Source organism: Zea mays, chromosome 6 (assembly GCF_902167145.1).
Source record: "Zea mays cultivar B73 chromosome 6, Zm-B73-REFERENCE-NAM-5.0, whole genome shotgun sequence".
NCBI classification, from domain to species: domain Eukaryota; kingdom Viridiplantae; phylum Streptophyta; class Magnoliopsida; order Poales; family Poaceae; genus Zea; species Zea mays.
This window is the reverse complement of record NC_050101.1, coordinates 120,678,930-120,750,026: the sequence shown is the minus strand read 5'-3', so window position 1 is coordinate 120,750,026 and position 71,097 is coordinate 120,678,930. Positions and strand designations below refer to the sequence as shown.

General features: G+C 46.4%; 3 protein-coding genes and 1 pseudogene across 4 annotated transcripts; 3 read left to right on the top strand and 1 right to left on the bottom strand.

The window, feature by feature from the left end:
* Positions 1-12,699: 12,699 nt before the first annotated feature.
* Positions 12,700-23,465, top strand: LOC103631336 (putative transcription elongation factor SPT5 homolog 1). Its single transcript, XM_020539445.2, has 22 exons — positions 12,700-13,236; positions 15,310-15,545; positions 15,628-15,771; positions 15,844-16,005; positions 16,078-16,161; positions 17,644-17,711; positions 17,780-18,137; positions 18,231-18,386; positions 18,480-18,577; positions 18,658-18,706; positions 18,780-18,932; positions 19,028-19,171; positions 19,251-19,350; positions 19,699-19,863; positions 19,935-19,983; positions 20,055-20,146; positions 22,093-22,162; positions 22,350-22,404; positions 22,490-22,598; positions 22,712-22,855; positions 22,938-23,035; positions 23,124-23,465. Exons 1-22 carry the CDS (start codon positions 12,891-12,893, stop codon positions 23,364-23,366), a joined length of 3,123 nt encoding a protein of 1,040 aa, XP_020395034.1. The 5' UTR covers positions 12,700-12,890; the 3' UTR covers positions 23,367-23,465.
* Positions 23,466-28,374: 4,909 nt separating this feature from the next.
* On the bottom strand, positions 28,375-29,682 carry LOC103629887 (uncharacterized). Its single transcript, XM_008650986.3, has 3 exons — positions 29,411-29,682; positions 29,122-29,292; positions 28,375-29,000 (listed from the first exon to the last, which is right to left on the bottom strand). Exons 1-3 carry the CDS (start codon positions 29,435-29,437, stop codon positions 28,746-28,748), a joined length of 453 nt encoding a protein of 150 aa, XP_008649208.1. The 5' UTR covers positions 29,438-29,682; the 3' UTR covers positions 28,375-28,745.
* Positions 29,683-40,318: 10,636 nt separating this feature from the next.
* On the top strand, positions 40,319-44,699 carry LOC103629886 (homeobox-leucine zipper protein ROC8). The gene is made up of 10 exons (XM_008650985.4): positions 40,319-41,051; positions 41,187-41,304; positions 41,466-41,651; positions 41,793-42,251; positions 42,333-42,431; positions 42,510-42,719; positions 42,848-43,028; positions 43,113-43,375; positions 43,492-43,581; positions 43,726-44,699. The coding sequence occupies exons 1-10, from the start codon at positions 40,957-40,959 to the stop codon at positions 44,086-44,088; spliced, it is 2,064 nt and encodes a 687-aa protein (XP_008649207.1). The 5' UTR covers positions 40,319-40,956; the 3' UTR covers positions 44,089-44,699.
* Positions 44,700-54,349: 9,650 nt separating this feature from the next.
* Positions 54,350-61,730, top strand: LOC103629884 (DUF3336 superfamily - dnaJ protein pseudogene; annotated as a pseudogene). The gene is made up of 8 exons (NR_161240.1): positions 54,350-55,038; positions 55,600-56,463; positions 56,801-56,944; positions 57,060-59,578; positions 59,649-59,768; positions 60,009-60,385; positions 60,498-60,696; positions 61,298-61,730. The product of NR_161240.1 is annotated as a DUF3336 superfamily - dnaJ protein pseudogene (transcript).
* The last annotated feature ends 9,367 nt before the right edge of the window (positions 61,731-71,097 follow it).

The following is a 71,097-nucleotide window of genomic DNA, read 5'->3' as shown; positions in this document are numbered from 1 at the left end:
ACCCGGTTCCGACCCCCGACTACTATCACGAAGTACTCGGGGGAAACGAGACCGAAACTGTGACTCGCGAACTACCGCCTTGCCTGCCAACTGGGTGGGACGGACGACAACAACCTCATCATCCGTAACCTCCCCCTGTTCCTCTCCGACACTGCTCGCGCCTGGTTGGAGCACCTGCCTCCGGGGCAGATCTCCAACTGGGACGACTTGGTCCAAGCCTTCGCTGGCAATTTCCAGGGCACATACGTGCGCCCCGGGAATTCCTGGGACCTTCGAAGCTGCCGGCAACAGCCGGGGGAGTCGCTCCGGGACTACATCCGGCGATTCTCGAAGCAGCGCACCGAGCTGCCCAACATCACCGACTCGGATGTCATCGGCGCGTTCCTCGCCGGCACCACTTGCCGCGACCTGGTGAGCAAGCTGGGTCGCAAGACCCCCACCAGGGCGAGCGAGCTGATGGACATCGCCACCAAGTTCGCCTCTGGCCAGGAGGCGGTCGAGGCTATCTTCCGAAAGGACAAGCAGCCCCAGGGCCGCCCATCGGAAGAGGCTCCCGAGGCGTCTGCTCCGCGCGGCGCCAAGAAGAAAGGCAAGAAGAAGTCGCAATCGAAACGCGACGCCGCTGACGCGGACCTTCTCGCCGCCGCCGAGTACAAGAACCCTCGGAAGCCCCCTGGAGGTGCAAACCTCTTCGACAAGATGCTCAAGGAGCCGTGCCCCTACCATCAGGGGCCCGTCAAGCACACCCTCGAGGAGTGTGTTATGCTTCGGCGTCACTTCCACAGGGCCGGGCCACCCGCCGAGGGTGGCAGGGCCCGCGACAACGACAAGAACGAAGATCACCAAGCAGGAGAGTTCCCCGAGGTCCGCGACTGCTTCATGATCTATGGAGGGCATGCGGCGAATGCCTCGGCTCGGCATCGCAAGCAAGAGCGTCGGGAGGTCTGCTCGGTGAAGGTGGCGGCGCCAGTCTACCTAGACTGGTCCGACAAGCCCATCACCTTCGACCAGGCCGACCACCCCGACCATGTGCCGAGCCCGGGGAAATACCCGCTCGTCGTCGACCCCGTTGTCGGCAATGTCAGGCTCACCAAGGTCCTGATGGATGGGGGCAGCTGCCTCAACATCATCTACGCCGAGACCCTCAAGCTCCTGCGCGTCGATCTGTCCTCCGTCCGAGCAGGCGCTGCGCCCTTCCACGGGATCATCCCTGGGAAGCGCGTCCAGCCCCTCGGGCGACTCGACCTCCCCGTCTGCTTCGGGACGCCCTCCAACTTCCGAAGGGAGACCCTGACGTTCGAGGTGGTCGGGTTCCGAGGAACCTACCACGCCGTACTAGGGAGGCCATGCTACGCGAAGTTCATGGCCGTCCCCAACTACACCTACCTGAAGCTCAAGATGCCGGGCCCCAACGGGGTCATCACCGTCGGCCCCACGTACAAACACGCGTTCGAATGCGACGTGGAGTGCGTGGAGTACGCCGAGGCCCTCGCCGAGTCCGAGGCCCTCATCGCCGACCTGGAGAACCTCTCCAAGGAGGTACCAGACGTGAAGTGCCATGCCGGCAACTTCGAGCCAGCGGAGACGGTTAAGGCCGTCCCTCTTGACCCCAGTGGCGACACCACCAAGCAGATCCAGATCGGTTCCGGGCTCGACCCCAAATAGGAAGCAGTGCTCGTCGACTTTCTCCGCGCAAACGCCGACGTCTTTGCGTGGAGTCCCTCGGACATGCCCGGCATACCGAGGGATGTCGCCGAGCACTCGCTGGATATTCGGGCCGGAGCCCGACCCGTCAGGCAGCCTCTGCGCCGATTTGACGAGGAGAAGCGCAGAGTGATTGGCGAAGAGATCCACAAGCTAATGGCAGCAGGGTTCATCAAAGAGGTATTCCATCCCGAATGGCTTGCCAACCCTGTGCTTGTGAGGAAGAAAGGGGGGAAATGGCGGATGTGTGTAGACTACACTGGTCTCAACAAAGCATGTCCGAAGGTTCCCTACCCTCTGCCTCGCATCGATCAAATCGTGGATTCCACCGCTGGGTGCGAAACCCTGTCCTTCCTCGATGCCTACTCAGGGTATCACCAGATCCGGATGAAAGAGTCCGACCAGCTCGCGACTTCTTTCATCACGCCGTTCGGCATGTACTGCTATGTCACCATGCCGTTCGGTTTGAGGAATGCGGGCGTGACGTACCAGCGGTGCATGAACCATGTGTTCGGCGAACACATCGGTCGCTAGACATGTCCAAACGGGTGGGCCGTGCCGGCCCGGCACGGGCCCGCCTTCGGCCCGGCACGTTTTGGCCCGACACGTTTCAGCCCGTTAGGTTGACGGGCCGTGCCGGGCTGGGCCACCGTGCCACATCCCAGGCCCAGGCACGGCCCGCACATAGCCGGGCCGTGCCGGGCCGGCCCGCAACCCGTTAAGGCCCGCCGTGCTTTGACCGGGTGGGAAGAAAATGAAGTAAAAAAAAGACAGAAAATTCACTTTGCTAGGATTCGAACCTTGGTTGGAGCATTGGAATGCCTAGCTACACCACTCTAGCCAACTAAACCAAACTTATTTTGTGTCTAAACTATTAAAGTTGCTTCTAATATACAAATAAATGCTCTGAAAAATAAAATAAAAAAACCGGGCCGTGCTCGGGCCGGCACGGCGTGCCACGGCAGCGGCCCAAGCCCGGCCCGACTAACGGGCCGTGCCGGCCCGAGCTCGTCAACCACCGGGCCGTGCCGTGTTCGTGACGGGCCAAAACCGTGCTGTGCCACGGGCCGCCCGATGGGCACGACCCATTTGGACATCTCTATCGGTCGCACAGTCGAGGCCTACGTCGATGACATCGTAGTCAAGACAAGGAAGGCTTCCGACCTCCTCTCCGACCTTGAAGTGACATTCCGATGTCTCAAGGCGAAAGGAGTCAAGCTCAATCCTGAGAAGTGTGTCTTCGGGGTGCCCCGAGGCATGCTCCTAGGGTTCATCGTTTCCGAGCGAGGCATTGAAGCCAACCCGGAGAAGATCGCGGTCATCACCAGCATGGGACCCATCAAGGACTTAAAAGGTGTACAGAGGGTCATGGGATGCCTCGCGGCCCTGAGCCGCTTCATCTCACGCCTCGGCGAAAGAGGTCTGCCTCTGTACCGCCTCTTAAGGAAGGCCAAGTGTTTCGCTTGGACCCCTGAGGCCGAGGAAGCCCTCGGGAACCTGAAGGCGCTCCTTACAAAGGCGCCTGTCTTGGTGCCCCCGGCGGATGGAGAAGCCCTCTTGGTCTACGTCGCCGCGACCACTCAGGTGGTTAGCGCCGCGATTGTGGTCGAGAGGCAAGAGGAAGGGCATGCATTGCCCGTTCAGAGGCTGGTCTACTTCGTCAGCGAAGTGCTGTCCGAGACCAAGATCCGCTACCCACAAGTTCAAAAGCTGCTGTATGCTGTGATCCTGACAAGGCGGAAGTTACGACACTACTTCGAGTCTCATCCGGTAACTGTGGTGTCATCCTTCCCCCTGGGGGAGATCATCCAGTGCCGAGAGGCCTCGGGCAGGATCGCAAAGTGGGCGGTGGAAATCATGGGCGAAACGATCTCGTTCGCCCCTCGGAAGGCCATCAAGTCCCAGGTGTTGGCGGACTTCGTGGCCGAATGGGTCGACACCCAGTTGCCGACGGCTCCGATCCAACCGGAGCTCTGGACCATGTTTTTCGACGGATCGCTGATGAAGACAGGAGCCGGCGCGGGCCTGCTCTTCATCTCGCCCCTTGGAAAGCACCTGCGCTACGTGTTGCGCCTCCATTTCCCGGCGTCCAACAATGTGGCCGAGTACGAAGCTCTGGTCAACGGGTTGCGGATCGCCATCGAGCTAGGGGTGAGACGCCTCGACGCCCGTGGTGATTCGCAGCTCGTCATCGACCAAGTCATGAAGAACTCCCACTACCGCGACCCGAAGATGGAGGCCTACTGCGACGAGGTTCGGCGCCTGGAAGACAAGTTCTTCGGGCTCGAGCTCAACCACATCGCTCGGCGCTACAACGAAACCGCAGACGAGCTGGCTAAGATAGCCTCGGGGCGAACGACGGTCCCCCCGGACGTCTTCTCCCGGGATCTGCATCGACCCTCTATCAAGATCGACGACGCGCCCGAGCCCGAGGCACCCTCGGCTCAGGCCGAGGCGCCCTCGGCTCGGCCCGAGGCACCCTCGGCTCAGCCCGAGGTACCCTCGGCCCCCGAGGGCGAGACACTGGACGTCGAGGAAGAGCAGAGCGGGGCCACGCCTGATCGAGATTGGCAGGCCCCGTACCTGTAATATCTCCATCGAGGAGAGCTACCCCTCGACCAAGTCGAGGCTCGGCGGGTAGCGCGACGCGCCAAGTCGTTCGTCTTGCTGGGCGATGAAGAGGAGCTCTACCATCGCAGCCCCTCGGGCATCCTCCAGCGATGCATCTCCATCGCCGAAGGTCGGGAACTGCTGCAAGAAATACACTCGGGGGCTTGCGGCCATCACGCAGCACCCCGAGCCCTTGTCGGGAATGCTTTCCGGCAAGGCTTCTACTGGCCAACGGCGGTGGTTGACGCCACTAGAATTGTCCACACCTGCGAAGGGTGCCAATTCTATGCGAAGCAGACCCACCTGCCCGCTCAGGCTCTGCAGACGATACCCATCACCTGGCCCTTCGCTGTATGGGGTCTGGACCTCGTCGGTCCCTTGCAGAAGGCGCCCGGGGGCTACACGCACCTGCTGGTCGCCATCGACAAATTCTCCAAGTGGATCGAGGTCCGACCTCTGAACAGCATCAGGTCCGAGCAGGCGGTGGTGTTCTTCACCAACATCATCCATCGCTTCGGGGTCCCAAACTCCATCATCACCGACAACGGTACCCAGTTCACCGGCAAAAAAATCTTGGATTTTTGCGAGGATCACCATATCCGGGTGGACTGGGCCGCCGTGGCTCATCCCATGTCGAATGGGCAAGTAGAGCTTGCCAACGGCATGATTCTACAAGGGCTCAAGCCTCGGATCTACAACGACCTCAACAAGTTCGGCAAGCGGTGGATGAAGGAACTCCCCTCGGTGGTCTGGAGCCTAAGGACGACGTCGAGTCGTGCCACGGGTTTCACGCCGTTTTTCCTGGTCTACGGGGCTGAAGCTATCTTGCCCACTGACCTGGAATACGGCTCCCCGAGGACGAGGGCCTACACCGATCAAAGCAACCAAGCTAGCCGAGAAGAATCGCTGGACCAGCTGGAGGAGGCTCGGGACAGGGCCTTACTACACTCGGCGCGGTACCAGCAGTCCCTGCGACGCTACCACGCCCGAGGGGTCCGGTCCCGAGACCTCCAGGTGGGCGATCTGGTGCTTCGGCTGCGGCAAGACGCCCGAGGGAGGCACAAGCTCACGCCCCCCTGGGAAGGGCCATTCGTCATCGCCAAAGTTCTGAAGCCCGGAACATACAAGCTGGCCAACAATCAAGGCGAGATCTACGGCAACGCTTGGAACATCAAACAGCTACGTCGCTTCTACCCTTAAGATGTTTCCAAGTTGTTCATATACCTCGCACCTACGCAAAGTTTAGTCGTCAAGGAAGGGTCGGCCTAGCCTCGGCAAAGCCCGACCCTCCCTCGGGGGCTAAAAGGGGGGAGACCCCCTCTGCGTCGAATTTTTCCTCGAAAAAGGATCTCTTTTTAGCAGGATTTCTTTCGTGCTTCTTGACTACTTCGGAAAGCGGATCCTGGAAACGACGGAGTACACGTAAGCAGCCAAGGCTGACCGAGCCGAGGGACTCCTACGCCTCCGGGATACGGATACCTCACTCATCACCTTCTGCGATAAGTAACTCGCGTTCGGATAAAGCGACTCCGTGGACCGAACAAGTCTTCACGTTCGGAAGCTCTCCTGCCGAAGCAGTCCTTCAAGCTTTCTCGACTAAGTCGGGGACAGGGCCTCATGAACGGGTGAAAGTACGCGTAAGCGGCAAGGCCGACCGAGCCGAGGGATTCCCACGCCTCTGGGATACGGATACCTCACTCGTCCCTTCCGCGAGAAGCAACTCTCGCTCACACAAACATCCCTGTTACCGACAGAGAGTCCAGATGCTCGAAACAAGAGGAAAAAAGACGCAGCTTCGCAAGCACGGCAAGGGTGTGTTTTCTGGCCTCGGCGGTCGTAGAAGGCACACGCTACAAGACGATCTGATCCTGCAGGCTCGGGTCTTCACGCTGAAGGGAGCCGTAGCACCCTCGGCATCGACGACGTCTTCAGCAAAGTCCGACCCAGCCTCGGACGGCGACGCGGTCCAGGGATTTCTCCGGGAATCCGGCCCGAGCAGGCGGCTCGGCCGGTTACCCCTGGGGCCTCGGCCAACCGGCTTCCAAGGGCGCCAGCCCGACCCGAGGCCTCGGCTGATCGACTTTGGCGTCGGCTCCGCTGACGGACAACACGGCTAGGCTCCGGCCAACCAGGTTCCCATTCTCGAGCCAACTCCGCCTCTGTTCATACATGATATCGCTACCCCTGGCCTCGGCTCATCGAAGAGCGGCCGAGGGGTCTCTTTAACTAAGCCAGAGGAGCCCCAGACAACAAGGCCGATCGGGCCGAGGGATTCCTACGCCTCCGGGATACGGATACCTCACTCGTCACCTTGACACGGGGCGACTCATGCTTGGTAAAGCGGTTCAGATAATCAACAGGCGAGACTTAGTGCTCGAAAATGAGGAAGAAACACGGCTCCGTGCCGAAATTACATACATGTTCAGGCCTCGACAGCCACAATGAACAAAAACACTGGCATTCAAGATGCCATTACAAACGGAACTCCGGTTCCCCTCCGCAGGTACGAACAACCCCACTCCGAGGGGGAAGGCCTGCGGAGTAACAGAAGAATGATGAGCGGCTCGCTGCCGCCCGTTCTAACCACGACGACAACCACCCCCGCCCTAGGCAGCGAAGCGGCTTAGGCAGCAGCTTTGGGGCAGGTGTCACGACAGGAGGGCTCTCCCCCGATGAGGACAAGAACCAGCCATTCAGGCAGGGAGACGGAGACCCAAGGCCACTGGCGCCCCACCTATCCCGGCATGGCTGGAGGAAGTCCCCGTGGGACTCAAGGACGCCATTCTCCCCCAGGCGCGGGGGGAAGAAAAAGGCAGCCGACCCACGCGGGGGCGGCCCCCCGACTCGCCTCTTCTTCCATCTTGGCCTGGATGACGAAAATCCTTGAGGCCGAGGGAGGAGTAGAGGCCGCGGCCTGGCCCGCTTTCCCCACCGTCGAACTGGAGGTCACCATCTTGGGTGACCGCCGGTGGCGGGGTGTGGCCAGGCTGCGTGATGAAAATCCTTGAAGCCGAACGATGGCTGAGAGGTACCAACTCCCATGGAGTTGCGTTCCTCCAACGAGGAGGCGGAAAGGCGGCGGATACCCCCCATCCGGGGGCTTGGAAGATGGAAAGACACGACGCATAAGGGAGGAAGAAGACATGGTTGCCTTCTGAAAGGAGTCTCCCTCCTTTTAAAGGCAACTCTCCCTACGTGCGCCCCCAGACGCCACGGGCTGAGTCTTCTCCAACACGCTCCAAGGCCCTCCCCTGCGACTCGGGGGCTGGGTCCCGCATGTCATGCAAACCGGCTCAGGGCAGAAGAAGCCAAACCGCCGCGCGTGGTGCGCACGACCGCCCAGCGGTTACAAGCGACCCCCCACTTTTGCCCAGACCAACGGGCGAAAGGGGCGGGCAGCCATGCAGGCGGCATGCAACCGCGCCAGGTGGGCGCGCTTCTCCGACTTCTGACACGCCAGCTTGGAAGCCCAGGCCCACGCGTCAAGCAACCGGCGCGCCAGTTGCTGCATGCAAGCAACCGCACCGCCACTTGTGCCACCGTCGCGCCTCTTCGGTTGCGGAGCCTGTGCCGCAACTCAAGGCAACCAGCGCACGACCCAGCAGCGCCAGCCTGGCGCGTTGGTCAAAGCGGCCGAAAGTGGGCCGACAGTAATGGCGGTGGCAGGCGGGCGGGCGCGGCAGTCACGTCGCCAGCCAGGCTCACGTCCCGTCCGGGGATAGCAAGAGTGCCTCCTCCCACGGCGTGATGACGGTGCACCCGTGACCCGTTCCTCGAACGGCTCGCGCACGCACAACGGCCGCCCCGCCAACCACTCGCTCCGTCGCATTAACTCCGCGGCGGGACACGCGGCGCCTCTGGCGGGAGAAGCGCGCGACGCTTCGCCTTCGCCGTAATAACCGCGTCAAAAAGAGGTACGCCACGTCGTTCGATTTCGTATCCTTTTCCTTTTTCCTCTTTCTCTATCTCTTGCAACAGGGAACGGGAAAGGGGGATACCCCGAAAAGGATCCTTCTCCGCGAAGGAACCGGGCTCCGAGCCCCCCCTACTGATCAGGGGTTCGAAGACTGGCCCTCCGAAGGGTTCAACAGTCGCCTCAGATCGCGTGGGCCCGACACCCACTACTGGTCAAGGGTTCGAAGGCCAGCCCCCCGAAGGGTTCCATGGCCGCCTCAGGCTACTCGGGCTCCGCGCCCATTACTGATAAGGGGTTCAAAGGCTGGCCCCCGAAGGGTTCACAGTCGCCTTAGACACCGAGCGAGGGATGACCAGGGGTACGTTCGATACATAACCGAGGCTCGGGCTGCGCTCCCGAGGTACCCTAGGACATTTCCGAGACCAGCGGGAACGATCTTGTAACGGAATCCCATCGGAGGGAGGCATCGAGCCCTCGGACCCCGTCGCCAGGGGACCGGGTCCGGCAAATCACCCGCAGGTACTTTTGGGCGTGCCTCTGGGCCCCTAGCCGACCCCCAACGAACGGGGCACGGACGTCCACTCGGATTACCCGCTTGCAGCTCACCGGAGACACCATGTTCGGTGCCCATCGAGGGTAACATGGCGCACTCCCCCCTCCTCCTTGCGGAAAGGCGACGTAGGGGCGTATGTAAAAAGTCGAGTCTGTCCCTGATCGTCCTCTTGCCCTGTGCGGAGGCTCGGGGGCTGCTCTCGCAAACCCGGCTCCGGCCAAACCGTTGACAGCGTCAACATACCAGCCCGAGAGCTTGGGCCCCGACCGTGCACCCGGGCTACGGCCAGTTCGCATGAGGGAACAACCAGACCAGCCGAAGCATTACGCAAGGCATTAAGACCTCGAAGGAGTGTAACCACTCCTCCGAGGCCTCGGGGGCTACACCCGGCAGGTGCGCTCGCGCGCACCCACCGGAACGAAATGCAACCGAGAAAGGCTGGTCCCCTTGCAAAAAAGTGCGACGAAAGCCTCCAAGCGAGTGCTAACACTCCCTTCGAGGCTCGGGGGCTACTGTCGGGGACCATAATTAGGGGTACCCTCATTACGCCTAATTCTCAGCTCGTAACCCCCATCAGCATAAAGCTGCAAAGGCCTGATGGGTACGATTAAGTCAGGGATCAGTCCACACGAGTGACTCGATCACGCTTCACCCGAGCCTAGCCTCGGCCAAGGGCAGCCGACCTCGAGAGACTTCCGTCTCGCCCGAGGCCCCCCTTTTTACGGCGGACACACCTCCGGCTCGCCCGAGGCCTTGGCTTCGCTCAGAAGCAACCCTGACTAAATCGCCACACCGACTGACCAAGTTGCAGGAGCATTTAACGCAAAGGTGGCCTGACACCTTTATCCTGACACGCGCCCCCCGGCAGAGCCGAAGTGACCGCCGTCACTCCACCGCTCCACTGACCAGTCTGACAAAAGGACAGCGCCGCCTGCGCCACTCCGACTGCAGTGCCACTCGACAGAGTGAGTCTGACAGGCAGTCAGGCCTTGCCAAAGGCGCCATAGCGAACTCCGCTCCGCCCGACCCCAGGGCTCGGACTCGGGCTAAGACCCGGAAGACGGCGAACTCTGCTCCGCCCGACCCCAGGGCTAGGACTCGGGCTAAGACCCGGAAGACGACGAACTCCGCTCCGCCCGACCCCAGGGCTCGGACTCGGGCTAAGACCCGGAAGACGACGAACTCCGCTCCGCCCGACCCTAGGGCTCGGACTCGGGCTAAGACCCGGAAGACGACGAAACTCCGCCTCGCCCGACCCCAGGGCTCGGACTCCGCCCTGGCCTCAGCCAAACGATCTCCGCCTCGCCCGACCCAGGGGCTCGGGCTCGGCCTCGGCAATGGAAGACAGACTCGACCTCGGCTTCGGAGGAGCCCCCACGCCGCCCTGCCTAGGGCACAGGCCCGCCACGTCAACAGGAAGCGCCATCATCATCCTACCCCGAATCGACTCGGGTCACGGAGAACAAGACCGGCGTCCCATCCGGCCAGCTCCGCCGGATGGGCAATGATGGCGCTCCACGAGCTCTGTGACGACGGCGGCCCTCAGCTCTCTTAGGGAAGCAGGGCGACGTCAGCAAGGACTCGACCGCTCCAACAGCTGTCCCTCCGCCAGGCTCCGTCGCTCCTTCGACAGCCACGGCATCACGCCAGCAAGGTGCCAAGACCTCTCCGGCTGCCACATTGGCATGTACCTAGGGCGCTAGCTCTCTTTCCGCTAGACACGTAGCACTCTGCTACACCCCCCATTGTACACCTGGATCCTCTCCTTACGACTATAAAAGGGAGGACCAGGGCCTTCTTAGAGAAGGTTGGCCGCGCGGGACCGAGGACGGGACAGGCGCTCTCTTGGGGCCACTCGCTTCCCTCACCCGCGTGGACGCTTGTAACCCCCCTACTGCAAGCGCACCCGACCTGGGCGCGGGACGAACACGAAGGCCGCGGGACTTCCACCTCTCTCACGCCCGACTCCGGCCACCTCGCCTCTCCCCCCTTCGCGCTCGCCCACACGCTCGACCCATCTGGGCTGGGGCACGCAGCACACTCACTCGTCGGCTTAGGGACCCCCCTGTCTCGAAACGCCGACAAGTAGACAGTGGAGTTCTCCGGGTCAGCGGGCCCTCGGCCCCTGACTTTCCGGGGACAATCTTTTTCCGGAGAGCTGGAGGTTGCGCTTCTCCGACATTTTCGGAGTTTGTTGGAGGAGACTTCTTTTCCGGCGGGTCCGCAATGCGGTGTAGAGTTCCCTCTTCATCTGCTACGGACGAGATTGTTCCGAAGCAGAATACGGATCCAGGACGGAGGGTGATCTTGCTGTGGAAGGTGACGGCCATTGAGCTAGCTTGGGTCGTCGACACACCCCCTACCTGGCGCGCCAGCTGTCGGTGTTTTGGGTCCGACCGCACACCCGGGGTTGCCCCTCAAGGTGTTTTTAGGAGTAGGACGGTGTCGCCGACTGTAGCAAAATGGTTCGTGCCAGATGCACGAGGGACAATAGACAATGTTTACAGGTTCGGGCCGCTTGGAGATGCGTAACACCCTACGTCCTGGTGAATATGCTTGGTGAATGAGGTTACAAGGGAGCTCTCTGAATTGAGAACGCAGAGAGTTGAGGTGGGTGGCTGAGTAATAGGTCGATCGTTCTGAAGGGGTGCCCCCTAGGCCTTATATACTCGACCGTGGGGTAATACACGTGGATATGATAACAATGTATAGCTAAAAGATAGTGAACTGTTTGAGTTTATCTCCCTGTAGTTCTGCCGACTTATCCCCGCATGGCTCCGTTGCATGGGGGCTCCAGCGCGGGAAAGTCGGATCTCTGTTGTGGTCGCTCGCTCGACGTTGTGGGCCATCCGGACTGGCATCAATCCGGCCTCATGTCGATCTGCTTTGTTGATTGTCCCTCCCCAGGGACATGAAAGAATGACCTTACGATTTATTGGGCCCTTGGGCCTTTCGTGAGGTCTTTTACTCTTTTAGTGGACCCGGGGATATCTGTCCCCCACATGGACAATATATGAGTTTGATATATGAACATGTATGGTGTTTAGTTGCTTCTTCTACTTTGTTCTAATTGATGAATAAAAAATGAATGTGTCTTTCCTTCTTTTCCTTCTGTCGGGAGAGCACATCTCATGAAGTGATCCAAAATTAATTACTACTAATGCTTTTATCAGCGGTGTTCGTGTACAGTCGCAACGCACGGACAACTAAGGACATGTTTGTTTCAGCTTATAGATTATATAATCTGGATTATAATCTAAATTATATAATCCAGATTATAATCTAGATATATTATAATCTACATGTAGTTGTTTGGTAGTTTAGATTATACAAATGTAGATTATTTATAAAGACAACAATATCCTTATTTGTTTATTTGAGGTGAGAAAAAAGGATGGTATATATTTAATTTCTATTTACATAACCATGAGTAGTTGGTCTTTTGCCAAAATAATCTTAAATAAGCCACTCTTGAGGAGATTATAAGATTATCATAATCTGGGGTTTAGATTATATAATCTGAACCCATAATTTAGGTGTTTGTTTATCTGCTGGATTATTTGCGCTGAATTATATAATCTGGAGAGATTATAATCTGAAACAAACAGGGTCTAACTAGTTATCCTTGATGATTAGCGGGTGGAGAAAGAGACATGAATCAGTAGGTCATATAACCAATGATATGATGTGTATTTTTTTGTGCAAATTCACGGGAAAGTATGAAAACAATGTTTTTGAATTACGGAGCTTCGAAAATTCTATGAAAGCGTCGTCTATTTTAGTTTTTTTTGAAGGTAGAGCTAGTAGAGCTGAACCTGTTTGAGATCTAAAACCGAAATTTTATTGATTTTTTTTTCAGTTTTCTGAAACATATACCAAATTGATAATGATTAATTTCGGTTTCATTTCCGATTACAGTTTGGTTTTCCGATTAATTTAGCCGGGGCTTGGCAGCCCTACGCGCGGCTTCGCGGAGTCGCGAGGCGGCTCGGCTCTACACCTACGCGTGCGCGGCCTCGCCTCTTCCCTCGCACGACTCGCCGCGAGGAGTTTCCCCTTCCTCCGCGTGCATCCCCGCGAGAGCTCGAAAACCTAGCCGCCAAATCCATGGCTCGCCGCGACCACGACGACGACGACGAGGAAGAGGTCGAGGAGGAGGCATACGACTTGGACGAGGAGGAGGATGACGAGGATGAGGAAGACGACTACGAGGAGGAGGCGAGGCGCGGGAAGGCCTCCCGCGGCGGTGGCAAGGGTGGCGGCGGGCGGAAGCGGTCACGCGAAGACAACTTCATCGACGACTCGGCCATCGAGGACGAGGACGAGGACGACGACGACGACGGCGGGGGCCGGCCGAGGAAGAAGGGCGGCGGCGGGGTGCGAGGGTTCTTCGACGAGGAGGCCCAGGTCGACGAGGATGAGGAAGAAGAGGACGAAGGCGAGGGAGAGGACGGTGAGTGGTCGCCCTATTTTATTGCGTCGTGATGCTCTGTTTATGACTTGGGTGGTATTTCTCCAGTCTTTGTTGAGATCTGTGACCTAATTTGGTCGATTTCCAGAACTGGATTTGGGAATACAACGAGAAATTAGCAATTTCTGTAACACTTCATGCTCTAGGCGGAATCCATCTCTTTTGTTTTGTTTTCATGACTAGGTAGTAGCTGCAGGTTGGCAAGAAATTTAGTTTCGTAGCAGTTGTGTAGCTAAAACAGCTAATTTTGATGTTCGCCTCTTCTCCAGATCTTAAAATGAAGCTTAGTCATGTTTAGATAAATTGTTTGATAGAGGTGCACCCTAGGTGATGGTGATTAGCAAAAGACTAGTTTTTTCTAGATCAAAAAGTTAGCTGAAGCACACTCCCAATATGTTTCATGAACTTGTTAGTGCCTGTGGAGATCCCGTCTTAATTATCTGTTCAGTTGATAATGCTTTGTTGTTCAACCTCAAGTTGATCTAATATATATTAATTTCCTTTATGTAAGCTTATAGCAACGGTGGTTTGGTCAGACATAATTTTTAGGGGTATAAGGAACCAGACTTAGTTGGATGGTATTGTGGCAAACTTGATGCTAGGGCCTGAACTTGCACTGCAACTGGAGACTTGGATTTGTTCTGTCTGATAATTTTAGGCATGCAGAACTGCCTATGAGAACAAACCTATGGGCCTGCTGTTATCATTTTTCAAAAGCTACTTGAAAGGACTGGAAAGAGCCAGTTCTCATTGCCATATTAACACTGTACCAAACACTGCATACAGTTGACTGAACTTTAATCTTCTTATGCTATCAAATTAATTAGTTTCATTTTTTTGAATGTTGGATAAGATACTTGAAGCTTGACAAAGCCTTGGCACCAAATTGAATATCCATTCATAAATTGTATCATAATTCAAATTATTTAGCCTTATGAAGCAGGAAAAAATTATGCCCTCTAGACTGAAACTTTTTATCTGGATCAAATCAAATTATCTTCCGTATTCTTTCTTTTACCCTCATTGTGCAATTTGAACTATCAGGATGCATTAGATTTTCTGTAAGAATTTACTGGTAACCCTGGAAATATTCCAATCAGCTCCAAGCTTTCATCCATTTTCACAGTTAATTTCACAAGCATCTTCCTCCCTTGATTACTGGAAATAATGGAGTGGACATACTGAACTGTTTTATCTCTGAACTGAGTGCCGATCTATCTACACATTACAAGCAAGAATTATGAATGTTGAATTCAGCTGTTTTGCTCCAATGCTACTTAATACTAAGTTATGATGAAAAAAAGTTAATCTTGGGCCTGGGCAGAATGTACTACTTAATACTTCTTAGTAGAGCAAACTAGACAATTAGACATCGACCTGGTGACACATTGTGCTGGACTGCTGGTTATGACTAGTATCATTGCTATCTGGTGACACATTGTGCTGGACTGCTGGTTATGACTATTAGCATTGCTAGAAACAGTGTCATCCTGTTCGGTCGAGCTGGTTGCAGCTGCAGTAGCCATCCCACCAACACCGTAGCAGCTGCACCAAGTCAGCAGCAGATACAGCCAGAGAGAAGAGGCTGCACTAAGCAGGATAGGCTGCAGGCATGCAGCTGACCGGCTGGGCTATTCAATCAGCCGCAGTCCAAAGCCCCAAACACCCGCTTAAATCAGAAGCAAACATGCCCAAATATAAGGCACGGTTTAATTTGGTGTGGTCTTCGAGATTACTCTTTGACTGCTAATTTCTCTTATAATGTCATTCATGGCAAAAATGTTGGTCAGTAGAAAGTATTTCTAAATGCTAAGTCCAATGTAACCGCTCTTGTAGTACAAACTTTTCATATTGGTAAGACTAATTGTCGGTGAAGATTACAAAGTTTGAATCATGAAATACATGCACATCTGTAATTGAATTGGCTTTGTGCTTATTGTTGTACCAAGCAAATGTTGAAATTGAATGAGCTATGTGCTTATTATTGTACTAAGCAATATAATCATGTTCATGTTTCTAATGCACTGATATCTGCTCCTTTGCCTTTCTTTTTAGATTTTATTAATGATGCTGGGGCCGACCTTCCTGATGAGGATGTTGTTAGGGGCTCAAGACGTCATTCTATTCCTATGAGAGATGAGGAAGAGGATATTGATGAGATTGAGAGACAAGTGCGGGAGAGATACGCACGATCCACTCATATTGAGTACGGTGAGGAAGCTGCAGAAGTGGAACAGCAAGCTCTGCTGCCGTCCGTGAAGGATCCCAAACTATGGATGGTCAAATGTGCGGTATGCTCAAGATTTATCTTATTAAACTGCTTGAATGTTTATTGGCCCTACTGCAGCTCTACTAACACAACTGTGACTTCAGATTGGACATGAGAGAGAAACTGCTATTTGTCTGATGCAAAAGTTCATCGATCGGTCAGACCTTCAGATAAAGTCAGTCGTGGCATTGGATCATCTTAAAAATTATATTTATGTTGAAGCTGAAAAGGAGGCCCATGTCAAAGAGGTAAGCATGCCTACGTGTGATTGACATTTTACCTCTGATTTCATTCCTTCTTGCTAAATTTGGTCTATGCAGGCTTGCAAAGGTCTAAGAAACATTTATGCTTCAGCAAAAATAACATTAGTGCCGATAAAAGAAATGGCAGATGTCCTCTCCGTTGAGAGCAAATCTGTTGATCTTTCAAGGGATTCTTGGGTTCGAATGAAATTGGGCATATATAAAGGCGACCTTGCTAAGGTATTACCACAACACTTCTCTTATAAATATAGTATACAATTCTTAAAATGTTTATTTGATCGTGTTTTGCAGGTTGTTGATGTTGATAATGTACGTCAAAGAGTAGACGTGAAGCTGATCCCTAGAATAGATCTACAAGCTTTGGCTAGTAAACTTGTAAGTTTTAGCCTTTGTTTCTCACAAGAGCAGTGCTACAAGTACAACTATTGGGTACAACTTGAGTATTAAAGACCCAAAGGTTAAAATGACTTGGATAAAAAGCTCATAGATGCATTGAACAGTTAAATACATGGTTGTACACTTGTACTTGAAGTTGTACTCAAAGCCTTACGCTTCTTACAATCTTGCACTTTTGTTTATTATTACCTATCAACTTTAATTGCATAAATTAAGGAGTGGACCTAATCTATTTGTCTCAGTTCGATTCTCTAGTACGCACTTACGTTAACAAATAAGTTACTTAACTACCTAAATGTGTATTCAAAACTGAGGTCTCAAGTCCAGTCTGATATACAATATAAGAGAATAAATTGTAAACAATAATACAATATACTCCCACTGACTCCAAATTTAAGTTGTTTAGGATATCAACAGGGTATGATACTTTGACTTGCAATTTTTATAAAACCATACCCCATTCCATATTATATGTATATGATGTTTTTCTCTCTCTAGATATGTACCTTTTGCTATGCACTTTGATATACAATATGTATAGATAAAAGGCTCTGTTTGGAAAAGCCAAAATGTCTTATAGTTTGGAACAGAGGGAATAACATTTTAGATAATATTATGGAAGTATTTTCTGATGAATCTAGTAACATCAAACATGTGTTGTCAAACGGGAAAATATTCAGTGCAAACCCTTTAATCGATGGAAACATAAAAGCCTTTTACAAAAACACACTTCGGACTTCGGAGTTTATTTTGTTGTTGCTTAAGATAAAAGGCTTTGTTGTTGTTGATACTTAGGAATTCTAAAAAAACTGAAACCATGCATATCCACAGTGCATCTATGTATATACATTTTCGCAAAATTTGAGATTCAAAATTAATATTGAAAAAATCACATGAAAATAACAAATTTCAGGTTCATATGTATTACGCACTAGAAAAATTCCTAGGAAGTTTATTCTCTAGTGCATATGCATCTCAAATTTGTTATTTTCATAGGATTTTTTACTAAACGAATTTGAATCTCAATTTTTGTGACAACGTGCATCCGTAGATGCACTATGGACATGCATAGTTTCAATTTTTTTAAAAAACTTGTAAGTATGTTTGTCTAAAGGGTATTCACGATTCAACCGAGTGGAAAGTTTGCACCAATATTTTCCTGTTGTCAATTTATATAACATCTCATATATTGATAGCATAGATCATATTTAAGAAGTTTGACCGACTAAATCCTACAACAACCTATGTCTGGAGTTGGTGGAGCTTTCATGTTTTATAACTGAGTATACTATCTTTCCATATCTCCTGGAATGTTTTCCTAAAGCAAAAACATCTTATGATCTGCGATATGAAGTAGTTTTCTGATTATCATGTTTGGTTGTTATTTTCTTGTTCTTGATTGAGCCGTTGAGTTAATCAGGTAATTATGATTCTTATCCGGATGCACAATTTGTATTTCAGGAAGGGGAGTCTGTAAAGAAGAAAGCATTTGTCCCACCACCACGATTCTTCAATATCGATGAGGCGAGGTGACATGTTTCTCCTTGTGAATTGATCTAACTGTTTCTGTCATTGTTTGCTAATCTTGTGTAAACAGGGAGATGCATATTCGTGTGGAACGGAGGCGAGATAAAGAATCTGGGGAGTACTTTGAGTGGGTTGATAATTTGAAGTTCAAAGATGGTTTCTTGTACAAATCTGTCTCCACTAAATCGATCCACACAAACAATATTCAACCGAATTTTGACGAACTTGAGAAGTTTAAGAAGCCTGGTGATGACATGAATGGCGACATGGCTAGCTTGTCCACTCTGTTTGCAAACAGGAAAAAAGGACACTTTATGAAGGGTGATGCCGTCATTGTTATTAAAGGCGATTTGAAAAATCTGGAGGGTTGGGTTGAGAAAGTAGAGGATGAAACCGTTCACATCAGGCCAAAAATATCTGATCTCCCGGTAACTAACTGCAATTAAAACTAATTAATATGAAATTTATGGTGGAGGAATGGCTTACAGTATTGTCTATTGTTAACGCATGTGTAACTGCAGAAAACATTGGCCTTCAATGAAAAAGAGCTTTGCAAATATTTCAAGCCTGGTGACCATGTCAAGGTGATCTCAGGAGTTCAAGAAGGCGCTACTGGCATGGTTGTTAAAGTGGAAGGGCATGTCTTGATCATTTTGTCTGACACAACTAAAGAACATGTGAGTAATTGTCTTATCAAGATTATGTAGAAACATTTAAACTGATCTATCTGAAATAATTTTTCCTTAACGTGCTCTTGTTGGATGACACAGATCCGTGTGTTTGCTGATCATGTCGTTGAAAGCTCTGAAATTACCACAGGAATCACCAGAATCGGTGATTATGAACTGCATGATCTTGTCCTTTTAGAGTAAGTTTACTCTTAGAATGAACAATAATCGTAGCTCGTTTATTTTGATTATTTACCTGTATTCGTCAATCCATTTTCAGCAACTTGTCATTTGGAGTAATTATAAGGGTGGAAGCTGAAGCATTTCAGGTAATTGTTTTATTCTAGTAAGGGCGATTGTACTTCACACTATATTTACTAAGGTGTATATTTACTTATTTAGGTTCTGAAAGGAGTGCCAGATAGACCTGAAGTTGTGCTCGTGAAATTAAGAGAGATAAAAAGCAAAATTGATAGGCGCTCATCAGCTAAAGATCGTTCTAATAATATTATCTCTGCAAAAGATGTCATAAGGGTTGTTGAAGGAGCATGCAAGGTGTGTCCCAGTTCTGTTTTTACGATTTTGGTTGTTTTTGACTCCTGTGTATCTGTTACCTTTATTGTATTTACATCCATATTTTGTCAAATTAGGGGAAGCAAGGACCCGTGGAACACATACACAAGGGGATGCTGTTTATTTATGACAGGCATCACCTTGAACATGCAGGCTTTATTTGTGCAAAAGCGCAATCTTGCCTTCTTGTTGGTGGATCAACCGGTGGCCATCGAGGAAATGTTCGTACAGTCGTACTGAACCCTTTTGATCCTTAGTTAGGCTTGAGAATTTGTCTCATTTTTCTGTATGCTGATGCAGGGTATGGACACAGTTGATGCACGGCTTGGTGCTTTGAGATCTTCAGCAAGCATTCTGCAATCTCCAGGAAGGCTGCCCCCAAGAGGACCTAATATGAATTGTATGATCTTATTTTGGTACTTCCAGTTTCCAAGTTGGATGGCTTATTTTGTCTGGATATGTTGCAGCGGGATTTTCAAATATTCTACATTTCTTGAAGCAAGGGTAGTTACTTTGTGCAGCTGTCCTGCGCGCCACCCTCCGGCTGGGCCGTTGCAAAGTGGGCGGTGACGGCCCGCTAGTGATGGGGGGCTAGGGTTCGGGGATTTTCTCAGCTGGGACCATGTTTCAGTCTCTTAATATAATACTGGGAGGGGGCCGCCTTTCCCTCCCCGGCCGAGTTCTTTTTTTGTTTTACTTTGTGCAGCTGTAGATCATATATTAATATAAGCCTTGCCATCCAATGCAGATGGCGGAAGGTTTGGAGGCGGCCGTGGTGGTAGGTGTGATGCCTTGGTGGGTAAATGTATCAAAATTAAATCTGGACCTTATAAAGGATATCGTGGCCGTGTTAAAGAGGTGACTGGTGCACTCGTACGTGTAGAGCTTGATTCATTGATGAAGATTGTCACAGGTGAATCCTCTTATTGTTATCTATGCCCTGTGACTTATCATATGTTGGAGGCTAATATGACTATAACACAGTTAAAAGAGACGATATTGCTGACACACCTACTGTTGCAACACCATTCCGGTAATATCTTATCCATTTAATTTTAAACAATTTTTTATGTATTTGCTAATTGAGTATTATCATGTCGTCAGTGAACCTCGTTATTCATTGGGTGGTGAAACTCCAATGCACCCGTCTCGAACACCACATCATGCTTATCAGACTCCAATGCGGGACCCTGGAGGTTTGTTTGCTTTTTTTCCTCATATTTCCACATGTTCCTATAGATCAAAGGATTCATAATTTCACTCATGAGATGTCACTGATTTTAGTTGTGTTTTCAATCTTCTCCCCACATTGCAAGTTGGTTTCCATGATTGATATATTTGTTTGCTTATATCTATTTTTTAAATATCATTTTTCTATGGATGTTTTTAAAAGTCATGATAATGCCTTTTGTCTTGTATCTGGGTACTGCGAAAGGGCCTCTAGCTAAGTTGGTTAGGTGGTCTGAGTAGCACTTCTCAGGTCCTGAGTTCGACTCCTCGTGAGAGCGAATTTTAGGCTGTGGTTAAAAAATCTCCTCGTCTATCCCACACCAAAGCATAGGTCTAAGGCCCATTCCCGGTCGTGGTCGTCTCTAACATGGGCTACGGTGCCTGCCGCTGTGTATTGGTGGGACATGGGTTCGGGGGTTCTCTCGACCTGCGTGATGTCTTCTTAATATATGTGATGTCTTCTTAATATAATGCCTAGGGGTTATCTTACAGTCCGCAGGTCGAGTTCCGTTATCTGGGTACTGGCCACTGTTTTAAAGGCGTCGCCTAGGCGACGCCTAGGCGTCCGGGCGGTGGTCTGACGCCTAGGCGCCTTGCCCGCCTACCTCGCCTAGGCGTCGCCTAGGCGCCGCCTAGGCGTCTAGGCGGTGGTCCAACGCCTTGGAGCGCCTTACCGCTTTAAAAACCATGGTACTGGCTGTGTGTTTATCCTTTGTTGCAAGGGAAAAGTCCATTTACCTCTCTCAACTTATTGCAAATGTCAGCTTTTTCTCCCTCAACTACAAAACCGGAAATAACTCCTCCATCATCTCTCAAAACCAGGCACATGGTCTCTCTGGTTGTCTTACCGCCTGCAGGTCGAGTTTCTTTATTTGGGTACTGGCTGTGTGTTTATCCCTTGTTGCAAGGAAAAAGTCCATTTACTCTCTCTACTATTGCAAAAGTCAGCCTTTTCTCCCTCAACTACAAAACCAGAAATAACTCCTCCCTCATCTCTCAAAACCAGGCACATGGTCTCTCTAGTTTTTCCCTCGGTGTTTCCCCCCCTCTTTTTTATGTTTATTTCGGCTGAATCTTTGAAGAATCATAGTAAATCACAGAAAAATCAGAAAATATAAAATTCAGTTTTGTTGGATTTCACATGATTATATCTATACAGTGAACATATGCTATGCTATGCTTTAGTGCAAAGTTTTTGCTATAGATTTAGATATATGTTTTTTGGTAATTATTTCATAGCTGCAGTTTTCATGGTCCAGTTGTGGTGAAACTTTATGATGGGTTAATCATTGCTTGCTTGTTGTAGTAAAAAAATCATGTTCACATTTAGATGATAAAAAGCTAAAATTATGCACAAATGGGTATTTGAACCATGGTTGTTGGCTCCAAACCCACATTCACACCCACCTAGCCAACATAACACACACGTTTTTGTGTTTTATACTCTATACTCAAACATAAATGGAAACCGTAGCAACATACGGGCACTTTGTCATGTTTGTTGTGTAGATCTACTCACATGGAGTCCAACAAAATTGGATTTTCCATTTTGTAAATTTTCTGTGATTTAATATGTTCTTTTCAAATATTTAGCCGAAATAAACATAAAAGAAAAAGAGAGAACCCACCTCGGGAGGTCATTTGTACGGCTGTGGAAGACGAGGTAGGAGCTGTGTCCGGTTTTGTAATTGTTGGAGGAAAAGCCTGGCTTTTGCGGTAGTTGAGAGAGGCAAAATGTAATTTTTCCTTTTTGCAATAAAGAGCCTAAGCTGTGTCCTCAAACAATTTGATCAAGCATTTGTACCATAGTAGACTTGCAACTAGAATATATGTTGGCATCGTCTGTTCCATGCATTCGGTATGTCATTCATTTTGCATGTTTCTGCAATAATATCCTATTCATTTGCTACAGCAACACCAATACATGAAGGGATGCGGACTCCCATGCGAAGTCGAGCCTGGGCTCCTATGAGCCCTCCGAGGTTGTAATTTTTCCACAATGATATTTCTGATCCATGTATCTTGGAACTAGGGTTGGGCTGTTTGGGGGCGAAGGAAAGATAATTTATTTGTTCCAAACAGCAGCTTAGTGTTTACTTTTGTATTTGGATTTAAAAGGTAGACATCGATATGTGATTTTAATCGTTGCTGTGTTTGGTCATTTACCAGGGATAATTGGGAAGATGGAAATCCTGCTACTTGGGGTAGCAGTCCAGCTTACCAGGTTAGGTTTTGCCACTCCTGTCTTATTTGTTTTGTGCAGATGTGTAACCCCCACATGTCTTACTCCAATTATCCAAAATTTTCAGCCAGGAACCCCACAAGCTCGGCCATACGAAGCCCCCACACCTGGATCAGGGTGGGCAAACACTCCAGGAGTTAGTTTCAATGATGCTCCTACTCCCAGGGATAACTATGGTATAGAAATCTATTTGATTATTTATTAAGTATACTATTGTAATTGTGTGTTTATTTCGTATTGTGTGGATACTTATTCGAACAATGTTTTTTTTTCCATTGTGATGTCTTAGCAAATGCCCCAAGTCCATACGTGCCTTCCACGCCTGTTGGCCAACCAATGACGCCAAACTCAGCCTCATATCTTCCAGGCACACCTGGTGGTCAACCAATGACCCCAGGCAATGCTGGAATGGATATGATGTCGCCGATAATAGGTGTGCTGTTGTTTTCAGATCAGACCTCAATGTGCTGCCTTGCTTTTATAGATATAATCGTCATGTGCGGAAATGCCTGCAGGTGGTGAGGGTGAAGCTACATGGCTGCTGCCGGATGTTTTGGTCAATGTGTTGAGCGGAGGTGATGACGGTCCTGGTGTGGTTAGGGAGGTACTCGGGGTATGTTTTTTCCCACACACCGTATGGTGGACTTCAAAATCCAGCTCTGTGTCTCGTGCCTTGCTTAAATGCACTTCTACACTTGCAGGATGGATCTTGCCGAGTTGCACTTGGGTCTTCGGGCAACGGTGACATGGTGACGGTTCTTCCGAACGAGGTCGAGGTCATCAGGCCGAAGAAGAGTGACAAGATCAAGATACTGAATGGTAGTTTCCGTGGGCACACAGGAAAACTTATAGGTATAGATGGTTCTGACGGAATAGTGAGGCTTGACGACACATACGAAGTTAAGATATTAGATATGGTGATTTTGGCCAAACTGGCGACTTGAAATGGATGTATATTTTGTTTTGTAACGTGTCCACCATAGAACATATTTTGTAACAATGCCCTCGTTTGCAATAAAGCTTTTTGTTGCTTACGACTACAATAGTTTTGCACACTTGTGCTTTTGCCCAAGGGCCGCTCGTTTTTAGACCTTCAGTTGCTGACTGGTCGTATATATCATTATTCTTGGCATATTTACAGCTTATATAATTGATCATTGTCACATGTTTGTTAGGGGTTTCTAATCTGCTCCACAAATTCTATGTCAAACACCATCCATAGAACTATGCCCCAAAAAAGACGAAGTTCAACCTGACTCCATTTTTGTGGTGCTCCAAAAATACATATACCATACAAGTCATAGAGTTGAATAAAAATTACCCCATCATTGCCACTTAAAAAACGAGTTGTGTTATACCACGTTTGGACGTAGGTATAGGTGTACAGAATTGGAAATTGAAATTAGTTTTGGCCTCCCGCGCATCCACGACAGGGGAGCTACGGCGGGCAGTAGCAACAACGTGGTTGGGCGCGGCAAGATCCGAGGTTCATCGGTTGGAATTGGACTAGGCTGCATGGTGGCTCACGGCTGTGGTGCGAGCAGCGCACTGCGCACCCTTGGGTGCCTTAAGGCTGTCTTCGGCAACGACCTGTATAAGGTCCTGTACCCTAAATTTAGAGTTTTTGAGTGTACGCAAGCCCTCCAGCAAGAGTCTGTAACACGTCCGCTAAAATAGCGGACTTTTACAGTAGCCGGCAAATGTGGAGAATCCCTGTACATCCGCTATCCACACTTTTTTTGTCTCTCTCTGCTGCTGTGGCACGAAGCAAGACAAACAACGTCACGTGTCAACGAAGAAGCATCGTACGAAAAGAAAAAATGCTATTTTGCTACTACGTGAACAGGATGTCAAGTACAGCTCTACAATATATTTTTAATTTCAAAATAAATTCCTACTTTTTTATAATTTCAATAAATTCCTAATTTTTTATTATGTTAGTCACGCTTTATATCGGAAAATAGTATTTGTAAATTAATTAAATATACTATCTTCCGCATAATTGTTTTCTGTTTACGTGTAATGCAAACAAAACAAATAAAAACTAAATAAATGGAGGAAAAAAGTCTGTTATTACTGTAGCTTTAGAGGATCGAATTTAGGGTATGTTGCTGGAGACTAAGAAGATATAGAGGACAAAATCTTTTAGAGTGTACTGTAAAGGACAGAGAATATTCCTTTAGGGATAGAATTTAGGGGACGTTGTTGGAGACAGCCTTAGCTGGCTTGGGTGGCGCACCAGCAGGCGGTGCCGCTTTTGTTGACAAGTTCCAAAGGTACAGGTTTCCAATCTTAGAGAGTGTTGAGTTTCTAGGGACTAATTTTTAGTCCCTCTATTTTATTACATTTTAGTCTCTAAATTGTTAAATACGGAAAACGGACTAAATATTAGTCCCTACAAACCAAACACCCCCTTATAATGTTGTATATTCATTTTTGGTTGAATTAAAGTACTTGGCTTGCAATCTTATTGTATACATATTACTGTACTTCTAATCGCTTCAAAATTTTGTGAACAAACTGGTCAGGGAGATTCAATGGAATGGACTATACAATTACCTCACTATTATGCATGAATTGATGGTTTGAACAATTAAAGAAGGGTAATCGGCCAAATACTCACCTTAACGCTTTAGGATACACTGAGGTATCATATATATTTTATAAATGACTAGAATTGAGTTAACAAAAACTCAGTTAAAAACTAAGTGAGATAAGTTAAAATTGGTCAGACAACTTAGAAAAACTATTAGGAAGGCAAAGAAGTATAGGATGGGATGTTTCGTAGGGGGTCATTGTCATGGACAAGAAATGGTGGAAAAAGAAAAAAATGGTTAGTGTTCTAGTGCTAACTTCAATTATTTATCCATCATAACAATATTTTTTGTATTTATCGTTATTTTGATGAATTTTGCAGAAAATTTTAGGGTGTGACAAGTTTCAAAAGAAGGCTTTACAAAAATTGGAGTACCTTAGAGAAATCTATGGTGATATTTCCAATGATGAAACTAATAATTGGAATCCTGAGTGACAATCCTACTATAAAAGAAAGTCAACAAGAACCAATTGATATTAATTATGTTGAAAAGCAAGGAGATGATGAGGAAGTAGATATGATTCATGAGTGGTCATATCTTGACGATGAGGTGAAAGGGAAATGTACCCTTGGGACATTTCTATAAGATTTTGGTGATTAAGTGCTCTACACAAATGCCTTGAGTAATATTTGTGCCAAAGACTTAAGAAGTGCAAATCAAGAGTAAATGTATGTTTCTAAGACTTAGTACATTGTTTTGGAGACTAATGTATTGTGTCTAAGTGCTAGAAACAGGAAAAGACCAAATTGGAAAAGACTTGGCTGAGCAGCCAAGACTCTGCGCAGTCTGGGTGCACCACCGGACAGTGTCCGGTGCGCCAGGCTGGCTCTGGCGAACTGGCTGCTCTCGGGTTTCGTCGGTGGCGTACGACTATAAATCACCAGACTGTCCGGTGGTGCACCGGACTGTCCGGTGAGCCAACAGTCGGCCGGGCCAACGGTCGGCCGTATAATCCGCGCGCGACGCGTGGCAGGGCCAACAGTCAGAAGGGGGCACCGAACTGTCCGGTGTGCACCGGACAGTGTCCGGTGCGCCAACGACTCTGGATCTTCAACGGTCGGCTGCGCCAAAACAGGAAAGAAATCCGCACCGGACTGTCCGGTGCGCCAGTCGACAGAAGGCAAGGATTGCCTTCCTGGAATGCTCTCAACGGCTCCTAGCTGCCTTGGTGCTATAAAAGGGACCCCTAGGCGCATGGAGGAGAACACCAAGCATTCTCTAAGCATGCCTAAGCATCAAGACTCCAATTTCGCACATTTGATTCTTTGTGATAGCAACTAGAGCTCCATTTGAGTAGAGAACTCTCCGGGTTGTATTGTGAGCTCGAGTTGTGACTTGTGTGCGTGTTTGTGCTCTGATTTTGTGTCTTGTGTGCGTTGCTCATCCCATCCTTACTTCCGTGCTTCTTTGTGAACATCAAATTGTAAGGGCGAGAGGCTCCAAGTTGTGGAGATTCCTCGCAAGCGGGATATAGTAAACAAAGCAAAACACCGTGGTATTCAAGTGGGTCTTTGGACCGCTTGAGAGGGGTTGAGAGCAACCCTCGTCCGTTGGGACGCCACAACGTGGAGTAGGCAAGTGTTGGACTTGGCCGAACCACGGGATAAACCACTGTGCCTATCTGTGTTGATCTTCTTGTGGTTATTGTGTTTTGCAAGAACTCCTCTCTAGCCACTTGGCTTTACTGTGCTAACTTCTAATCAAGTTTTGTGGATTAAGTTTCAAGTTTTTACAGGATCACCTATTCACCCCCCCTCTAGGTGCTCTCATGAGGTGAACAAGGTCCCTCCATGAGTTGTGATCCCTATTTTCAGTTTGTATCCATCAGCTATGTTTCTTGTTTTTAGTTTGTATCCATGAGTTGTGATCCCTAATTTTAGTATATATCCATATGTTTACTTGCATATGCATGTCAACAATAGTGAGGGAAACTCTGAGGATATTAAAAAGACGATTATGATGAGTTCTGGAATATTTTTACATATGTTCTCAAGTGACACAATAATATGTTTAGTTCTATCTTGAGAAGAATCCACAAAGAATAGCAAACACAAGTGGTTATGGATGGTTACTTGAGACATTGAACACTCCTGGTGAATGTCATGGGCAGACCTTCATAATCCGTTGGTTCTAACGTATATGATCTACAACCATCCATGCATATGATCACCTATGGGGCCTTAGTAAATTTCTTGTTCATTTATGCTAGAAATGACTCAAATAGGAAATGTCAAAATAGGTTGAACCACTCTGGTGCAACCATTACTAGGGAATTTAGTGAGGTGTTGGACTCTTTGATGGCTATGAAAAAATATTTTGTTGTTCCAAAAAATGCCAACTTTCATTCTATTCATAAGAGGACATCAGAAGAGCATTTCCACACTTCTAAGGTTGTATTGGAGCTCTAGATAAGACACATGCTAGAGTATCTCTACGAACACCCTAATGAGCAAGTGAGATATATTGGGAAACAATGATTCCTACTCAAAATATTTTGACATTTTGTGACTTTTATGTGAGGTTTACATGTGTGTGTGTGGGCCAACCAAGTCCTATATGCAAGTGTCTTATACAATACTATAAAAGTAGACAACAAGTTCTTCCCACATCCTCTAAAAGGTAATGTTGTTTAAGTATACACACTGTTTGTCTATTTAGTATTGATAATTAGATATATTTTCCTTTATGTTCATGTAAATATTATGTTGTTTATATGGGGTATCCTAATCGTATAGAGTACCTAGCACCGTACAAGGGAGAGACATATCATTTACCGGGGTGGCATATACTAATGAAACAAAAAACAACTAAAGAAAGGTTATTGAATCACTCATTTATTCGCAATAATGTGATTGAGAGATCATTTGGAGTGTGGAAAATGAAGTGAAAATTTTTATATAGAATGCCAAACTATCCTATGTGAAAGCAAAAAATGATAGTTGTGGTGACTATGGAACCCATAACTATATTCGTGAGCATAATGGACACTTTTCGTGATGAGTGTTGACAACTATTTCTATGTATTTGAGCTAGATTGTTAGCTTGAATTTATCTAATGATACTTGATTTAATCTTAACATGTGTAGTGAACAATACAGTGCACTGTTGTTTCCTTTTTAAATTACTTGGCAAACAAAACGTTGTTGTCCTTAAAAATAATAATACATCACCCAAAGGGTATAAGGGACACTTTCCACAAAAATATCAAATATCTAGAGTTAAAGCTGGTCTATGAGACAAACAACGATTCAAATACAGAGCGAATCCACGGTGGAGCTGCTCCATGGTAGAGCTAGTGGAATCTAGTTAAAATTGCTGGACCAGAACATATCATTTTTTTAAGCGTATGCACATCGACTTGTAAGGCTATAGTAGTAGATCATGTATATGATCTTGTAAAACACTCATTGTTTATAAAGTGTTACAAAGTGGAGTTTGAAATATAAGATAAGAATAAGTAAGCTGCTCGAACTAGCCTAACTAGTGAAAATTATCAAGTTGCATTTCTCATGACGTTTTTTACTGAGGTCCTGTAACTTCTATATCCGATGTTTACACAAGAATTAAGAACTCCCCTACCCCTTTTCAGCCACACCAAGAACAATGTGCAAACGGCTGGCTACTAAACGAACATGGCAAGCGTTATTCTTGAGCAAGCAAGCGGCGAAAAGCCGTGGCCGTGACATCGCGCCGCGGCCTGATCCTGCCCCGTTGCGCTCGTCTGCTTCAGTAATTCTTGGTGGGAGTCTCCCCGACGGCGTCCTGCCTGCACTGCTGGAACACGTGCAGGATGTTGCGGTAGGGGCTGCTCCTGGACGACGGCGAGGCGGTGCCCGCGCGGTGGCGCTTGCTGCTCGACGGCCGCGAGTCCGGGCTGAGCGCTTCCTCCCCCTCCTCCGCCCCTTCTCGCGCAGGCCGCTCGACCTCCGCCGCGTCCTTCCGTAGAGTCTCCAGGAACGACTCCTTCAGCGCCCCATCGATCTGATGGATCAGACAAGCGAAACAACGTTTCATCTTCAAGTCACGGCCGATGGAGGAAGGACACCGTGCGGTGTGGGGTTCGAATCGAATCCAGGTGGAGGAGGAGGATTGAGTCGCTCACCGTGAGAGGGCAGAAGTCCGGCATGGGCCACGCGACGGGCCCGCAGTCGTCGAGAGGCTCCGGGAGGGGCTCCACGGGCGCCATCTCCTCCTCCTCCTCCTCCCCTGCGTCCCCGACGCCCACGCCCGCCCCGTCGATGACGACGTCGTCCGCCGCCGCCTCGACCTTATCCTGCGCCCGCCACAAAGGTCACCCATGGTCAGCAAACACCAGCGGGCAACGGCGACTCTATCGATCGTGCACGCTGGGACGGCCGGCCCGGCCGAAAAGAGGGATCGATTCCGGGTACCATGAAGCTCGCGCCAGCCTCCACCATCCGATTCTATCCCCTCCCCGCCTCGCCTCCGATTCAGAGAACGTCCCGGCGTCTTGCCTTCTCCTTCCGGTCGATCGATGCTCGAGGCGGGGATCTTTTCGGACTCACGGCGCGATGTGGTTCGAGTTTGAAATGGGGTGATGGCAGTGGTGCGTGTGGGGGTGGGGGACTGGGGGTAGCGAGGCGAGAGCGTAACGGCCGCATTAATTATGGGAGAGGAAATGACCGCGTTAATTCGGGGCATTTGGGAGGAGAGAGGTGGGGATTTGGGGCAAAAGCAACGGCTACCTTTTGGGCCGTGCCAAACGGGGAAGCCCGCTTGCGGGTATGTCGAGGCGGATCCGATTTGGGGGCAAGTGAAGGGATCCAAGTACTATCGAATCTAGTCATGCATAGTTTTTGTTTTTTTACAATGTCTTTTACGAGTCATTATTAAGTCTATCCTCTAATTTTAAACTACCCATTCTCGATATTCCTGGACAAGATACTTAAAAAAAGGAGTGTACATAATTTTTACAATACATATAATTGTGTAATTATAGTCTCATAGCCCCCTCTGGTTATGTGCACGCGCAACTCTACCCGCTGATTACATTGACAGGTGAGCCCTGTCCGTCTTCACATTGGTCCCGTGGCTTGGACGAAGTCCGCCGCGCTCATAGCCTTCGCTTGGAGGAGCCTTCGCATCTCTCGCTGGCCTGTCTTTGTTGGGGGCCACGACCTAGATGAGTGAGTCTACCGCTCCCGAAGCTTTCTCCTGGAGGAGCCTCGCGTCTTCCATCGGCTTTTGCTACGACGGTGCCATGGTGAAGGCTTCTTGTTTTCGGTCGTCCCACTCAAGATAGGTCGAGGACTCACACACATTTGTCTCTGCAAGCTGATGGCCAATGTCGTCAAAGTTATTACCACACGAAGTCTCTAGTTACCTGCAACATTGCAGTTGGTCGAGGGTTGATAATGACTTCGCTTTGCCGACCGAGGGCCAGGTTGGCCTTCACCCCAACACTTATGCCTATATAATTTATCTTTCGATGGCCACCAAAAATAACAAGGTGACTTTAGGGTGACCACATGTTAGTTGCCAAAAATAAGCTAATTTTTAGGTTTAGAAAATCAGTCGTTGAAAATAACAGGATTACTTTGGATGGCCACGTGTCATACGCCGAAATTTAGCTTATTTTCGACAGGGCGTTAACTTCGTGCCACTAAAAATTAATGTGGTTGCTGAAATTCGTATCCGGTATCCTGATACATTTTCACCCCTAGAGTAGTCCCTGTGTGACACTGAGCCCTCTGCCGTCGACGTCCAGGTCTCCAGCGCGACATGTGCGTGAGCACTTCGTCTCTTCGCCAGGCGTAGAAGCGCAGTGAGCTGGTCCAAGATTCTCATTTCTAAATAGCGACCACTAAAAAGTCGAGTATTTAATTTTTACTAATTATATATACAAGAAAAATATTAATATTTATAACGCACAATAGATATTTTTAAATATATTTTTGAATAAATTTTAATAATGAACTTATTTAGAGATACAAAGGTTACTACTATTTTCTATGAACCTAGTTAATTTTTTTTAAAAAAAATTGACTGATACAAATATCATAGCACTAGTTATTTTAGAACAAATAGTATAATTACTTTCTTTGTTCTCGCAACACACACAAAAAAATCGTTATTTCTTAATAAATTGTGGACGTGAAATAATAAAAAAATGCTGCACATGCCGCAACGATGGCCCTGTCAGTGTCAGCTTGTCCCTGAATGATGTGTAGCACCCAGTCCAGTCCGATAGGTCCAGCCTTTTGCTTGCACCCTTTTGCGAACGTATCCAGTGAGTTCACGGGATCGAGCCGCAAGCTGCGATCGTATAGACTATCCTTCCTGGGCTACAAGCCAAAGGCGTCTTTTACCACTGCCGGGTCGGCGGCGGCAGCAAACAGAGCGGGGCAGCGCGCGCAAGGGAAAAAGCGGCAGTGCGGACAATACAGGGATCTGGGATGGGCAGCCGGCCGGAAGGAACAGGCAAGGATAGACTCTTGTTCGATCGCCTCCCGTCCCGACCAAATCTGCTGCCCCAGACGGTGACGGCAACGCCCCGCCGCCGGCCGCCCAGCGCAGTGTGCTGGACTTCCGCCGTGTTTGGCCGTTACCCCACCCGGCTTGCCTGCCGCTGTCGATGGACGCACTTCAGCCTCACTGCTCATCGGTAAATGCTCGTGTCGATACGGCGCGTGCTCATATGCTGTACCGTTCGTCGTCACTGTCGTGCGATCCGAGTTGAGACAGTAGGCATCTTCGTAATAGCGCGGGCGAGGCCGACGACGGCCTCGAAAGGTTCGTTCGAATTCGTGGGTCCATAGTTTTCTTAACAAAGAACCGCGCCTTATCAAGGGAACGTATCTGGTGCTCAAAGGGGTACCATGCTCATGTGCACATTTTAAATCTGGTGCATCCATCTTACATTCAACGGCACCGGCTAATTTTACGAAGAACCCCTTCCACCAGGGGACGAAGGTGGAAAGGGTGCTTCACAAAATTGGTGCTGCTGTTAGATGTAAGATGGATACACCAGATTTAAAATGTGCACATGAGCACGGTACCCCTTTGAGCACCAGATACGTTCTACCTTATGTGGCCACGACACATAACCATATTTGGTGATAAGAGAAAGACACGACTTGTGCATCGAATTGGCCTTATCATGGAAACGCATGGGCGCACTGCCGCCTTCCTTCATGCTTCGATGGCGTCTACTCCACGTGTCCATGTCACGGTCGACATGGAACTGCATGTCCACGGTGACCTGTGACTTGAGCTGTGGTGCACGAACATATACTACCGTCGACCTTAATATCTTACAAATTCTTTGTTAACAACAAATATAAAACTAAACTCAAGATCTTGAGCGCCTCCTCTTCTCCCTTGTCTCTTCAGCCACGCATCACCGGCATCAATACCTTCTCCTCCTCTCCCTTGACTATTTTTGCCTAGCTGCATGCAAAGGCGCATGCGGTTCATGACAAAGGTGAAAGTCATGCGGTTCATGCCGATGGACCAAAAGCGGTGAAGGATGAGTGTTGAGACTTGATTGAGAAACTGGAGAAGCCGGACGACAAGATACAATGGTGGGCACCTAGGGATATCGACACACAGGAGGACATAACAGAATAGATTGTGTTGCTGATGTGGTCGAGGACTAGGGAGACACATGTCTAGGATGTGAGAGACGTGTGTGGAGTATGCTACCTAAGACGTGGGAGACATGTTTGGGAGTATGCTACCTAAGCAGTTTGGTGCTTAAGCCTCAAAACCATCCGATGATGATTTCACAGGTTTGGCCTCAAAACTGTAAGCGTAGTTCCAGTAGGAATTGGAGGTGGCACGTGTAGCCATAGAGAATGTTGCGTTAAGGAGAAGCAAATCCTTAAAGGGAGCATAACTGTCAAATCTACGGTTTGGGAGTTGGACCATTATTCCTTAGTTAAGTGGTTTAGCTCTAAAATATCATGGGTAGGTTGAGAATGTTTAATAGCCTTTATAGATGAGAGGAGGGCTACACCCAACCAATGATCTATCTAGCTTCTATCTAGTGGATTAGTTTCTAGGCTTTCTCTCACCCTCTAGACTATTAGACAAATCCATATATGTTTTTATCAGACTAGTTTTCATCTGTGTATTTTGAGATATAGAATGTTTGACCCTTACTGTGGTAGTTCATGGTGAAGTAAAATTCATTTCCATCGGATCATGGAATTAGTAATTGGAATCAACTTTCCAGATTTATATTGTTTGGTTGCACATGGAATTGAGATTTAGAATCAGACACCTAATTCCCTAGAATTGGACTAAAACTAAAAACTCCCTCTCCCAGTACGTAACATCACCCCTCTGTATTACGTGAAATTGGACCACACAATTCCAAACTGCAATTCAATGACATCCAAACAATAGAATTAGAATTACATCTCATTTCAATACCATGGCTGATTTGGTATTGAACCCAATTCAATTCCATACATTCCAATATCGACATCCAAATGGAGCATTAGAGGGATTGGGAAGATCATATTAAAATTGGATTTCTGGAGCTAAATTTGAGTAAGAATGAGAAAATGAGTTGAAGCGATTAAAAAGGTGAATACCTATGGCTTAGAATAGTTGGATGGACTCTAGATATATTTGTCTAAGTCATAGAAGTGCCCCAGAATCTAGCCAAAGCAACCAAAGAAGTTAGGCATAAAAGGAACTCAATTTTATGTTTAGTGTCGCACCGGACCATGTCCGGTGTGCATTGGACCAAAGTTCTAGAGAAGGGTTTTTGAGTGTAGAAGGCTTTGGCACATTGGACTGGTTAAGCAAGAATTTTTGGAATAGAAGGAGACGAAGTCAGATGGTGCACTAGGCCTCAGTCTGGTGAGCACCTGACCATTAGGACTCAATGGTCGGATTGGACTGCTCAACGATCGAGCTGACAAGGTGCCGATATGGCGAAGTTCGGTGCCACCTAACTCCTAACATCCAGTTTAGGACAGCCACTGAAATGATAGTCTGACAACGGTCTGGTGTGCACTGGACTAGGCACTTCTCTCCTCACTCTGATTAACCTATAGCTTGAGCTAACAGGGATCAAGTTTTGATTTAAGTGATAAATTTTAGGTTTTGCCTATTTTCCCCCTCTATGCGACTTTCATAATTATCATGTCAAAATCAAGCTCTTTGATATGTACCGGCAAGAGTAAGAGAACTTAGTTCGATTGACTAGGGAGTCTATTGATTTCATGTTTTCACACTTCTAATCGATCGTGAACAAGATGCACACAAAGAAGGCATAATTACCCTAAGATGGTCATGAGAGGGCTCTCAAGTTGCTTCGCATCCTGAATTGGAGGGTCTGAGAGGTGAAAATCTATACTATTATTGAGGCACCAAACCATGAGACCCTCACCCTGGATGAGCTATTCAACAAGCTCAAATCCACATAGATTGACTTCCAGATTTGGGCCAAGATATTAGAATCTCGACACACCCAACATGAACCTTATCTTAGGTTGTCCTCCTTCAGCTAACCCTTCATATGCTATGTTTGCTTTGTCCTCTTTACTATTTATTTCGAAGGAGCGGGTTGAGTCTCTTGGGGACGAGGAGTTGATGCTTGTTGCCAGTCAATTTATGCGGTTTCACAACAACCACGTAAATCGGTGGCTTAGTGGGGGCAAGGAAGGTTGCTTCCGATGTGGTCACTCAGAACACTTATCACTAACTTGTCCAAGATGAAAGGCAAGCAAGAGGTTGGAAACGTGAGTACCACTCTAGTTGGCACAACACTACATTGTGGACTGACCAGGGGACTCAGAGAGCATGTAAACTAGCACATTTGCTTTAATGTCATCGTTGTTTCACCAGACACCGCACTAGATAGGGCACCCAAAGAGCAAGTAAAATGCACACATCAACTCTAACAAGCATTAGACTTGTTCAATGTGTGCATTGGATAATTGATACGTAGTAACATCTACTTTATAGTTGTTGGAATTATAGTCATTTAGAGTGCATCAGATATGTCATGTGTAGACAATGATGGTGCATCAGACATGTCTAACGCCCCTAATTTCATCCCATTAAGAAGTAATGGTTGAATTTCATTATGGATCTATAAGTAGACCTTATGGTCACCCTTGGTTAATATCTTGGCATCCTATACACTATGGATAAATACACATTCCACCTACTTGCATCTTATAGTCGTTTGGGTTAGATTGGAGAGCTCCAAGTTCATACCATTTAGTTATTGCATCTTGTGGCAATATTTAAGGGGCTGGGACGGGTTATTCTCTGTTAGTCTTGGTGATTGCCATCACCTAGGCAGTCCAAAGTCATGGGATTGTTGAGCAGCTATTAGAGATTGTTGTCAGCTCTGATCATCTATTTTGAGAGGCTCTTGTGCTCATTCCCCATGGTAGATCGTGAAGAGAAACTCTAGTGTAATCGTGCTAGTAGAAGTGTATCTTTAGTGTGGTTCTTACGACGTCCTAACTATGGGCTTTATGTGTGATGCCAATTATCTTGTAAACCACCTAGTTTGAGCTCATCATATAAATACGTAGGTTGTTAGCAAGTAACCGAACCTCAACGATAAATCATTGTGTTCGTTCACTTGCCTGATTTAGTTTCATCACTATCACATTTGCTTTTACACCCATATTCTTCTCTCTTGTGATAGTTGCTTGGGGAACATCAGAAAAGCTTATATTTGTCACTAGTTGTTTTTGTTAGCTCTCTAGTGTATTTAAGTAGTTGTTATTTTGCGTTCTTGATAAAAAAACAACTTAGTGTTATAGCAACTAGAATTGTTTAAGAGACTTTCTTATTAAGAAATAGAGCTAGAAGAAGTATTTGCTTCTGGTCCATCTATTATACCAACTAACTTTACACTAGTATTTTGTGGCATTATAAGATGTTTTTATAGGCTATCCACCTGTCTAGTTATCTTGGTCCTATGATCATACTAATTATAACATTGCTTTACAAAGGATAATGAGCTTAGTAATGAACTAGATCTATTCTTACTTTGCATAACAAAAACATATATATATATATCTAAACTTTATGTTGACATATTTTTTATAAATCTATTTTGTCTTCCTAAATTTTAATACAATAAATTGTATGCACATATGCTTAATCCAGCAATATACTTTTGATGATATACCAATTATAACCATCCATTATGTGAGCACAATATAATGGAAAGTTTATTAGATTATTAAAAACTCACCCGTAGGAATTTCAATCAATAGAATTTGGAGTTAAAGAACAAGGAACAAAAGCGTTGAATTATATCCTTATTGATTGTTGTGTTTCCTTTTGTCATGCTTTGTTAGCAAAAAACAAGGGACCAATATTCATTTTGGGCCATCATATTGCTTATCAACTACCCGAGAAAGGTACCATTTTAAAAACTTTAGGACCTTTACATCCATGTATCATTTATTTTGAGTGCACACATCAAAATGATGGATCCAACTTCATGGCTTAATTAAAACTTTTATGGGGCATGATAACTAGGACAAAACTTATGTACCTAAGCCATTAGATTTTAAAATAACTCTAAATAATAACAAGATTTAAACTTCTATTGACGCACATATAAGTTTTATGCTTTAACCTTATTACAACTAAATTTAGTGACTTCATCTTAAACTAGAAGGATGCATTATGACCCATCGTAGCATCACATCTAGTCATTATTTTTCATTGCCATGCTAACATTAATATGCTAGTTGCTAGGCATACAATTATAGTGTCACCAACTATATGCAACTTTCTAACTTTATAGAGTATAAAGATGATGCTATATTGGTTACATTCTCTCTGGTATGAAAATCAAGATTGCCATATTGAAATGGTACCAATGTAGAAAATATTTAATGTCATATTAAATGCTTTCTAAACTATGAAAATATTTATTTGCAAGATATGCTTGGAATAATTTTAGGATACAAAGAAAAAGGAACCAAACTCGATAAGACTATTTGGTCAAATCATCTTCACATATTCAAACTGGAATCCAACATAATTAATTCTAACCATTTTGGGACATATACTTATTATATGGTTGCTAGTGATGAGTCATGGTCATGAAATCTTCATTGTTGATGCTACTTCCTCTATTTGAAAATACATAACTTCTCTTACACTATAACTTCCATTAAAAATTTATAACCATACGGATATTTTGGGATGTAAATCCAATAATAATATTTGCATTTAATATTTTTAGCATGTCCATAATAATTTTTTATTTTAGAAAAAGGATGTGCTACAAGGTTTGACTTTTAGAACGGTAACAAAAGATCCAACAATTATAATTTTAATAATATTTTCTTTGATGTGCATGTCATATCTTCAAAAGAGTATGGTCATTTTAGTATGTGAGAAACAACCAATAATCTACACAGAAGTCAGCCATCTCGCACAATGAATGTGACATGAAGAAATTGAAGTTGGAAGAGAAGTCACACTAAATTTTGTACAATTCATATCCATGGCTCATTGTTATGAATTTCAAACTTGAGTTAGTTAAATGACAGCATAAATAATAAACTATAACTCTAAGTTACTAAGATCAATTGGCACTCAAAATAACTATGCAAATGAAAATAAAAGAACAATAATGCATTGGTGTAGTAATCATTTCTCTAATTCTGATAACAAGAAAAGGCCCGAATGATTATAAGACTATAGATTACTTAAAGAATTTAAGATCAAATGGAATATAGATGGAAATGAATGGAGTTTTCTATCAATATCATATCTCCATTTCTTTCATTGATCCGCATCATACTATGAGTTCACATGATATGATTAGTAACACAATAGGAATAGACATGTGGACGTAATGTAAAAAACTATGGTGTTATTTTCAACAATATGTCTGTAATCCACACGCTGTATCTTCGAAGGTGTACGTGTGAACACAAATGGAGTTCACATGAAAAAGTATTTCCATTAGTATGAAGCTCCAAAATTTTCATTAGTATGAAATGTGTACTTGTGAAAACAAATGGAACCTCATTTGCTACCGTTGTGATGCAAAAATTGATGGTACAAAATATCAACTACACACCATGAACGGGGAATACCAAACAATTAACAAAGCTTATTGACCATCCATCACTTCACACATACTATTCAAAAAAGGATTTCCATTAGTACGAAGCTCCAAATTTTTTTAAATCAATACAAAGTTTCCACAAAAGAGCTGACAGTCAAACTCGTACAAATTTCTCTCACATGGTAAGCATATAAAGATTAAAGGAGCAATTTATAACTAGTTACCCAATTCGCACACAGAGTTCTAGTCCAATTACTAAGATGAAGCATGACACATCAAATTAACATTACAAAATACCGCTCAAACTAAAACACTAATAGATCAACAATTTTTAGCTTATATCTATTAGCAAGTATGAACCATTGCTTCTTCAAATTTATGTTATTGAACTTTGCTTGAATGGAAAATATGTGAGAATGGTAATGTAGGATTTTGATTATGTGCATCTATAATCCAATTCACTCATAGTTATCCAATTCACAGAGTTTTAGTCCTGTAAATATGAAGCATTGTGTGGTTTAAATTGACATTTCCAGCTCAAATGGAAGCATGAAACCATGGTAACCGAACATTTAGGCCTCGTTTGGTTTGCATGGAATAATGATGGGTTGGAACGATTTCTAGCTAGATTGATTCTCTAATTTATATAAACTTTGATAAGCTGGAACAATTCTGGTCTAATATTGGACAAACAAACAAGGCCTTAGGGTACCCATTCTATGGTTTGTACGTCAAGTTTTGAAACTTGCTTATCTTAATAAGAAAAAGAAGCACTACATGCTATGTGCAAATTAACATTATAGTATTATGCATCACGATAAAACAATATGTGCATATACCCACATTACTAGATTAGGTATATGCCCAGATTAAAAATAGTACGTCCAAAGTTACGTTATACAACACATGCAATTTTACGTTATAAGATTAAAATTAATTGTCTTATGGATGGATGTGTAAACAGTAGACAAAATTCGGTAATTTTCTGGTTTAGTCTACCATTTTTTCGCTATTTTTGAATTTTTCGAGATATACAAAAAATGGTGCAAAAATGTGATAAGTAATTTTGAAAACAGAATGGTAAACAGTGGGACATCTCAACCGTCTATTTTAAGATTTACCAAAAAAACTTGAGTGATCTTGCTCCTAGTGGTGGTGTCTCTAATGATGAACTTAACACTTTGTTGTATGATGATCTTGGTCCTAGTAGTGGTAGGTATAATGATTTAGACAAGTATATGGTAGAACCACTTCTGAAACAAAGTGAGTTTGATATTGTGGCACGGTGGAAGAATAAAAAAAGAGGAATATCCTGTTGTTTCTCGGATGGCTCGTGATTTATGGCTATACAAGTGTCAACTGTTGCTTTAGAGTCTGTTTTTAGTGTCGGTGGATGAGTTGTTGGTCCATATTGTAGTTGTCTTGATCCTGAGATTGGATAGCTGCAACACGTAAAGGTTACAATTTTAAAAAGTTTTATTGGTAACTATAGAAGATTTTTTTACTAGCATTATCTTGTGTCCTTGCAATTTAGCTTCCACGCCTATCACATCCCTTTCTATAGATTTGAAGATTTTAAATATGACATTTACTTCTTCAGATATCATAGAAGATATATCAACATGTTTAAGACTTATGTATCAACGTGTTTAAGACTTATGTATTGTGTGATTAAAATTTATGAGTGGACATGCACGATCAATTGTGTATGATTAAGACTGTATTGTGTATTTGTGTGGTTGGGACTTGCACGTGGATACGAATAAACAATTGTGCGTGGTTAGAACTTAATTCTTGTGCGTTTTCTCTGATTTAAATTACTGTTTCTCGATCGATTTCAAGATTTTTTGTTAGAATTTATGCGTTTTCAATATACCAAAATTTACCGGCATAATCCATTTCTGATTTTCTATTTCCTAATTCTGACTGAACAAAAACTTATACGTGTGAAAATGGTGAAAAGGTTTTTCTGACCGTTAGCGACTGCTTTCACATCTACTTATGGCTAATCAGTGTGAGCTGAGCTCCAAATTCAGTAAAAATAGGAGCAGACACATCCTACACCTATATATTCCATTTAAACAAAGTCGTCAAATATCTATATGAAAATATTAGGAAAAAAAATACAAATTTATCAAGTAGATGTCTGCGGGTGGAGTGGGGAGGGGGATCTGATGAGGTAATGCAGCTTGCAGACCCGACCCGTTTGGCCTTAAATGGCTCCAGCTGTTCCCATCCAAACCCAACAGAGGGGACTGTAGAGAGAGAAAGAGAGCAGTCATGGCCTCGCCGGGCGCCCTGCGCTGCTTAAAAACCTCGGCCCTTAATTCGCTCGCACCGGTTACTGCTGCTCCTGCTTCCTCACACCACCCTACCTCTCCTGCCAGAGCAGGAGGAAGAAAGATTGGCAGGAAGCAGCAGTTCCTAGACCAAGGACCGGCCGGGGAGGACGGAGGATAGAGACGGCGAGCGAGCAAGTGTAACTGTTGCCGTGGAAACGGGAGAGGGATAGAGAGAGAGAGAGAAACGGGCCGGGAGGAGAGAGATAAGCGCTAGCCAGGAAGGAAACAAGGTGGAAGCTTGCGCAGTGGGGGTGGGTGTGGAAATGGCGTGAAGCATGTCTGGATCCCCAAGGTTTCGCGATACCCTGCTGCCTATTCTGCAGCGTTCGTCTCGAGCTGGAACTGGAAGGCGGCTACCACTCCGGCGCAGTCTTGCCCGGCCTACTCATCGTCGTGTATAAATCAGAGCAGGGGGCCAGGCCACAGAAGGCACTGCAGCAGAGCAGCACAGAGATCTCTACTCCTTCCCTTACAGCTGTGGAACGAGTGAGCGAGCAGGAGGGACAAGACAAGGTTGGTAGTAGTAGTAGTAGGTGGGTGGCTAGCCTGCAGCCAGCCGGCAATGGATTTCGGCGACGAACCTGAGGGCTCCGACAGCCAGCGCCAGCGGAAGCGGTACCACCGGCACACGCCGCGCCAGATTCAGCAGCTCGAGGCGTACGATCTCGCTTCGTTTCCATTTCTTTTGCTGCTTCTTTATTCTGTCCGGCCGCCCTTGTGGTTGTTCGTCGTGAGACGTGATGGTTTGGCGGAAAGGAATGTAATGGCGTGCGTGCTCGCCCATGACTGCAGGATGTTCAAGGAGTGCCCGCACCCCGACGAGAACCAGCGCGCCGCGCTCAGCCGGGAGCTCGGCCTGGAGCCGCGCCAGATCAAGTTCTGGTTTCAGAACCGCCGCACCCAGATGAAGGTATCATACTGAGCACAGCAGTGTCCCGGTTCCTTTGATTTTCTTTTAGTTTCTTTCACGAGGTCGCCGTGCTGTTGCATTTCGACATTCTGTTCTGTCGGCTTGTTTTCCACGGGTTCTTGATGGATGACGACGCTCCTGTGTGCCTGTGCGAGCTGCAGGCGCAGCACGAGCGCGCGGACAACTGCTTCCTGCGCGCGGAGAACGACAAGATCCGGTGCGAGAACATCACCATGCGCGAGGCGCTCAAGAACGTCATCTGCCCCAGCTGCGGCGGCCCGCCCGTCGACGAGGACTTCTTCGACGAGCAGAAGCTCCGCATGGAGAATGCCCGCCTCAAGGAAGAGGTAAATCGTGAGTTGGCCAACGACGCGTGCTAGCTGTTTCCGGAGACGTCCGTCCTCGCCGGTCTGTCTGTCTCCGTGTATTTCTGCACTGTACGTCTCTCTTCATTCTTGGCTCTTGGGTGGGTGCCTGCCAACCTGCAGCTGGATCGGGTGTCGAGCATCACGTCCAAGTACCTCGGCCGGCCGTTCACGCAGATGCCTCCGGTGCCGACCATGTCCGTGTCGTCGCTGGACCTGTCCGTGGGCGGGATGGGCTCCCTCGGCGGGCCGTCGCTGGACCTCGACCTCCTCAGCGGCTGCTCGTCCGGGCTGCCGTACCAGGTGCCGGCGCCCGTGACGGAAATGGAGCGCCCCATGATGGTCGATATGGCGGCGCGCGCCATGGACGAGCTCATCCGGCTCGCCCAGGCCGGCGAGCAAATCTGGGTCAAGGGCGTGCCCGGGGACGCGAGGGAGGTGCTCGACGTCGGTACTTACGACAGCCTCTTCGCCAAGCCCGGCGCCGCGTTCCGCCCGCCGGACATCAACGTCGAGGCGTCCAGGGACTCGGGCCTCGTGTTCATGAGCGCCGTCGCGCTCGTCGACGTCTTCATGGACACGGTACGTACGCATTCCTTAACTTCCCTTCGTCTCCCCGCGCGCCGCGCCCATGGCGATGGTTGATCCATGTTGTTGTTGCAGAACAAGTGGATGGAATTCTTCCCCGGCATCGTGTCCAAGGCGCAAACCGTCGATGTTCTCGTGAACGGCTTGGGCGGGAGGAGCGAGTCCTTAATCATGGTAGCGCCGTCGAATCATTGGAAACAATGTCGTGTGATGTGATCATTGGAAGGAAAACTAATGGCGCGCGTCGTGCAGATGTATGAGGAGCTGCACATCATGACTCCGGTCGTGCCGACTCGCGAGCTGAGCTTCCTCCGCTACTGCAAGCAGATCGAGCAGGGGCTGTGGGCCGTCGCGGACGTCTCCCTGGAGGGGCAGCGCGACGCCCATTACGGCGTGCCGTCCCGCTCCCGTCGCATGCCGTCGGGGTGCCTCATCGCCGACATGTCGAACGGCTACTCCAAGGTGGTCGACGCGACGAGCGGCTCATGCTCCTGTGCAGCTGTGCTCCACGTGCACGTGCATTGCCCTGTGCCACGCCATGGTTGCTGCCACTGACCTGACCTGACACGTTCATATCATGTGTGCTGTAGGTGACCTGGGTCGAACACATGGAGATCGAGCAGATGCTCCCGATCAACGTCCTTTACCGCAACCTGGTGCTGAGCGGCGCCGCGTTCGGGGCGCACCGCTGGCTGGCCGCGCTGCAGCGTGCGTGCGAGCGGTTCGCGTCCGTGGCCACCCTCGGCGTGCCGCACCACGACGTCGCCGGAGGTATGCTATTGCTAGCTAGCAATTCTGTGGGTACACAGAAATAGAATAGAATAGAATGTGAAGCGTGTTTCTTGTGATTGGCAGTGACGCCGGAGGGGAAGCGGAGCATGACGAAGCTGTCGCAGCGGATGGTGAGCAGCTTCTGTGCCAGCCTGAGCTCGTCGCCGCTGCAGCGGTGGACGCTGCTCTCTGGCACCACGGACGTGAGCGTCCGGGTCTCCACGCACCGCAGCACCGACTCAGGCCAGCCCAACGGCGTCGTCCTCAGCGCCGCCACCTCCATCTGGCTGCCCGTCCCCGGCGACCATGTCTTCGCCTTCGTCCGCGACGAGAACGCGCGCTCCCAGGTACGCGCGCTGCCGCCCGTCCGGACCATGGAGTCTTGCCATTGCTGTGGTTGCCTCGTCATTTAACGCTCACGCCCTGAATTTGAATGGTTGCCTTGCCATCGCTGTGGCCGCAGTGGGATGTCCTGTCGCACGGCAATCAGGTTCAGGAGGTGTCGCGCATCCCCAACGGCTCCAACCCCGGCAACTGCATCTCCCTGCTAAGAGTGAGCAACCAACCAATCAATCAATCGTTTCTTGCTCCTCCGCCATCCACTGAACTGAACGCGCATTGTGATGCTGAATTAATCCCCCCTAGACGTGTCTGTCCGTCGTTGACGATGAACTGATGATGGCATGCGACGTCGCAGGGTCTGAACGCGAACCAGAACAGCATGCTGATCCTTCAGGAGAGCTGCACGGACGCGTCGGGGGCGCTGGTGGTGTACTCGCCGATCGACATCCCGGCGGCGAACGTGGTGATGAGCGGCGAGGACCCGTCGGGCATCCCGCTGCTGCCGTCGGGCTTCGCCATCCTGCCGGGGTCCGGCGCGGGCGCGTCCAGCAGCGCCGTCGTCCCGCCGCCGGGCTGCGTGGTCACCGTCGCGTTCCAGATCCTCGTCAGCAACCTGCCGTCGTCCAGGCTGAACGCCGAGTCCGTCGCCACCGTCAACAGCCTCATCGGCACCACCGTGCAGCAGATCAAGGCGGCGCTCAACTGTGCCGGCCATTGATCGCCTCGTCGCCCTTCCACCCTCGCTCCGCCGCCACAGTAACTGACGAGAGTTGGTTGGCCCGTTGAATGCTCGCATTCATGGAGTCCACCTGCCGCTGCTCCCGCGGAAACTGCTGACGCCCTCCAGCAACCTATATCCATGATCCATCCCCACCATGCACCATAACAGCTTTTCCTTCCTCTAGATTCAGCGTCGTTTTCCTTGGCTTAAAGTTCTCAGGATTCGCCCGAGTCCTCTTCTTCTTTCTTTTTTTTTTCTTTCCTCCTTAGGCATCATTCGCTCGTGCGCCAAAGATCTGTCGAAGGCTTTATGAGACTGAGGGAGTCAAGAACGCACCATGCTACCTTGTCCCTTTCCTCCGGCTGCAGCCGTTTTTTCCCCTCGCCATGCACCCACCCACCCACCCCACACACACTTCTTCCTTTTCCCTTAGTAAAAACTTGCATGCATGCTCACATCCTTGTCATGTCGCCATTGTCGTTGGTGCTGCCGCAACAGAGGATGAATGGTTCGGGTATTGACTTCTGTCCATTAATGTAAAGCCTTCAATGAACATTCATTTCGATTATAAATGGAAAGGAGAAAAAAAACACAAGTTCTGGTAAAAAGCTGTGAGAAGCATGCGTGTTCATGGCCTGCTGATGCTATTGCTGGAGCTAGCACTGGTAGTTCGGCTTGCTTGCCCTCAACCTGTCGTTCATCGGTAGCAACGGCGGCAGCCCAGCCCGGCGGCGCCTTGACAGGAAAGATGGCACGTCCTCTAGCTGCCGCGCCCGCGCACGGCGCCGTCCGTCTCCACTGACCACTGCGGCACAGTGGCCGGCGTTAAGCGGCCGATTTGGACGCGCCGGGCCGGACGTGCGATTCAAGTGCCCGCAGTCGTAAGTGGGTGGCGCTGGCGCTGGCACGCACACATCGCCGTGCTAGCCCCTGCGACGCTCGCTTTAATACGGTGGTTGGCTGGGCCGCCAGCCCGGGATCGAGGCAAGGCTACAGCTTATTAGGGCATCGGCGGCATCCCACACATGCACGAAGCCGTAGTCCATGCTCCATGGTATCCAGCACGGCGTGACTGCGCGCGTCTCGTCTTGGGCCCGTGGGATCAGCCGGCAACGGGCATCCGAAACAATCGCGCTGGCTTGTACTCCCTCTGTTTATTTTTATTTGTCGCTGGATAGTGTAAAATTGTACTATCCAGCGACAAATAAAAAGAAACGGAGGGAGTACCAAAGAATTGCTCAACCTATGCTGCTGTGCTCTTTGTTTGCGCGGCCACGTTTTCTTTTCCTTTCTTTTCCCTTTCGAAGTGGCGAGCAAATGGACTGATAGAATCATAGAACAACAAGGTAACCTTACTGCTAAATCAGCAAATCCTTACAAAAGGATGAGTGGAGGTAGAGATGGCAATGGCCCCGATTCTCCACAGAGAATTCGTTCGTTCATTAATGGGAATGGAGAAAGTCCCCCCCCCCCCAACACACACACAATATAAACAGGGAAAATTTCTCCTCTGACGGGTAACCCATCTTCGTTTACCGTGGGGATCCATTAAACTTACATATGATAATGTTTTTATTTAATATTTAATGATAAAAATAAATAATTACCTTTATCAAAAGATCACTCGGTGTACAAATATGTTTATTTTGGTGTACACATAATGATTTCTTACATCTCACAATATGTGTCCTGGATATAGTTTAAGCGGGGACAGAGATTCCCGACGGAGATTTATCCCGTAGGGAATGGGGAAGAAATGACAAATAATTGAGAAGTCAGCAATTATATAGCCATTGATGGCAAGGTCATGCCAATATATCCTCATAAAATCTCTCAAGAATTATTTTCTTCGGGGCCATGTTTCCTACAAATTTAGCGCCATCATTCCCTTAATGAAAATGTCTACGAAGTCTCCATGTCATCCCATCTTGCAACAATGTTAAAAGAGATAGTACAACAAAATCCATATCTATCATGGACCATGTTTGTGAGATGCCTAATTTCAATAACTCTAAAAAACGGATTTTATCTTTGAGCTAGCTAGCTGGCTCAATCAGCTAACGTAAATTATGGAAGTGTGTTAGGAAGAACTGGAATTAATGTTAATTTGAGCATAAGGTAATATTCCTTACTATGGTCACAAAAGGGAATTGTGTTGACTGCAAAGTTGGTGTAAATGGCACAGCTCCAGGGTGGAATCTAGGTAGATGCTCGAGGAAGAAGTGGGGGGCTTTGTATGACTGATCATGGACACACAAGCTATATTTCTCATAATAAACAAAAATCAATTCCATAGCTCTGTTGTAATTCAATGAAATTGAAAATAGAATTAACCAATAGTGCTTTGGTAAAGTTATGTTAGTACAGTTGAAAAACATAATTGACTAATAGTGTTTTGGTAAAATTGCCTTAGTACATATTAGTTGCTTGGGTCGTGTATCGTCTTAGAGAGCATTAAGGGGTGTGTCTATAGGTGTGCATACCCAAGACTCTATAATTCACCATTGTTGCACTTGTTAGGGTTTATGTTTTGTTGAGTTCTTTGGTTCCTTCTAAAATAGACGTTATTCTGTGTCGTCAATATCAATTGTTGTAAACTAGAGCCCCGGTTCTTGATCTTCTTTGTATGAGTCGACTAGTCCTTTTGAATCAACACTTGAACCTCCTATAACTTTGAAAAACTTCTTATATATCTGTAATTTTATATTGCATTCTTCATGTTCGTTCTTGTGTTCTTTATTTGCTTGTAGGAAAGACTTCTAGGTTAGGTCAATTCTATGGTGCATGGATGATAACCAACAAAGTTGTGGTGTAATAGTTGTAGGAGTCCGAATCAAACTTGGTTTAAACCCATTATTGTCAGGTTCTCCACCAATAATATCTACCATACCTATCAAAATACTGGCATGTGTCTACATCAAGTGATGAGCCCAAGTTGCCCATTAGGTATATCTTTGTTTCCCCTTCATATTGGTTCTATTTTTATTTACCTAGAGTCCACAAAAAGGAGAAAAATGTAGCCACATGTCGGTTCTATATCCTTTTGTGCCTTGCAATTTTGTTTTCGATTTGCTTTGAGTTTGTATTTGTGGTTGTGTCTAGTTGCCGGTTTAGTGTGTTATTTATTGTAGTTCAATTGCCCATGCTAGTTCCTTTCCCAACAACAATTCAAGCCCCTCATGTCACTTAATTTGCCCTTGCTAGTTGCCTTTATGTGAACTCTTACCACACAATCCCTAGTTAGGTTGCAAGATGTTGTGTGATCTTCGCCTGCATTGCAACCCTCCTTGTGCATACTGTAAAACCTAATTTGCACAATGTTAAACCAAGGAGGCTTTGTTCTAAGGTTTTTTTCTTTGCTCAGAAGCTTTGCTAGACTACGACATGTGTTGGTGAAAGCTCCATTTGTGGTTTTGGTAATTGAGACAACTAGTGGGCTAACATTTGTAGTAGTATTATGTATAAGCAAGGTTAAGTCCACATTCCAGATTGAACAATAATGGAAACAATGGAGGTAACAATGGTATCCATAAGAATAAATCAAGTGCTCATATAAAAAAGAGAAAGGAAAACAAAATGCAAGGTTTCAAGGGAATGTATAGCTGGAGCATTTATTTTGCCGGTCATGAAACAATAGAGTGCGTGATTGGATTTAGGATAAATGAACATACTATTAAGAGTGGAGCTTAATTGGATAATTTGGTCATCCAGTGCCACTATGTGTTCCAATTATGTGCATCACATATAGGTCTAAGTGATACATTCAGAGAATAACATAAAATCTTTATGGAAAGCACTCTGAAAATGCCAACTCTGCTCTAAAAAGATAAGAGTGCTCTCGGTGTAGCCATTTTGCATGCACAATACATGAGCGGTGGTGCACCGAACACAAGGCTATTTTCTTAACAGTTTTTAGCCTCACATATCGCTGCTCGGTGTGCATCAAATATGTCTCATATGATGTGAGTTTCTAGAGTACTAGTGCTCACTGGATGTTCCGTCGCTAGCACTGGACGTCACATGGGATAGGGAACTCAAGGAGTATGTATTTTGGGCCCATCAGCTATAACATGCACCAGACCTATTCGGTGCCATGTCTGGTGTTTGTATTGGACACCTAACACATAGTAATGGCTAGTTTTGAGCAATTGGAATTATATCTGTTGGAGCAACATTAGATGTATCTGATGTTGATATCGATGGTGCACTAGACATGTCTAATGTCCTAGAAATATGCTCTTTAAGAAGGTAAGGGTTAGATTCCTTTGGGGCTCTAAATAGACTCATGGTTGACTTTGGCCACAATCTTATCACCCCATTCATTTGTATACAAATGTTGAGATCTACAAAACACACCCCAAATACTTAGATCCATTGAATCGTCACTTAAGTGACATTAGAGAGCTCCTAGTCCATCACATATAGTTCTTACAACTTGTGGCACTAGTTGAGTGGATTGGGCTAGCTATTATATTGTTAATAGTGAAGTGAAATCCATTTTAGTGCTCCTTTGAGATTTTAAAGTTTTTACTTTAGATTTTCCCTTCTCAATCTTCTCTCTTGGATATTTTCAATCTACATTCTTAAGTACTTTTTGGTTGGATAGAAATGTGCAAGGACATCGAAGGATCATTCCCACCAAGTGGTTTTGGTACATTCAACTCGAACACGAAAATCCAACCTCTTGACTAATTTTGAGAAAACCCCAGTTTGAGAGCATATTTTTCGACCTATGGGCCTTAATCTTTTTGAACTCAAATTTTGTGGACGCCTTTAAAATCCTATGTGAAAGTGTATGAAAAAATCAGCTCAATCGTAGTTTGTTTGAATCATTTTTGCCTTTTGAGCTTTGGTTTGGGCTGGTCGCAACAAGCAGAGTGGAACTAACATGCGTGGAGCAGTATTGTCGAGGCCCAATAGTACCAGGATTCATCTAGTAGTGTCTAGGAACAGTAGTGTCGATCGTGAGTGTATCACTGTCACACTCTCTTGGGTAGCTCACCGCTTTGAGTGCTTCTGGAGTTCTAGATATCTATTTTGTGACTCGTTTGTTTCTTTGGGTTTTTATATACCCTAGAAACATTTTCAGAGCGTCAAACCATTAGTTGGTTGTACTATTTTTGGTTTTGGTTCTTTTTCATTCCTATTAGAGTAGATAGCTCATTTTAGAATTTGGAAACTTTCACTCGTGCACTTGGTTTTGGTTGGTTTGAATGCTCCGTTGTGTTCATTGGTCATCACTGATAACATCTAGCCACTTGTTGGCTTGAGTGTATCTTGTTTATGACTTTTGGTGTTTGGGGGATTAGGTGATGATTTGGGAAGCAAGTCAAGATTGTCTTGTGCAAAGTTTTTTTAGCTCTCATTCACCCTCTCCCTTATCGCATGTTTTTATCCTTCAATTTTTTCTATCTATTACTTTTATCTTGTCAATACAATGAAAATGCATATATAGAACATCCAATTTAGAGTTCAAATGAGGGAATTATGACTTTGAAAAATTCCACGCCTATCGAATTGGCTAAAGTAGTTTTTGTTGCAAGGTTAGGCATTTTTGTTGTAGTTTAATCTAGAAAAAAGATATTAAACAATTAGTGATAACAAGGAAGTGCACATGTGCATCTACCAGGGTAAACATGTATATAATGATAAAAGAAGAGACATACCCAATGGTGGACATTGTGTTGATTGACGTAAACATTTGACCGAAGAAGTGATGGTTCGATGCATGAAGAGACAAGCAAGTTGATCGAAGCATAGCACAATCAATGCAGGAGGAGATTAAGTAGACGTGTCACTAACTTCCTAAAAACATGATTGTTAGTCCCTCATCGGAGAAGGTGAGTGCTAGAACGACAGTCAACTCATATGCCTACTCTTCTAGAACATGTGTGCACAAGTGGTGGAACATGAATGCTTGGCCATAACTGAATAGTTGTTGAAAGGTTCTCTCTCACTAAACAAAGGCAGGATAAAGTATATATAATCAAGCTCAGAGAACTAAGTGGACAAGGAATATCAGAAGACACAGGACCTGACAAGATGTGGGAGATCAGAAGACGAGAAACTTCCCACCTTGGAGTTATGATCTGAAACTCTCGTATGCACTAACTCTGAAACTATCTGACTCCCCGCATGTTCCAACCATCTGACTTCGACAATCTCTAACCATCTGACTCCTCGAAGCCTCCGAGCCTTGGCTCCTGGTGTCATGACTTTTGGGCCACGACGCCTCAACATCTAGCATTCGGGGCCTGGTGCCCGATGTCCTAGTGCCCCGATGTCGGAAAAATAACTATTTTCCATCATTTTGGGAGTGGGTGGTAAATAAAATGCCATGTAAGTGACTGAAGTGTCAATGACACAGGTTAAAGTGGTATATGTAAAAGTGGCAAAAAAAATTGAAAGCCCCCCTATGTCGTGGCCTCTAGTGCCTTTGATGCCCTGGCCCTCGATGTCCAATGCTCCGATGACCCAAGACACCTCTAGACAACGTAGAATCGAAGAGAGGTGAAGATAGAGATGGAAGAAGGCTACGTTACTGCTGCTCTTAGGGCAAGAAAGTAAAGGAGTTGTGAAAGGGAAATGTGCCCTTGGGCCATTTCTAAGTATTTTGGTGATTTAGTGCCCAACACAAGTGCCTAAGTGTAAAATGGTGGACAAAGTACAAATCAAGGATAAAGGTATGTTTCTCAAACTTAGTACATTGTTTTATGGACTAATGTATTGTGTCTAAGTGCTGGAAACAGGAAAAAACCAATTGAAAATGTCTTGGCTCGAGCAGCCAAGACTCTGCTGAGTCTGGGTGCACCGGACAGTGTCCGGTGCGCCAGGCTGGTTCGAGCGAAGTGGCCGCTCTCGGGAATTCACCGGTGACGTACGGCTATAATTCACCGGACTGTTCGGTGTGCACCGGACTGTCCGGTGAGCCAACTGTCGGCCGGGCCAACGGTCGGCCGCGCAATCTACGCGGAACACGTGGCCGAGCCAACGGCTAGAAGGGGGCACCGGACTGTCCGGTGTGCACCGGACATGTCCGGTGCGCCAACGGCTCTCAGGCTGCCAACGGTCGACTGCGCCATTTTTGGAAGGAAATCGGGCACCGGACAGTGTCCGGTGTGCACCGGACTGTCCGGTGCGCCAGTCGACAGAAGGCAAGATCAGCCTTCCTAGAATGCTCTCAACGGCTCCTAGCTGCCTTGGGGCTATAAAAGGGACCCCTAGGCGCATGGAGGAGTACACCAAGCATTCCTACAACATTCCTAAGCACCAAGACCTCGATTCCGCGCATTTGTTTCTTTGTGATAGCATATAGAGCTCTAGTGGAGTTGTGAACTTATTGGGTTGTGTTGCGAGCTCTTGTTGCGACTTGTGTGCATGTTGACACTCTGATTCTTGTGTCTTGTGTGCGTTGCTAATCCTCCCTTGCTTTGTGCTTCTTTGTGAACTTCAATTGTAAGGGCGAGAGGCTCCAAGTTGTGGAGATTCCTCGCAAACGGGATTGAGAAAAGCAAGCAAAACACCGTGGTATTCAAGTGGGTCTTTGGACCGCTTGAGAGGGGTTGATTGCAACCCTCGTCCGTTGGGATGCCACAACGTGGAGTAGGCAAGCGTTGGTCTTGGCTGAACCACGGGATAACCACCGTGCCATCTCTGTTATTGATTTCTTGTGGTTATTGTGTTTTGTTGAGACTCCTCTCTAACCACTTGGCATTTACTGTGCTAACGCTTAACCAAGTTTTTGTGGCTTAAGTTTTCAAGTTTTACAGGATCACCTATTCACCCCCCCCCCTCTAGGTGCTCTCAAGTTGGTAAATAGATTGATTGGTTCGATTGCTGGTGCGCGCAATCGTTCGTACCCCTTCATATATAGAGAGGGAAGGTCTAAACCCGTTCCTATAAGTTCTCCAATAGAATCCTTAGGTTTAGAAAGATAAACACGCACGAAAAAGAGGATTAAATTGTCTGATCTAATCTAATCGCGGATCGTCCTCGCCTAGACGTGGACCGTCCGTGGCCTGGAGTTCTCTTACGACCTATCTAGGAGGTAACGGCCCCACATCAGGACCGTGTGAGATGGAAAGAAGAATAAGGATTTTTTTTGCAAAATGGACGAAGGTGGAAACAGGAAAACTGATGATTTATATAAGCGTAGAAACTAAATTTTTTCCAAAAACTGAATTGGAATTATATTCCTGGACTTTGTAAGAGTTTTGGCTTTTATTATGAGACTAGGTGAGTACCCGTGCGTTGCAACGGGAACATCTAATACCATGATAACTTATATACAAAATATGTCTTATATTGTTATAAAAAAATAATTCATAATCCATTTGTGATCCTAGCCATACATAAATTTTGTTATTTTAATTTAGCTGTTTCACTACTACATTGCAACCATCAGTGTCATGCAGACTTCGATATATGTCACGATTTGTATGGTCTCATCATTGGAGAGCACGTGCCATACCTACATCGTTAGTCATTAGGCATGCACCACCATACACGCTTGCTTAAACAAAAAGGCAAGTGTGTGTTTGCGAAGAGAATTAAAGGCAGGCCGACACAAAAGCTACCCCGACGATGGCGAGTGGTCATTGTTGTCGGTCCTCCTCTACGTCACCTCCGGCGCCGAGATGACGCCATAATCCTTGATATAGTAGTCGTTGAACGCGCGCGACATGGTGAGTACGGATGACTCTTGGTTGGGCTTCCAAATGAAGTGCACCCCGGGCTCATCAGCGAGGTAGTACACCTGATCGTTGTACCACCGGATGTGCTACTCCTCTACATACATCTTGTTCGAGGACACTAACACAACAGCAGCAATGGACGTCATCCCAGCGCACAAGAATTCATGATCGGTTAGTAGCGACTTACGTGGCTGGTTGGGCTTCAGGTGGATGATGAGCTGGACGGCGTGACAGCGTCGTCGTAGGTTGAGGTGCCCAGAACAACCCGAGAGTCGGCGGCATTGGCAACGACCATGAGGTCCCCCTGTTTGACGATGGACAGCGCGGTGCAGCCGCTCTGGACCGCGTCCAAGCGGCGGCTGCGCTGGAGCTTGTCGTACACAGCGACGCATGCGGCCACGTAAGACTGCTTCCAGAGGTCGAACTGGCAGTCGCCAAGCTTCTTCTCGTCGTCGATGAGCGACGCCAACGTGAGCACCTCGTGCTAGTGGTGTTTATTCGGGGTTTCCGAGTAAAAAACATGGATTCATCTTTGGCATTGGTTTATGAAAATGACTCATAAGTGAGATCCATGGAAAAATATTACGGAGAATAAATGTCACACATGCAAAAAAAAGGAAGTTAAGTTGAAAACATTATTCAAACAAAAGAAATTGCATGCTAGGCTCTTCTTTAAATACTACTACCTCAATACAAAAATATAATTTAATAATCTCGGTGATACTTATCTACTACTACACATTGTGCTAGGGTAGCAGGTGGGCTTTGAGAGAGATATAGTATATGTTTTTACTATAATAGATGTAGACATGAACATATGTGTGGTGTAGTGGTAACTATGAGCACATTTGTTTGAGAAGTCATGTGTTCGAATTCTCTTGGGGTCATTTGTGTTTTTTTAATTTAATTTTAGCTACGGAAAGGCAGAACCAGAAATGGTGAGAATGGAATGTGCGAGGAGGGGGAATGAGAATGACTATTCTTGTTCTGGATCAGAAAGGCCCATATCAAATCAATCCATCTTGTTCTTATCTATGTCCTTTATTATCATCCCAGAAACCCTTTTTTTGGTTCCAAAACTCGACTCCATGGTACGAGGAGGCGCGTTGGCAGATCTGTTGAGCTGCCTAGGGCACATCAGGGTATATATGTGTTTGTCTCGACGGGGTCGCATTCGATCGACGAACTGACAGACAATCTAGTAGTACGCGTCCATCAAAAGCCTAAAAGTATGACGACTTCATCGCCGCGCGCGCACGCGGCGACAGATCAATCCGGGCCATGCGATGCGATAGAGAGGTGGAGGCCGGCCACGCAGGCTGCGGTCTCGATCGGACAGCCGAGAGCGGGAGGGGGCCGGGGCGCAGGGTCGGAGCAGGCGCGGCGAGTTTGAAGCGCGCGCCCCGCTCCGCCCCCTCTCCCTTTACTGCGCCATTGATGCACGGTAGCTGCGTCGCTGCTGCCGCAATGTTTGTTTCCCCGGGGACGCGCTTGATGGCGCGCCAGCACCAGGTCGCCCAGCCCCACGCGTCCCGCCTCCGGCCGCGGGCGGGACCGAAATCTCTACAACTATTAAGAGTCATCTGTAGACTGCCCCCGCTCTCCCTGCCTCCCGCGGATCCCGTCGCCCGCACGTACCCAGCCGGGATTCCCCGCCCAACGCTCGCGCCCGCAACCACCCAGCACGCGTGTGACCCGCAAATGCCGCTCCTTACGACCGCCGCATCCCCCGCCGCGAAACCTCCGCCGCGAAACCCCCGCCGCCCACACGCACGCCGGCCGTCGCGATGCATGCCCGCGCCAAGCACTCCCCCGCCGTCATCGTCTAGCCGCGGCACTGCGCGCCGCGCTGCCCGTCGCGGCGGCGTGGCTGCACCCGCGCGACAACACGCGCGGGATCCTGCTCGCCGTCTGCGACGTCGCGCTCCTGCTGCGCGGCCGACGCGGCAGGGCGGGGCTGCGGGCGAGGGTGCAGTCCGCCTACCGCTGCAAGTTCTGGCGGAACATGATGCGCGCCGCGCTCACCTACGAGGAGTGGGCGCACGCGGCGCGTATGCTGGAGCTCGAGGCCGCGCCGCGCCGGGCCAGCGACGCCGACCTCTACGACGAGGAGCTTGTCCGCAATAAGCTCCGCGAGCTCAGGCACCGGCGCCAGGAGGGATCGCTCAGGGACATCGTCTTCTGCATGCGTGCTGACCTGCTCAGGAACCTCGACAATATGTGCAACCCCGAACTGCACAAGGGGAGGCTGCAGGTACGTAATGCTCTGCCATCGCAAGGATCGAAAGAAATTTCGACGCACTGCTCTTTGAGACACCATATGGTTATGGTTTTGCTAGGATGGATGAAGGGGTGCGTCAATCTAAGCTAATTTTATTATGTACTTTCAGTATTGGACCACTCGTTTTAGCATAGCAGACTCGTGACTCTAATGGGGGGATGAACAACTCTCATCTGCACATATGTGGACTTGACTAGGCAGATTCCGCTCTTCATTACTGAATATGGAATAGGATTGAAAACTAGAACAAGTAACAGTAGTTATTTGTCATGATCCTTTTGAGTTATAATAAGTAATCACATATTCTATCAATTAAGATCTGCAAAACCTTTAGCCTACATTTTCTACAAGTGACAATGACAATTGCATTATGAATTTATTGCATCTTTGGCACTTCTTTTTGTCAGGATGTTGTGTTTGCACTTTGTAGTTGTTCTTTTATTCCACCCAGTGTTCAGGTGTTAGAGCTTGTAACACTATTGTAGCACTATGTTGGTAATTAACTTATTTTTTTGTAATGTTCTTGCTCGCCAGGTGCCTAGACTCATAAAGGAATACATTGAGGAAGTATCTACTCAACTGAAAATGGTTTGTGATTCTGATTCAGACGAGTTGCCTCTCGAAGAGAAACTCGCATTTATGCATGAGACAAGACATGCCTTTGGTAGAACAGCCTTGCTGCTAAGTGGAGGTGCTTCATTAGGATCCTTTCATGTGGGTGTTGTTAAAACCTTGGTAGAACATAAACTTCTGCCAAGGATAGTTTCAGGATCAAGTGTAGGCTCAATAATGTGTTCTATAGTAGCAACAAGATCATGGCCTGAGCTGGAGAGCTTTTTTGAAGAGTGGCATTCCCTGAAATTTTTTGACCAGATGGGTGGAATCTTTCCTGTGGTTAAAAGAATTTTGACGCATGGCGCTCTTCATGATATAAGACACTTGCAGGTGCTTTTGAGAAACCTTACCCGCAATCTGACATTTCAAGAAGCTTATGACATTACTGGTCGGATTCTTGTTGTCACTGTGTGTTCTCCAAGGAAGCATGAGCCGCCTCGATGCCTAAACTATTTAACGTCACCTCATGTTCTTATCTGGAGTGCAGTAACAGCTTCCTGCGCTTTTCCTGGACTTTTTGAGGCCCAAGAATTGATGGCAAAAGATAGATTTGGTCAAACCATTCCTTTCCATGCTCCATTCTTATTAGGCATGGAGGAACGAACTGTTGCTCCAACCCGCCGCTAGAGAGATGGGAGCTTAGAAAGCGATTTACCCATGAAGCAATTGAAGGAACTATTCAATGTGAATCATTTCATAGTAAGTCAAGCCAATCCTCACATAGCTCCACTATTGAGACTAAAGGAAATCATCAGGGCTTATGGAGGCAGCTTTGCTGCCAAGGTATGTCAAATAGTTTCTCCTTGTATTCTTTTTATTGAGTTTGGCTTATTTCCTCTTAGAATGCAGAAACACTTTTTATTGGACATGCTTCAGTCCATGTAAAACATGAATATATTTCTTCTTTTGCCTACAGTTGTCATATCATATGACATGCCTTCCAACACACCGGTAATGGTAGCATGTTAATGACTAAGTAGCATAACTTACCACTACACTGCTAGAATTATTTGCTGCAAATAATAGATGGATACTCTAGCCAGATAGTTCATTTTACCAAAATATCATCCGCAGGCATGTTATCATGCACTAATACGTGTTTATTATTTCTTGTATTTAGCTTGCTGAACTTGCCGAGATGGAAGTTAAACATAGGTGTAATCAAGTTCTGGAACTTGGATTTCCTTTAGGAGGATTAGCTAAACTATTTGCTTAAGATTGGGAAGGTGATGTTACAGTTGTTATGCCAGCCACTCTTGCGCAGGTGTGCAATGTTTCTTATTCTCTCCTTGCATGCAAATGTTCTTTTCACATTATTTAAATAAGGCCAATTATTGACACAGTAAACTTACACATTATATCTTTCCCACTATCAACAGTATTCCAAGATGATACAAAACCCGTCTTATGCTGAGCTTCAGAAGGCTGCAAATCAAGGTAGGAGATGCACTTGGGAAAAGTTATCAGCCATCAGGGCAAATTGTGCTATTGAGCTTGCACTGGATGAATGTGTTGCCCTCCTAAACCACTTGCGTAGGCTAAAGAGGAGTGCAGAAAGAGCATCCGCATCGCAAGGATATGGTCCAGTAATCAGGTTCTGCCCATCTAGGAGGATTCCATCCTGGAATCTCATAGCGAGAGAAAATTCAACTGGTTCTCTTGATGAAGAAATGCTGGAATCTCCTCATACAAATCATCAAGGACCTGGAGGAGTTGCTGGAACATCTACTAGAAATCGGTATTTTCAGAGAAATGCACACGAGAGCAGTGACAGTGAATCTGAGAGTATTGATTTACACTCTTGGACAAGAAATGGTGGCCCTCTTATGAGGACAGCCTCAGCCAATAAATTCATCAGCTTCGTTCAGAATCTTGAGATCGACACAGAATTCAGAACAATTCCATCGAGGGAAAACCTAACTGATCTTGTGACACCAAATGCTGGTAGCTTGGCAGCTCATGCAGTGAATAGAGAAGCAACCGATAGGAGCTTGGACATTTCAGCTTTAGATATCCATGATACCGCTACCCCTAGATCGACATTTGGCCGTTCAACAAGCATCGTTGTTTCTGAAGGTGACTTGTTGCAGCCTGAAAAGATTGAAAATGGTATTTTGTTTAATGTTGTAAGGAGGGATACTCTGCTGAGGAGGTCCTTCGTTGACGATGACATGACTAGGTCCGCTTGGGACATTGTGCAGTCGTTTGCTCCCAGGGAACAGGGAAGTGAACCGGGAGAGCGTGTGGACACTCGTTGCAATTCGGACACAGAGGAAGAGAGTGAGGCTGAGGATGGGGTGGCAGCTGTGGAGAGCGAGCTGAAAGAGTTGAGGATAGGAGAGACCTTCGAGGGGCTCACTGGAACTTCTTCATTGTCAACGACAAATGATGATGATGCGTCCAGTACAACCACGGAGGCCATGTTCATCATCTCACTGAATGGCAAGTTCAAGCGTAAGATTAAGTCATGGATGCGTGGTGCTCTTCTGGGAAGCGGCTCATTTGGGATGGTGTACGAGGGGATCAGTGAGTAAGTGCCAGTGCTTTTGAATATTACTTTGAGCTCAAATTGTTTGCATAGTTACTTTGTTACTCATCAGACACCGCAAAATATACGGCATCCTTTGGTCTAATATGGCATATTTATAAGTTGTCCTGTTATTCAAACTTAGTCCAAATAGCCCTTTGTAACAAGCTTGAACAGCTCTTCCATCTGGCGCCTGAGTTTTCCTCCAGTAATGTTTTAGGTAGTGACGAGGACGTTATATTTTCGCAATTTATTTAGTGTATATGTAGTGAATCGAACTAAGATTTCATAGCTTGGCAAGGAAATTGGAATATGGGTCATAAAGTTTTCACATTGTGGAATGAATATTTTTTATTTATAGAGAGCACACCTCAAATTGGCACATTAAAAAAGATGAAGGTGTGGTTAACAATAGGTTCTTTAGTAACCTCTTTTATGTGCAAAGCACTAAGAATGCACTGACCGACATATCAAAATATGCCAACCAGATTGGGAATTCGTTTTTTTAATGTAGTAGTATAAGCATATGCCAACCAGAGCAAATGGACTTTAGTGATGTCGCCTGCTGAAGCAAACAACATAACCCATCTTTTAAATATAAGTTAGTGTGGGTGAAATGTAGGAACCTATATCTTTTAAATCAGCTCCTGAGGGCAATGTATGCAGTACTTGATATGGTCTCAATTGCCTTTTAACGGATACAAGCATATATACATTGTAGCTTCATTGATTCACATTGTCTCGCTTGATTTATAATGCAAAATTATTGGTCGAAACCAAAAAAAATCTAGGATGTCCGTCTTGGAGCTTTGCGAATTGTACTGGTAATAAAAACCTCACCAGTCGCCTCCTCGAGGCGGTGCTACATGGTTGGTCTGTATGATGTGCTGGTATTTCAGCCCATTTTTGTTGAATAACTGTTTTTATTTACCAGCAGAAAATAAATTATTGCTTATATATGGCTCTCACGTCTGAACTCATTCGGCAGGTCATCAAAGGATTGAAGCCAATAGAGCGTTGTTTGCTCCTAAAGTTTGTGGCGAGGTTTTGGTCTTAGTAGTCTTTGCTTTCAGTTTAGAGATGATCTGTCTACCGCACTTAAATATTGGCGTTGTAGTCATTTGTTGTTAGCTGATTCCACTACCACACATGGAATTGCTAAGGTTTTAAAATCAACTCAAATTTAGGCAATAAAGAAAAGATTATCGGGTTGGTTTTGTATAGCTGAGCATCACTACAACTGACAGTGAATTATTTTTGTGGTACAAGTTAAATTTCTCACGTACTAAATATTTGTGTTGCAGTCAACCAACTGATAAACCATTCAGGACTGAACACATGAGGCGTCTTGAATTTGCCTTCTGGTTCAAGGTAAAACTCTTCAAATTTTTCTACATTTATGAATGCACTCTCGCTAATAGTTATGTTGTGATTCCACCAGGTAAGCACGCCACCGCGACGTAGCGGTGGGAGGAGGAGCAGGATAGGGAGAAGCGAGACCCACAAGCGCTGGCTTCGACGAGAGCTGGGCATAACCAATGATGTCACGTCGCTTTTGCAGGTATCTGACCATAATTTGCTCGATTTGGTTGTGCAACGAGATCATGATTGGATTTTTTTTCTTTTTTGTGCCTGTTTGATTTCTGGTCTCCTTTTGTTTTGTTTCTTAAATTAATAATTATAGTGATCGCAAAGCAAGCAGGAAACTGTATAAAAAGGATACATGTGTTGCAGGAATTGCATTGATATGCTTAATCTTAGCAGAATATAAGAGGAATTCGTTCTTGATGATTTGATTTAGAGGTTGAAGAGTGGTGGAGGAACTTGGAAGCAACTCATGAGCCATGTATGAGCCATGGTTATTCTGGTTGGCTAGACTGATTGATGGTGATGAATTGCAATGAAAATTCCAAGTCTGGAGCTTCGTCGAGGTGTGCTGGTTGTCAAGGTTCTGGCTTCAAGGTCCAAATCCGGCAGTTGGGACATGGAATGATTCAGCAAATGCAACATCCTTGCAATGAGTGCAAGGGTTCTGGAGAGACCATCAGCGATAAGGATAGATGCCCACAATGCAAAGGTGTTAAAGTTGTGCCAGAGAAGAAAGTTCTTGAAGTGGTAGTTCAGAAAGGTATGCAGAACGGGCAGAAGATCACATTCCCTGGCGAAGCTGATGAAGCGGTAATGACTCCTTAGTCCTCCGTTCTAAAGTTATTCCTTTGGCACAAACTAAACTTCTGTTCTAACTAATGTGTGCAACCTTGGGTTCTAACTACCTTGTGCTCGTGTGCAGCCTGATACTGCCACTGGAGATATCATCTTTGTTCTCCAGTAGAAGGAGCATCCCAAGTTCAAGAGAAAGGGTGATGACCTCTTCTATGAGCACACACTGACCTTGACTGAATCTCTGTGTGGCTTCCAGTTTGTTCTGACTCACTTGGATAACAGGCAGCTGCTGATCAAATCGAACCCTGGCAAAGTTGTGAACCCTGGCGAAGTTGTGAAGCCTGGTGAGGAATCCGATTCATTGTGTTCAGGGCTGCTTGTGGTTTGAATTTGACAGTATTTGTGTTTGTGCCAGTGATCAGCCGGCTACACTACCACCTGAACCGGTTGCATTGCATAGACTCTTCTGAGTTTAACAAGTAGGTGTTGGTAATTCGTCAGGGGCGTTTAGTTATTGACAATGGGGGATTTGGCTGCATTTTGTTACCTTTTGGTATATGTACTGATTATATTATTTATTGGTCTATACAACCAATGGGGTACTAAACTATATTGCTGATTGTTAATATGTGATCTGTGATGATTTTTGCCAAGTGAGCACCTGATTTTTTTATGCAATCAATTTTAGGTGTGTAGACAACCTATTTTTTAGTTGATATAGATGGTGTTGATTTGTTAGTTAAAGCTATTGTCTTTGATGGTCACACTTTTATTGAAAATCTGCAATTCCTTTTATGTTGTAACAAAATTTAATATCTAAAAATGTTGTTGGTGTCTTGGTGGTACCATGTCAGTTGTCAACAGTCCAATTTCATTCTCATGGCTTTGATTCTGACGTATGATTATGTTTATTTTAAATTTGTGCAGATTCTTTCAAGGCAATCAACGATGAAGGCATGCCCATGTATCAGAGGCCCTTCATGAAGGGCAAGCTGTACATCCACTTCTCGGTGGAGTTCCCGGACTCGTTGAGCCCGGAGCAGTGCAAGGCCCTGGAGGCTATTCCCCCGCCCAAGCCAGTATCACAGTACACTGACATGGAGCTGGACGAGTGCGAGGAGACGATGCCCTACGACGTGAACATCGAAGAGGAGATGCAGAGGCGGCAGCAGCAGCACCAGGAGGCCTACGACGAGGATGATGATGTGCCAGGCGGGTGGGCAGAGGGTGCAGTGCGCCCAGCAGTAGGCAGCTTGCGGCAAATTTGCTGTTTCGCTTTGGGCGACTATTGAGTTTACTCGCTTGTATTGGTCTGATGATACTTCGGTTACAAGAGTGCAATATTACTAAGGATTAGTTCCTATATAATGGCACATTGGCACTAACATTGTTATGCATTTTAATGCACCCGTAGCAACGCACGGGCATAGACCTATATATAAGATAAGTCCCGGTCACCTACTCCAGATCGTCGCGAGCCGCGCACCACCCTGCCGCCGCCGCCTCCTTCCGCACTCCCGTCGCCTGCGCGGCCGGCGGCTCCTTCACCACCATCGCTGTGGCACAAAACTCGCGAAGACAACTCGATCTGTGTGGCTGGCCTCGTAGAAGCCAAGTCAAGCTGTGCCGATCAGACAACAGCCAGCAGCTGAAGGTGGCGTACGTCGTCAAACACCATGCACACGAATGAACAGGGTTTTTGAGCGCCGGCCGGCCGGCATTGTTTTTGCTGGAGAATATGTGTACGGCGGTATTGAATGATGCCTTAAATTTGCCATACTGTTGCGGCAGCGTATAGCTCGTAGTTGTCATTACCCCTCCCCTCTCCCCTGCCCGTCTCGTCTCTCTTCTCCGGTGCTCTCCGATCCTCCAGCCCAGATCGCAGATTAATACTCTAGTACTTATTTGCATATTAGTACGCACTAATAATCCTGTCACGTCATTACTACTCCGGACTAGTCATTTTTAAAATTATCCGACCCGGCCCCACATTTTTTATTAGAGTTAGAGCGATACATATGGGATGTCATGTTGTGTCTTCGGTGTGTCTAATGGGTTAAATATAAAAAAACTTAAGACATATATCTTCGCGAAGACACCGTGTCTTGACTCTGCTCGAGACAAAGTCAATTTAATTTATTGAAAATGCTCTGATTGGTGCAATGAATATAGTAAAACACATGTTTTAAACACACATATTGTATCATATTGTGTTTTAGCTGTGTCTTATACTTAATTGGAGTACCGTACAACAGTGTCCATATTGTACATGCCCATAGATGTGTTACCTCGGATTGTCTACTTACTCGTTATCTTCGTGTACGCTCGAGAGGCAGCACTGCGAACATCTATTTACATCAACTATGGCCGCTACTTTGAGCAACACACGATGTTGGATCATGTGAATAGAACCACCCGTGCCTTGAACATGGGTCCCTCCGTTAGGTATATTTCACTCTCTAAATTTATTGAATTCAATACAATTTTGGTATGGTTAGTATGGTTTGCTTGCTTGTATCTTCTACTATGACGTGTACTAGTATAATATATACATATACATGTCATCGTAAATTTGCTATGTTATTTCTAGATTAAATTAAACATAAAATACCTAAATTTCTAACCATCCAAAAACTTAATGTTAGCTATTTTTGTTGGTGGTTGTGCTGCTATGTTAAAACAAATGCATTTGTGGTGACATTTTTTTACAAGAGATAGTTTGGTAAGATGATCGAATTGCTATCACGCCATGCAAGGAAAACCCAAACTATTTACTCTTGATGAGAATAAAGTGTTTGAGGTCCTCAATAACCTGTTTCGAGACATCCTAATCAGTATTCTTGCTTACCAATACATGGATTCATACATAACATGCACAACTAACATAGAATCTTGATGAAAAGTTAGCAAGCTCTACATTATGGAGTGGATATATGAATACAGAATAGTGGATAATCATTCAATAGTGGAACAGAACGATGAAATGCATGCACTAGCTAAGGAACTCGAGCAATTTCCATATGTGTTGTCTAATAAGTTTATGGCTAGTAGTATAATCGCAAAAGTTGCTACCTTTTTGGAAGGATTTTGCTAGCTCTCCTAAAACATAACTGAGAACTAGTTGAGCTTATTGTGTCTCTTGATGTTGAATAAATAGTGAGAGCAAAAGACACTCATAGAAAAAAAGTTGAATTTTCTAATGTAATATGGTGCACAAGAAAAACTCTAATGCATCTCATAATAATAAACCACACAACAGTACGAATGGCAGTTTGGTGGTTGAGCCTAAAAACACCCAACACTACGAATGGCGGGTTTTGCTGAGTTTGGGTCTCAAAACTCGACGGGGCGGTTCCAGTGGGAATAGAGGGAGGCACGTGGCACCATCACGGAGGGTGTGTCAACGAGAAGCAACTTCATGAAGAGCTCGTGGTCGCCGGACTAAAATCCTAGTATGTCACACAAAGTTTCTGAAGGCGAACCGAATGTAAACAATGTACATGCCAGGATAAGAACTCACGTACACAGCGATTACATGAATGACTCATCATCACACAATGCTTCAAATAATCATAAAGAGTAAGTAATATTATTACACACCAGAGTCATTAACGTCATATATATCAGAGTATATAGAATAGAAATGTAGCCAACATAAATAAACCCACCATATGCATCTAATTGGGGGAGGTCGCTAGCTTAACCTTCAAACTCAATGAAGTCCTGGAACTTCTAAAGAATTCACCGTAACACCTTCTTCTTCTCCTAAGAAGTGGTTGCATCGAGAGCAACCTAGTGTTTTGTCAAAGCAAGGGTGAGTACACATCATTGTACTCAACAAATGTCTTGTTTGGCTAAAGTGCACTAGCTTTACGTGAAGTTAGGCTCGTAGCTGACTGCTTTTAGTCAGGTATTTATTATCAGTATAAGCCAACTTTTAACATTAACCAATGATTATTAACCCATGAAGCATATCTTCCTCCGAGAAGCATCTTGGTAAATACGCTGCTGACTTTGATCTTGATTGTTTTGCATACTTTTTATACTCTTTTTAATTAATATAGGTAAATTTTAATTAATATGTTCTAGGTCAATTTTAACTAATATAGATCATTTGCGGAAGATACTTCAAAGAAATATCTAATGTGGCATTAATCCGAATTGTAATTTGATTAGAAACCACATTTTTAAACTAGTCGGATTTTATTTATGAACACGTCACATAAGACTTACTACGTTTAAACATATAATAAATTTTATAAATGACGTGACATACGAGTACTGCTAAATTATGTCGTATTTATACTAAACAAATATTGAATACAACATTTAAGTTGGCATAATCACGTTAACATGTATTTACAAACACATAATTAAAATTATAAATTTGATTCGATCGAATTGTTATTTTAATAACCGACCGCTAAACAAGTAATTAATTATTTAACATGAATGATATGGCAAAACGATTTTATTAAAGCGCGTGAATAGCGACTTGCGCAAATGACGACACGCATGAACATCGTGCGGATGGCGCGACAACATGCGCAAATGGGGCAGCGATGCGACGATGGGGTTGCGCGCATGGGTAGACAAGGGGTAAACATCTAGGGGTAGACTAGGGTAGACATCGTTCTCATCTCGGCGATGACTCACGACAGAGAGGAGTGAATACAACGGTGACGTGCGCGGAGCAAGGCTCTGGTGTGGGCATTCGGACACGGTGTGTGCAGGCGCGGCATCTGCTGCATGGTTGATTGCACGAGCAAGCTGAGCGCGTGGCGCAACGACAGATGACGAGGAGGTCGTAGGGCTCTTCCGGGTGTGGGACGAACGATGATGGCGAGACGCACGACACAGCATGCGACGAGTGCGGGGCAGGGCTGACGGTAGCTCAACAACGGCTGCGAGGGTGTGGTGCGGTGGATGCGCGGGGCGAGACTGAGAGCACCTAGAGAGGGTTGAATAGGTGATCATGTAAAAATCAACTCTAAACAACACAAACTTTGTTTATAATGAGTGTTAGTGAAAGCTAAAACCAAGTTAGTATGAGTGGAGATGGAGAGAGCGAAGAACTCTTCACTTGATTGCTCATTTGAAATGTGTATCAAACTTAGGAGCAATAATACAAGTAAATACGAGAACTCAAGAAGACGATAATCACAATAAAGTAAATGGACAAGAGACATAATGATTTTATTCCATGGTTCAGCCAATGCATACTCAACGTTTTGGTGACCTCCTTCGGTCAAGGGTTGTACTCAACCCCTCTCAAGTGATCCAAAGATCAAACTTGAGTACCACAATTATATTCCTTATATCAATTCCCAGTTGTGAGGAATCTCCACAAATTGGCGTCTCTCACGCCTTTCACAAATGTTTACAATAAAAAATTGGAGTACGGATGGGAGTAGAAACACACAAGAACACAATCACAGAAACAACACGCACACAAGTCAAGAAGAGAGCGCAAGAATCAAAACAGTAGAGTTACAGCTCAAGAACGTGCTCAAATCTCTATCTAATGAATCCACAGTGTGGTCGCGGAGTCTAGGAGCTGTAGATTGCTCAAAGTTTGCTTGTCTCCCTGCTCCATGCGCCTAGGGGGTCCTGTTATAGCCCCAAGGGACCAAGGAGCTGTTTGATCTTCATTTAGACAGACCTAATTACCTTCTGACCGTGGGTGCACCAGACTGTCCGATGCACACTGGACACTGCACAGTAGACGATCTCCTTCATTATTCAGCCGAGTCGAGCGTTGATCACTTGGCACACTGGACAGTCTGGTGGCACATCGGACAGTCCGGTGCAACCTGGTGACCGTTGGCTAGGTGAAAGGGAAATGTGCCCTTGGGCCGTTTCTATAATGTTTTGGTGATTAAGTGTCCAACACATAGTGAGTGAAATATTATGTGCCAAACAAGCAAAAGATGCAAATCATGTAACAAGGTACGTTTCTAGACTTAGTACATTGTTTTGAGTACTAACCTATTCTATCTAAGTGCTAGAAACAGAGAAAAGAAAAGAACCAAAAGACTTGGCTCGGTGCAGCCAAATCTCTGCTTAGTCTAGCACACCGAACTGTCTGGTGGTGCACCGGACAGTGTCCGGTGCGCCAGGCTAAACTCCGGTGAACAGGCCGCTCTCGGGAAAATTTGGTGGCGTACGACTATAATTCACCGGACTGTCCGGTGGTGCACCGGACTGTCCGGTGAGCCAACGGCCGCCAGCGCAACAGTCGGCCGCGCAATCCGCGGGCGACGTGTGGCCCGCGCCAACGGTCAGCAGGGGGCACCGAACTGTCCGGTGCGCCAACTGCCACGACACTGCAACGGTCATCTGCGACAAATTAGGAAGGAGATCCGCACCGGACATGCTACAGTGACTGTCCGGTGGTGCACCGGACTGTCCGGTGCACCACCCGACAGAAGGCAACTTTGGCCTTCCTTGTTGGCCTCCAACGGCTCCTAGCTGCCTTAGGGCTATAAAAGGGACCCCTAGGCGCATGGAGAAGTTACCCAAGCACACTCTAAGCATTCCAAGACCTCTAGTCCTCACTTTCACGCAATCGTTCATCGTTCTTGAGATTGGAGCACTTTTCGAGTTGTAAACTCCCCGCGCGTGTTTTGTGTGCTCATCTTCTCACTTGTGTGCATGTTTGCGGTGTGGATTTAATTCTAGTGTGCGTTGCTCTTCCCAACCTTACTCCGTGATTTCTTTGTGATCAATCTTGTAAGGGCGAGAGGATCCAACTTGTGGAGATTCCTCGCAAACGGGAAGTAAACTATAAGGAAGAATACCGTGGTATTCAAGTTGATCATCGGATCACTTGAAAGGGGTTGAGTGTAACCCTCGTCCATTGGGACGCCATAACGTGGAGGTAGGCAAGTGTTATACTTGGCCGAACCACGGGATAAACCACCGTGTCTCTTGTGTTGTCTTTCTTTGTGATTATTGTGATTCACAAGAGCTCACTCTATAGCCACTTGGTTCTTGAAAGGGAAATAGGCTTACACCTTTTCCTAAATGATTTTGGTGGTTGAATTGCCCAACACAAATAATTGGACTAACTAGTTTGCTCTAGATTATGAGTTCTACAGGTGTCAAAGGTTCACAACAAACCAGTAAAAAGACAAAGAAAGGGTTCAAAAAAAGGGAACAAAAGACTACCGAAGTGTGCCCTGGTCTGGCGCACCGGACTGTCCGGTGCACCAGGGAACACGACTCCGAACTTGCCACCTTCAGGAATTCTGGGAGCCGCTTCGCTATAATTCACCAGACTGTCCGGTGTAGCATCGGACTGTCCGGTGCGCCAGCGGAGCAACGGCTACACAGCGCCAACGGTCGACTGCAACGCTACAGTGCGCGCCTGCGCGCGCAGAAGTCAGAGCAGCGTCAGAAGGCGCACCGGACAGTGAATAGTAACTGTCCGGTGCACCACCGGACTGTCCGGTGGCCCATAAGTCAGAAGCTCCAACGGTCGAACCCTAACGGTCGGGTGACGTGGCTGGCGCACCAGACAGTGTCCGGTGGCGCACCGGACTGTCCGGTGCGCCATGCGACAACAGCCTTCACCAAGGGCTATTTTGGTGGTTGGGGTTATAAATACCCCCAACCACCCACCATTTATTGCATCCAAGTTTTCAGCCTTCACACCTCATACAAGAGCTATAGACTTCATTCAAGACACATACAAAGAGATCAAATCCTCTCCCAAGTCCAAAGATCATTCCAATCAAATAGTGACTAGTAAGAGAGAGATACTTGTGTTCATTTAAGCTCTTGCGCTTGGATTGCTTTTCTTCTTCCTCTATTTTTGTGTTCAACTCACTTGTAACCAAAACAAGAGACACCAAGTTGTGGTGATCCTTGTAGTGGACTTACTGTCCCATTTGATTGAAGAGAAAGGCTCACTCGGTCTAGGTGACCGTTTGAGAGAGGGAAAGGGTTGAAAGAGACCCGGTCTTTGTGACCACCTCAACGGAGAGTAGGTTTGCAAGAACCGAACCTCGGTAAAACAAATCACCGTGTCATCCGCCTTATTTGCTTGTGATTTGTTTTTCGCCCTCTCTTTCGGACTCGCATTTAATTCTAACGCTAACCCGGCTAGTAGTGTGTGCTTAAGTTTGTAAATTTTAGATTTGCCTATTCACCCCCCCCTCTAGGCGACTTTCAATTGGTATCGGAGCCTGATACTTCATTAGAGCCTAACCGCTCGAAGTGATGTTGGGAGATCACGCCAAGAAGGAAATGGTGACCAGCGAGAAGCCCACCACAAGCCACGGGAAGGCTCCATCCAGGGAGTCCGGCAACAAGGTGAAGGGATCCCCTTCACACGACAAGTCGCGTCGGAGCGGCGAAAAGAAAAAGAAGATGAAGAAGGTAGTCTACTACGAGACCGACTCTTCATCGCCATCCACCTCCGGCTCCGACACACCGTCCGTCACTTCTAAGCGCCATGAGCGCAAGAAGTTTAGTAAGATTCCCCTACGCTATCCTCGTATTTCAAAACGTACTCCTTTACTTTCCGTCCCATTAGGCAAACCACCCATGTTTGATGGCGAAGATTATAATATGTGGAGTGACAAAATGAGGCACCATCTAACCTCACTCCACACTAGTATTTGAGATGTTGTTGAGATTGGAGTACAGGAACCATCGCCGGGGGATGAAGACTATGACTCGGACGAAGTTGCCCAAATCCGGCACTTCAACTCCCAAGCCACCACTATACTCCTCGCCTCTCTAAGTCGAGAGGAGTATAACAAGGTGCAAGGGTTGAAGAGCGCCAAGGAGATTTGGGATGTGCTCAAAACCGCGCACGAAGGAGATGAGGTGACCAAGATCACCAAGAGGGAAACGATCGAGGGGGAGCTCGGTCGCTTCATGCTTCACCAAGGGGAGGAGCCACAAGCAATGTACAACTGGCTCAAGACATTGGTGAACCAAGTGCGCAACCTCGGGAGCACCAAATGGGATGACCATGAGATGGTCAAGGTTATTCTTAGATCACTCGTATTTCTTAACCCTACTCAAGTTCAATTAATTCGTGGTGATCCAAGATATAAACTAATGTCTCCCGAGGAAGTTATAGGGAAATTTGTGAGCTTTGAATTGATGATCAAAGGCTCCAAGAAAATCATCGAGCAAGGCGCCACCTCTACATCCGAGGTGCAACCCATTGCCTTCAAAGCGACAGAGGAGAAGAAAGAAGACTCTACACCAAGAAGGGTCCCCATCGACGCCTCCAAGCTCGACAATGAGGAGATAGCGCTCATCATCAAGCGCTTCCACCAAATCATCAAGCAAAGGATGGGGAAGGACTACAAGCCCCGCTCCAAGAAAGTTTGCTACAAGTGTGGTAAGCCCGGTCATTTTATTGCTAAATGTCCATTATCTAGTGATAGTGACAGGGGCGACGACAAGAAGGGAAAGAGAAGAGAAAAGAAGAGATATTACAAGAAGAAGGGCGGCGATGCCCATGTTTGCTGGGAGTGGGACTCCGACGAGAGCTCCACCGACTCCTCCTCCGACGAGGACGCCGCCAACATCACCGTCAACAAGGGACTTCTCTTCCCCAACGTCGGCCACAAGTGCCTCATGGCAAAGGACAACAAGAAGAAGAAGGTAAAATCAAAATCCTCCACTAAGTATGCAACCTCTAGTGATGAGGAAAATTCTAGTGATGATGAGGATAACTTGCTTACTCTTTTTGCCAATCTTAACATGCAACAAAAAGAGAAATTGAATGAATTGATTAGTGCTATTCATGAGAAGGATGAACTCTTGGATAGCCAAGAGGACTTCCTTATTAAAGAAAACAAAAAGCATGTTAAGGTTAAAAATGCTTATGCTCTAGAGGTAGAAAATGTGAAAAATTAACTAGTGAGCTAAGCACTTGCCATGACACTATTTCCAACCTTAGAATTGAGAATGCTAATTTGATTGCTAAGGTTGAGAAGTCAAAAATTTGTGATGATTCAATTACCAATCTTAGAAATGATAATGCTAGTTTAATTGCTAAGATTGAAAAATTGAATGCCTCTCTTGCTAGCCTTAGAAATGAGAATGAAAAATTAATTGCTAAGGCTAAAAACTTAGATGTTTGCAATGCGTCTATTTCCAATCTTAGAGTTGAGAATGTCATTTTACATGCTAAGATTGTTGAATTAAATACTTGCAAACCCTCTACATCTACCGTTGAGCATGTCTCTATTTGCACTAGATGTAGAGATATTAATATAGATGCTATTCATGATCACCTTGCTATGATTAAACAACAAAATGATCATATAGCAAAATTAGATGCTAAAATTGCCGAGCATGAATTAGAGAATGAAAATTTTAAATTTGCTCGTAGTATGCTTTATAGTGGGAGACGCCCTGGCATTAAGGATGGCATTGGCTTCCAACAGGGAGACAATGTCAAGCTTAATGCCCCTCCTAAAAGATTGTCTAGTTTTGTTAAGGGCAAGGCTCCCATGCCTCAGGATAACGAGGGCTATATTTTATATCCTACTGGTTATCCCGAGGATAAGATTAGGAGAATTCATGCAAAGAAGACTCATTCTCATCATGCTTTTATTTATAAGAATGAGGCTTCTAGCTCTAGGCGTTCTACACACGTTAAAATGCCTAAGAAGAAAACTCCTATTGCATCAAATGAACATAACATTTCATTTAAGACTTTTGATGCATCCTATGTGCTTACTAACAAATCAGGCAAA

What these genes read in the sequence shown, in the direction of transcription:
- LOC103629886 (XM_008650985.4), top strand. Translation starts at nt 40,957, where the DNA reads ATGGATTTCGGCGACGAACCTGAGGGCTCCGACAGCCAGCGCCAGCGG. An exon ending in CAGATTCAGCAGCTCGAGGC is followed by an intron (nt 41,052 to 41,186) that starts GTACGATCTCGC and finishes CCATGACTGCAG; the next exon opens with GATGTTCAAGGAGTGCCCGC. An exon ending in ACTGCATCTCCCTGCTAAGA is followed by an intron (nt 43,582 to 43,725) that starts GTGAGCAACCAA and finishes GCGACGTCGCAG; the next exon opens with GGTCTGAACGCGAACCAGAA.
- LOC103629887 (XM_008650986.3), bottom strand. Translation starts at nt 29,437, where the DNA reads ATGGTGGAGGCTGGCGCGAGCTTCATG. An exon ending in AGGCTGGCGCGAGCTTCATG is followed by an intron (nt 29,293 to 29,410) that starts GTACCCGGAATC and finishes TGGCGGGCGCAG; the next exon opens with GATAAGGTCGAGGCGGCGGC. An exon ending in CGGACTTCTGCCCTCTCACG is followed by an intron (nt 29,001 to 29,121) that starts GTGAGCGACTCA and finishes CTGATCCATCAG; the next exon opens with ATCGATGGGGCGCTGAAGGA.
- LOC103631336 (XM_020539445.2), top strand. Translation starts at nt 12,891, where the DNA reads ATGGCTCGCCGCGACCACGACGACGACGACGAGGAAGAGGTCGAGGAG. An exon ending in CTGACACAACTAAAGAACAT is followed by an intron (nt 18,387 to 18,479) that starts GTGAGTAATTGT and finishes TGGATGACACAG; the next exon opens with ATCCGTGTGTTTGCTGATCA. An exon ending in CATGATCTTGTCCTTTTAGA is followed by an intron (nt 18,578 to 18,657) that starts GTAAGTTTACTC and finishes ATCCATTTTCAG; the next exon opens with CAACTTGTCATTTGGAGTAA.